The sequence below is a fragment of the Ziziphus jujuba genome, chromosome 7 (assembly GCF_031755915.1).
Source record: "Ziziphus jujuba cultivar Dongzao chromosome 7, ASM3175591v1".
Taxonomy (NCBI): domain Eukaryota; kingdom Viridiplantae; phylum Streptophyta; class Magnoliopsida; order Rosales; family Rhamnaceae; genus Ziziphus; species Ziziphus jujuba.
In genome coordinates this window covers 4,965,985-5,030,982 of record NC_083385.1, presented here as the reverse complement: position 1 = coordinate 5,030,982, position 64,998 = coordinate 4,965,985, and the positions used below count along the sequence as shown (strand labels likewise).

General features: G+C 35.0%; 4 protein-coding genes and 1 pseudogene across 15 annotated transcripts; 1 reads left to right on the top strand and 4 right to left on the bottom strand.

The window, feature by feature from the left end:
• The first annotated feature begins 6,733 nt into the window (after nucleotides 1-6,733).
• On the top strand, nucleotides 6,734-12,998 carry LOC107429887 (uncharacterized). 11 transcript variants are annotated; one of them, XM_060818741.1, is made up of 8 exons: nucleotides 6,734-7,020; nucleotides 7,200-7,252; nucleotides 8,461-8,598; nucleotides 10,322-10,809; nucleotides 10,898-11,123; nucleotides 11,200-11,625; nucleotides 11,835-12,190; nucleotides 12,288-12,998. In XM_060818741.1, exons 4-8 carry the CDS (start codon nucleotides 10,324-10,326, stop codon nucleotides 12,798-12,800), a joined length of 2,007 nt encoding a protein of 668 aa, XP_060674724.1. In that variant the 5' UTR covers nucleotides 6,734-7,020; nucleotides 7,200-7,252; nucleotides 8,461-8,598; nucleotides 10,322-10,323; the 3' UTR covers nucleotides 12,801-12,998. The 11 variants fall into 11 exon arrangements, with proteins under 11 accessions (XP_060674724.1, XP_060674723.1, XP_060674722.1 ...); XM_060818740.1 differs by having other exon boundaries at nucleotides 8,430-8,598; XM_060818739.1 differs by having other exon boundaries at nucleotides 7,200-7,310; nucleotides 8,394-8,598.
• A 1,408-nt stretch (nucleotides 12,999-14,406) lies between these two features.
• Nucleotides 14,407-34,085, bottom strand: LOC125420168 (MATH domain and coiled-coil domain-containing protein At3g58370-like; annotated as a pseudogene).
• Nucleotides 34,086-57,324: 23,239 nt separating this feature from the next.
• LOC107422650 (uncharacterized) lies at nucleotides 57,325-58,353 on the bottom strand. The gene is made up of 3 exons (XM_016032125.2): nucleotides 58,285-58,353; nucleotides 57,912-58,137; nucleotides 57,325-57,503 (listed from the first exon to the last, which is right to left on the bottom strand). The coding sequence occupies exons 1-3, from the start codon at nucleotides 58,351-58,353 to the stop codon at nucleotides 57,325-57,327; spliced, it is 474 nt and encodes a 157-aa protein (XP_015887611.2).
• Nucleotides 58,354-59,054: 701 nt separating this feature from the next.
• LOC107416922 (uncharacterized protein At2g29880-like) lies at nucleotides 59,055-60,113 on the bottom strand. Its single transcript, XM_016025472.3, has 2 exons — nucleotides 59,853-60,113; nucleotides 59,055-59,708 (listed from the first exon to the last, which is right to left on the bottom strand). The coding sequence occupies exons 1-2, from the start codon at nucleotides 60,111-60,113 to the stop codon at nucleotides 59,055-59,057; spliced, it is 915 nt and encodes a 304-aa protein (XP_015880958.3).
• A 1,389-nt stretch (nucleotides 60,114-61,502) lies between these two features.
• LOC107422651 (uncharacterized) lies at nucleotides 61,503-64,748 on the bottom strand. 2 transcript variants are annotated; one of them, XM_060818803.1, is made up of 5 exons: nucleotides 64,575-64,748; nucleotides 64,309-64,439; nucleotides 62,712-62,787; nucleotides 62,418-62,543; nucleotides 61,503-62,081 (listed from the first exon to the last, which is right to left on the bottom strand). In XM_060818803.1, the coding sequence occupies exons 3-5, from the start codon at nucleotides 62,721-62,723 to the stop codon at nucleotides 61,593-61,595; spliced, it is 627 nt and encodes a 208-aa protein (XP_060674786.1). In that variant the 5' UTR covers nucleotides 62,724-62,787; nucleotides 64,309-64,439; nucleotides 64,575-64,748; the 3' UTR covers nucleotides 61,503-61,592. The 2 variants fall into 2 exon arrangements, with proteins under 2 accessions (XP_060674786.1, XP_015887612.3); XM_016032126.4 differs by lacking the exon at nucleotides 62,712-62,787 and having other exon boundaries at nucleotides 61,505-62,081; nucleotides 64,575-64,746.
• Between the last annotated feature and the right edge of the window lie 250 nt (nucleotides 64,749-64,998).

The window sequence follows — 64,998 nt, the reverse complement described above, 5'->3', positions numbered from 1 at the left end:
GCAATGCAAAAGCAGCATATATAATTCCACAAACAGTTAAAATACCAAAATATCCCATTCAATTTAATATCTTTTTAGTTTCTTAAGCAAGCAGTCAAACATTGTTAAAAAAAGTGAAAAATAAAAAGCAGTCGTCTGTGCTGGAGGAACGTCAGCAATTTGTCGGTGATGGCCATTGGTTATCCAGTGGAATTTTGACTTTTTCATATATATATATTTTTTTTGGGTGAAGTTTCAATATTCAAATAATAGTAATCTTCAAATATAATATTTTTGACTTTTTAAGTTTCAGTATTTATGTCAGGACCTGTTCAGAATTCCTTCTCGAAATCTTAGATAAATCCTAATCTCAGAAAAATCCTACCAGACCCTCCTATGAAAAATCCGACAGAACCTCCTCTAAGGGATGGACTTACCACAATTTATCTGCACTGAAAACACACTTCTATAATCACCCCCTTATTTCTCCCGCAAACTACAAGTTGTTCCACAAATTACAGCACTTATCAACAATAACAACAATCCAGTGCATAAATAAAACATAAGTGTCCCAATAGTATACAGTGCTTTATGAAGTACTAAACAACAGAAATACAACAAAGATGAAATAAATAATACACTGAAATGAATGAGTACAAAGGTACTTCTCGAAACACGATAGCAGCGGAAAATTGGTTCGCTCCGGAAGAACGTCTACCACCACTTGCACCTAAGGGAACGGAACTTAAAAATGTAAGATGCTAATTATCTCAATGAGTGACCCTAACTACTGAATACTTTTAATGATAATAAAATAATAATAATAACAATTAAGGGAATTGAATAAATACCAACAATAAATAAATAAATAATAATAACTGTTGGAAATAATAATTTCCCTCAAAACTCTCACCGATCACTCCGTTTGAAATGTTCCCTTTTTAAAACAATTTTACAAAACCTGATGTACGTATTTCCCGAAAACCAAGGGATTAAACCATTTGATAAACAATAAATAAATAATACATACCCCAATATAATTAAAATGTAATAAATTATAATAAATAGTTTTTGAACACCTTTGGGGTTTTAAACTTTATTTGAAAACTACACTTGACGCATCACACCATATACCGGTGATGCCCTCCGATACCCAGCGTCCCGAGTACCGACTGGCGGGGGGTTAAAGAGAGAAACTTGCAAACGGCACTTCGGCGTCCCGACAGTATCGCTGCTGAAACCATCATCCCGGCCAAGGAGGGGGGCGGCTGAGGCCAATAACAAACTTGTCTGCCCACGGTCCAATGGCAACTCAAGGGTGAAATAACAATACTTGCGCGCTGAACTACATATACATATACCAGAACACCAATATTGTATGAATGCGTTTAAAATAATTATTAAATCAACTGTACCGTTTTCCAAAATTTACCGTGGGAAATATACCAAAATTCTCAATTACCATTCCACATATTTTTATTAAACAAACGGTACGAAAATATCGATAACAAATAAACCATAATTTTCTCGTAACACGAGGTTCAACAATTAAAATACCGCGGGCATAATTTATACAATTTAAACAAATATTTTCATAAAATAATTAACCCAATTATGCCCGAAAATAATACTTAAAACCTCGTACGAATATTATCGAAATACACTTTACTCATGCATAATAAATAAATTAAATCACAATAAAACCATAATTAAATTGTACCACATGAGCATAATTTAAATACCAATTAAACATAATTAATTGCCTAAAATATTTTTGAAGGTGCGTCACTCACCTTAAGCGCGTAAATCAGCTAAGATCCTCCACAGGATCAACTCCACTACTCGTACGCGCACCGAATCGAAGCTCGAGTGATAAGGGTCATGGATTCGGTCTTACTTTCCGGTGATTAGACCCGAGGTGGTCGGAATCTCGCCGGAAAGCTTTTCGAGTTTCGACTCCACAATTCTCCCAAACTGTCACGAATTGGTGGAAACGGATGCCGGATTCGGGTTCAGGAGGTCGAACACAGTGGACAGGGACCGGCGGTGAGACTGGGTACTCGCCGGAACAGTAACTTCCGGCGAGCCACCACGGTCACCGGCAATCGTCGCCGGCGGCGGTGCGTGCGGTGGCCGTTGGCTGGGATTTTTTGCAGATTTGTAGATCGAGGGGAGAGGAATCCAACGGGACCGGCGGTGAGGCAAACAGAGGCTAGACGACGGAGAAATCGCGGTTTGAAGAATTTCGGCCCCTCGCCGGAAAAAGCTCCGATCCCGGCACGTCGGTGGTCCAGTGGCCATGAAATTTGGTGGGTAGGCCGAACTTGAGGAGATGGTGAAGGCTGGCTGGCGCATGTGGCTGGAAAATGGCCGGAAAGGGGTCAATCGGCGGTGGCCGGCGGTGGCCGGCGGTGGAGGGAGAAATCGCCGCCGATCTTCGCCGCCTCGATTCGGGCGCGTCTGGCCGCCAATGGCCGTGAAACTTTGGGGTTTTGCCGGAAATGGGGAGGGGCTTCTTGCTGGCCGGCATGTGTAAGGTGGATCGGCCGGAAAATTTGAAAAATTCTGGCGGCCGATCGGACTCTCTCTCTCTTTCTCTCTCCTCTCTCTCTTTCTCTCTCTTCCCCGAGATTTTTGTCAAATAAAAGCCACCGTGTGACACTGTTCATTCCATGTGGACCAATCAGGTGATGACACGTGGCATTTCACTGTTCATCGACTCAAAAACATTAAAATATTATGGTATCCGGCAAACTTCACGCGTCCATAACTTTTTAACCGGATGTCCGTTTTAAGCGTGCCACTAGTCTGTGAACTCGTATCGATGAGCACTTCACAACCATGCATGAGTCAAAGCTCATTTCCCCATAAATAAAAAGTCAACTCCGGCACCCCTTGGATAGTTTGGACCTCAACTTGTTTTGCTCATAACGTTCAAACCGTAGCTCCGTTTTCAACGTGCTACTAGTCTACGAACTCGTCCCAACAAATACTTCGTAACGGTACCTCAGTCAACCTAGAATTCCAACTGGAACAAAAAGTCAACTTTGACCCGCTCGGTCAACGGTCAACATGCACGGATTCCGGTGCGATTTGGGACGGGGTGTTACAATTTATCCTTTGTAATCATATATTTATCTTGAAGATAAAGTAAAATTTGATTTTTGATATCTTATAAGTAAATATTGTCGTTTTGAAGTGTGTAATTAATTTGATTTTAAAATTATATATTAACAAACAAAAGTAATATTATGTATTGAACTTATGATAATCTCTTTAATATTTGTTTGTTTTTTAAGTTTGCAATTAATATATACCTTTTATTTTAATTAACTTATAATTTGTTGTTTTTATTTTTTATTTATCTATGTTTTCATGTTTATCATAATTCATTTTTTAATATGTTGTTTTTACTTCTGTTTTATATAGAAATTTTCTTAACTAAACACCTTTAATTTATTAATTATTAAATCTAGACAAATTTAAAATTTAGAGCATTATGAGATCCCACATCAGTTGGAAAGGAGAACGAAGCATGGCTTATAAGCGTGTGGATACATTTCCCTTGCAAACGCATTTTAAACCCTTGAGGGCTGGGTTGTAAGAGGATTCCCCAGGCCCAAAGAAGACAATATCTGCATGCGGGTGGTCTGAGCTAGGCTGTTACTGATGGTATCAGAGCCAGTACCCGGATCGATTTGCCAGCGAGAATCAGAGCCAGTACCCGGATCGATGTGCCAGCGAGGATACCAGTACCCGGATCAGAGCCAGTACCCGGATCGATGTGCCAGCGAGAATGCTGGGCCCCAAGGGGGGATGATTGTGAGATCCCACATTGGTTGGAGCCAGTACTCAGATCGATGTGCCAGCGAGGATACCAGTACTCGGATCGGTGTGCCAGCGAGAACGCTGGGCCCCAAGGGGGGAGGATTGTGAGATCGAGCCAGTACCTAGATCGGTGTGCCAGCGAGGACGCTAGGCCCCGGGGGGAGGATTGTGAGATCTCATTGGGCAGGGCTGTTACTGATGGTATCAGAGCTAGTACACGGATCGATGTGCCAGCGAGAACGCTGGGCCCCAAGGGGGGAGGATTGTGAGATCCCACATTGGTTGGAGCTAGTATTCGGATCGATGTGCCAGCGAGGATCACTGGGCTAAGCTGTTACAGATGGTATCAGAGCCAGTACCCGGATCGGTGTGCCAGCGAGAACGCTGGGCTCCAAGGGGGAGGATTGGGCTGGGCTGTTACTGATGGTATCAGAGCCAGTACCCGGATCGGTGTGCCAGCGAGAACGCTGGGCCCCAAGGGGGGAGGATTGTGAGATCCCACATTGGTTGGAGCCAGTACCCAGATCGATGTGCCAGCGAGGATACTAGTACCCGGATCGGTGTGCCAGCGAGAACGCTGGGCCCCAAGGGGGGAGGATTGTGAGATCGAGCCAGTACCTAGATCGGTGTGCCAGCGAGGATGCTAGGCCCCAGGGGGGAGGATTGTGAGATCTCACTGGGCAGGGCTGTTACTGATGGTATCAGAGCTAGTACCCGGATCGATGTGCCAGCGAGAACGCTGGGCCCCAAGGGGGGAGGATTGTGAGATCCCACATTGGTTGGAGCTAGTATTCGGATCGATGTGCCAGCGAGGATCACTGGGCTAAGCTGTTACAGATGGTATCAGAGCCAGTACCCGGATCGGTGTGCCAGCGAGAACGCTGGGCTCCAAGGGGGAGGATTGGGCTGGGCTGTTACTGATGGTATCAGAGCCAGTACCCGGATCGGTGTGCCAGCGAGAACGCTGGGCCCCAAGGGGGGAGGATTGTGAGATCCCACATTGGTTGGAGCCAGTACCCAGATCGATGTGCCAGCGAGGATACTAGTACCCGGATCGGTGTGCCAGCGAGAACGCTGGGCCCCAAGGGGGGAGGATTGTGAGATCGAGCCAGTACCTAGATCGGTGTGCCAGCGAGGATGCTAGGCCCCAGGGGGGAGGATTGTGAGATCTCACTGGGCAGGGCTGTTACTGATGGTATCAGAGCTAGTACCCGGATCGATGTGCCAGCGAGAACGCTGGGCCCCAAGGGGGGAGGATTGTGAGATCCCACATTGGTTGGAGCTAGTATTCGGATCGATGTGCCAGCGAGGATCACTGGGCTAAGCTGTTACAGTTGGTATCAGAGCCAGTACCCGGATCGGTGTGCCAGCGAGAACGCTGGGCTCCAAGGGGGAGGATTGGGCTGGGCTGTTACTGATGGTATCAGAGCCAGTACCCGGATCGGTGTGCCAGCGAGAACGCTGGGCCCCAAAGGGGGAGGATTGTGAGATCCCACATTGGTTGGAGCTAGTACTCAGATCGATGTGCCAGCGAGGATCACTGGGCTAAGCTGTTACAGATGGTATCAGAGCCAGTACCCGGATCGGTGTGCTAGCGAGAACGCTAGGCTCCAAAGGGGAGGATTGTCGCTGGGCTCCAAGGGGGGAGGATTGTGAGATCCCACATTGGTTGGAGCCAGTACCCGGATCGGTGTGCCAGCAAGGACGTTGGGCCCTAAGGGGGGAGGATTGTGAGATCCCACTAGTCTGGGCTGTTACAAATGGTATAAGAGCTAGTATCCGAATCGGTGTGGCAGCGAGGACGCTGGGCCCTAAGAGGGGAGGATTGTGGAGGAAGATTGTGAGATCCCACATTGGTTGGAGCCAATACTCGGATCGATGTGCCAGCAAGGATACCAATACCCAGATCGATGTGCCAGCGAGAACGCTGAGCCCCAAGGGGGGAGGATTGTGAGATCCCACATTGGTTGGAGCCAGTATCCGGATCGGTGTGCCAGCGAGGATGTTAGGCCCCAAGGGGGGAGGATTATGAGATCCCACTGGTCTGGGCTATTACAAATGATATCAGAGCCAGTACCCGAATCGGTGTGGCAGCGAGGATGCTGGGCCCCAAGGGGGGAGGATTGTGAGATCTCACATCGGTTGGAAAGGGGAACGAAGTATGGCTTAGAAGCATATGGATACCTTTCACTTGCAAATGCAGCCAGTACCCGAATCGGTGTGGCAGCGAGGACGCTGGGCCCCAAGGGAGAAGGATTGTGAGATCCCACATCGGTTGGAAAAGAAAACGAAGCATGGCTTATAAGCGTGTGGATACATTTTCCTTGTTTTAAACCCTTGAGGGCTGGGTTGTAAGAGGATTCTCTCCAGGCGTAAAAGGATTCTCCATGCCCAAAGGTGGATACCTTTTCCTTGCAGACGCGTTTTAAACCTTTGAGGGCTGGGTTGTAAGGGGATTCTCCCCAGGCTTAAAAGGATTCCCCATGCCCAAAGAGGACAATATCTGCATGCGGGTGGTCTGAGCTGGGCTATTACAGAATTCCCATAGCACTCTTTAATTTTGTATAAGATTCTCCAATAATACTCTTAATCCATGTTTTTAAGTTGCTTTTTTCAAGCACTCTTTTTTTTTTTTATAAGATCCTTCAATAATACTCTTAATCCATGTTTTTAAGTTGCTTTTTTTAATAAACATTTACTACTTTACACCATTAAATAGAATGATACACATATTGTTTTATAAAATTGTAATAGTGATTTTCAAACACATGCAACATGAAATAAAAAATGATACACATAGTGTTTTATAAATTTGTAATAGTGATTTTCAAACACATGCTTCATGAAATAAAAATAGTATAAAATACAAATATAAAATGGGTTAAGCTATCACCATTTAAAATAAAAAATATGAAACAAATATATAAAGGGCGTGTTTGTTACGCCGGACTGGGCAGGTCAGGACAGGACCCAGTCCCAGTCCGGTGTTTGGCAAGTGAAAATGGGAGGGGGACAGGTTTGTCCCGTAGATCAATTTATCCCAAATGAGGGGGATAAATCTGACCCATCTGGAGACTGGGTCACTTTTGTCCCACCGAGCTCTCTTCGAAGCATCTCTGGCCGCCCCCTTCGAAGCATCGTCGATCTCGCATCACCATCCCCTTCGAAGCATCGTCGATCTCGCATCACCATCCCCTTCGAAGCATCTGGCCGGTGAGCATGTCTTCTTCTTCTGTTTCGGCAATCTTCCATCATCATCATCTTGTTATTTTTCTTTGTTTTTTACCTTAATTTTTAGCTAAAAAATTATGAAATATTTTTGGGAAATGTCATTTGTTGATCTGCGAAATAAGCTTCGATCTATTTATGTTAGGGCTTGATTTGATATTAAGGAGGAAGAAGCTTGATTTTGGAGGCAAACTACCCTTCGAAGCATTTCTGGCCGGTGAGTTTATCTTCTGCTGCATCCTTCCTCTGTTTCATCGATCTGCCATCATCACCTGGTAAATATGTTAGTTGCTTAGTTCGAAACACTAGCTAGTTTCTTAAAAAGAAACTTTATTGCTCCCTATCTGATGTGCTGAGTCTAGTGCAAAGTAAACTGTACAGCTTAATTTCATGTTACCGATTTGCATTCTCAATTTGCTATAACTGCAATACAGAGGCATCCAATTGGTTCAAGGATGGTTTCTATAAACCAGAAATAAAAAATTAAGTGAATAATTGTAATCTACTTTTGGTGCACGTGTGAGGCTTCAAAATTTTTGGATTTGTGCATGTTACAATTATCTTTTAATCAACTCTGCTTCAATCATATCTTGTTGATATGCCTCTTACTAGCAGTCTTTGAAACTTCGGAATAACAAAGGCAGTGCAGAAGTAGAATTCTTAGAGAGAGAGAGAGAGAGAGGGTGGGGGGCACATCACTTTGCTATTCAAAGCGTGGAAACTTATTTCCGTTGTCATTTTGCATAATGTATAACCTGTTCATTTTCTGCATAAAAACACCATAATGCATATTGCCACACAAAGCGCGCAAACTAGTCTTTACTGCCAATTTGCATAATGCATATCCTGTTCTTTTGTGCATCAAAATCCCATTTCTGGATTTTGCCATACAGAGCGTGCAACTGACCTTTAACAGTCATAATGTCATTTAGCAGTATAAAAGTAACAATACTAATTGCACATCTATGCTTTAGAATACCCACCATCATACTATCACTGTCATCTTATCCCCAATGTGAAACTTACGTTTAATGACAGAAATACCAGTTTTTGAAAACTTAAAAAAAAAAAATCTGGTGCAAAAATTTTGAATCTGCAAAGGAAAAAGATAAGTGCTAATGATCACTGGGAAAATGAGGTAGAAGGAATAAAGGTTGTCTCTTATGGGGTGTTGGACAATGAAAGAGGTGGCAGCTGAGAGCATGTATATATCATGAATTATGAATTTTCATAATAAAGAAAAGGACAAAAGACTGTAAAAAAGCTAAGAGCATGTGGCAGCTATAATCAAGCTATATGAGGGGACATGATGATAACTATATAATTGTGTAATTTTATATATTATTATTTCTCTACAGGTTATTTAAAGCTTGCATGTGCACTGTACTTTTCAGAATTAAATTATACTCCCATTTTGATTAAAAGGAAGCAGCAGTATAGCTCAAAGGATTACGCAGAGGTTGGCGTGTTGACAATTTTAAGCAGCAGTATAGCAGAAACATCACGTAGAGGTTGGCGTGTTGACAATTTTAAGCAGCAGTATAGCAGAAACATCACTCAGAGGTTGGCGTGTTGACAATTTTAGATGAGATTTATTTGTTTTTTCTTTTTTTGTTTTTTCAGCTCATCAAAATCAACTGTCCTGGTTTGACATGAACAAAGTATCAATCATGTTTGCATTTTTTTTTTTTTAATGCTCCAAGTTTGAAAAGCATATATGCGTTTAGGTTCAATGGCTGGTGTTTTTCTTAGATGTTTAGACAATTATTAGATTGTGTAGAATTTCTGGCAATAAAAGCTAGGCAGTTGGATCTAGAAATTTATATTCAAGTTTTCTCTCTAATTGGGTCTTGTTTTACTTAAAGTTGTTTGGTTAAGTTTGATACAAAAAATTGTTTGGAGAGAATTCTGAGAAATAATTGTTATAGATAGATGATGTGCCTAAAGTGGGAACTGTAAACATCATATGTATGTATGTGTGTGCCTTACAAAAATGATGGCCCATATCAAATTGAAGAAATGTCTGCATTTGATGGTAGAGGCTATGGGTTGCTTTCAGAGTTCTTGGTCCAGCCCAATTATTTTATGTATATAAATTCAAATTCATAATTAGGTGAAAATGAAGCCAACATATTTATCTATAAAAAAAAATGACCGGTAATATGTGGACAACTTCTTCTATTTCTGCTTTACATAGTGACCTGAAGTATTTGATTAAAATAGTTTGATTTTGCCGGAATGTAATTGTTTTTTTTTTTTTGGCTTTAAGAAATTGGTGTTTCCAATGCTATCATGTTCTCTAAATCAGTTTCTGAATTTTGATTGCACAGGGAATTTTTGGCCCTTATTTTAAAAATAATAATATACTAAAAGTAGTAACTTTGTTTGCTTGTAATATTGGAAAAAGGCTCCACTTGGAATATTGAAATAAGTTTTGTGGTTGGCTATAAATTAAATGGAAAGGCATGGATTTTGATCATCATTTTCCCAAATCCGAGAAAGAATTAATTGGCATATTTGTTTCGTAGGAATTAGTTGGCATATGCTTAGACAAGTTTGCCGCATTAGCATTTTACATTTGAAAACAAAGGAAGAAAAATACCATGGGTGATGGGTGACTAGTATTTTGGACAAAATGTAGTGCCAAATTAACGTGAACAAAATTTGATTCCAATTTATTTTATTTTATTTTATTTTTTTATAAATATATGCAATATGTAATAGGTTTTTTATATATTCCACCTAATAGTATAATAAAAATCTATAAAACCTTAAATCTTAAACCCAATAAAGTCTACTATATTTTGTAAATCCTGGTGGCATTTAACTCCCTTCTTTATACGATTTTCTCAATGGAGATTCAAGCCATGGAGGGATGCTAGAAATCTATTAGTCCATATTAAGAAAATAGAAGTTGTTATCAAATTGTACCCAATTAAAATCACTCTTAAGAAGTAGGAAATATGAGAGTTAAAGCCAAAAAGAAGAGCAGATAGTGTTTTTGCTTTCGCTTAGATAAAAGTGCACTTGAACTAGATCAATTGATAATATCATGAAGTTGAGACTTTGCTATCTTCAAACATCATATAGTTTGTTTAAAAACTTAAATCCATCTTTTATTTTGACCTTCCAAATATATATAATGTTTATTGTGAATGCTAATATATAAATATATTATTTATGGAAGATTTTTGTTTGCTGTATATATTCAATTGTATTGGCAATAGCAGCTCAATTTATTGTATGCATTATAATTTTTTTATTTGTTTTTTTTTTCTTTTTGTAGAGATGGATGGAAGAAAATTAGTTGTGATCCAATCTTTTTGTTGGGGCTTTATGTTTATCTTCTTTATGTACATGTATGTAGCGTGGCAAAGGAGAAATGAAAGAGGTGTTAGGAATAGAATAACTAGGAATACCGAATTGCGTACATCTTTTATAGATAGTTTGTTGGACAATGATGTCACTTGTATTAGTCAATTGAGGATGGATAGGAGAACATTTGTTATTTTATGTCGGTTATTACGCCAGGATGGATATGTGAAAAGAGATGGTACCGTTACATTGGAAGAGCAAGTGTGCATATTTTTGCACATAATTGCTCATCATACAAAAAATCGTACAATTATCAGTCGATTCTATAGATCAGGGGAGACAATTAGTAGATATTTCAATTCAGTATTGAATGGGGTGTTGCGCTTACATTCCATTTTGTTGAGGCATCCTGAACCTGTGTCGGATAATTGCTCGGATGATAGATGGAAAATGTTTAAGGTACGTATGTGGACTAGTTTGGTTATTAATTTTATAGTTAGATGACTTGTAGCATTATCTGACGTTAGTAAAATTGTTTGTGTCGTAGAATTGTTTGGGAGCATTAGATGGAACTTATATTAAGGTGAAAGTACCTGAAATCGATAAGCCAAGATATCGAACAAGAAAGGGCGAGATAGCAACAAATGTCTTAGGTGTATGTAACCCGAATATGGAATTTATATTTGTATTACCGGGTTGGGAAGGCTCCGCTTCAGATTCCAGAGTACTTCGAGATGCAATAAGTAGGCCAAATGGACTAAAAGTACCAACCGGTAAGACCAATCCTTAAATATTTCATCGAGTGGATTAACATTACATAAACTAATAGGAGATATTTTTCTGTGTTAGGTTGTTATTACTTAGTGGATGCTGGTTACACAAATGGTGAAGGATTTCTTGCACCATATAGGGGAACAAGATATCACCTTTCCGAATGGAGAGATGGTTGTGCACCCATAAATCATCAAGAGTATTTCAACATGAAGCATGCATCAGCTAGGAATATCATAGAAAGATGCTTTGGGGTTCTTAAAATGCGATGGGCAATTTTAAGAAGTCCATCTTTCTACCCAATTACAACACAAATCAAAACCATTACTGCATGTTGTCTGATACATAATCTGATTAGAAGAGAAATGATACTCGATCCTGGAGAAGTTGAATATGATAGGATGGAAAATGTAGACATTAATGAAGAGGAGGACATTATAGGATCAATTGCTTCCTCAGATCGATGGACGAATTGGAGAGATGAGTTAGCTAATCAAATGTTTGGTGAGTGGAGAGGTCATCATGATTACTAGTTGATGGTTATGTAAAAAATTATGCTCTAACTGCTTATTTAATATTATTTGTTAAATTTTTTGAAGAATATGTATGAAGGCAAACTTATATTATATTAAGTGCAACATTTGAGATTTATTGTTATTTTGTTTGCATCTTGTTTTGATAATGTTGGAATCATGAAATGTTTACTTGAATAGCAATGGAAGCTGGAGGTAGCAGCAATGATAATAGGTGGGGTGAATCTAGGCGTACATGGAGTAGAGGTGAGGAAGAAGCTTTGCTGGTTCTTTTAGATGAAGCTGTAGCTAGTGGGCAACGTTGTGACACGGGAGCATTTAAACCTGGTACACTTAATATGATTGAGCGGAAACTGGCTGAAATGTGTCCTAACTCGGGATTGCGAGCAACTCCACATATTGAATCAAAGCTAAAAAAGTGGAAGAAGCAATACGGCATCATATACGACATGCTGAACAAAAGTGGATTTGGATGGAATGACACTCTTAAATGTGTGGAGATTGACAGTGACGATGCTTGGAAAGCATATGTGCAGGTTTTGACTTTGTTAAGAAAAATACCTTTATTGAATTTTGTGTTTCTTATCTTAAATATATAATGTTTTTACTAAATGATGGCTTTTTTTATTTTAGAGTAATCCAAGTGCAAAAAGTTGGAGAGATAAACCTTTTCCGATATATGAGAGGCTTGCTAATATTTTTGGGAAAGATCGGGCAACAGGACATGGAGCACAAACTCCAATTGATTTAGTTAATGATATAAATATGGAGCCTGACAATGACCAATTTGATGATGTGGGTTCTCCAATGTCTATAAATCAAACACATAGTCAACTGCCTACACAATCCCAATTAAGAGGTAAGAGGAAAGCTCAATCGAAGGATGTTGACATCGTTAGCGGGTTAAACAATGTAGCAGATAAGTTTATTGATAAATTGGCTACACAGTTAGACAAGTTGGAGAAGTCTGATATCAACTATCCACAATACTTAGCTATGGAGCTTGACAGGTTAGGATTCCCTATTACTGACAATCTCAAAATCTCTAAGGCAATGAGATCGGATCCATCGAACGTTGAGGTTTTCAAGATTATTAAAACCGATGCGCAGAAGATTGAATTTGCTCGTGGATTTTTGGATAACTAAATTAGTATTGTTGTGGATTATATATTTATGGATATGTATGAGAGGATGACAACTATGAACATTTGGAATTGAAACTTATGGACATATATTGTAACGTATTGAATGTTAGTTTCTAATTATGCATGTACGGATAATTTTATTATTATGTGTTATGTTTTAGAATATTAACATGCACTTTATTGATTTGGTTAGTTGTTATTTTATGCTATTAACAAGTTCTTAATTAAATATTATGTCAATTTTTTTTATTTGTATTTAATTGTTATTCATGATTAGTAATTTTATTTTAATTGGTTTTGAAAACAATATTTTAAGTAGTTTATGGGTGTTAAAAAAAAAATTACAGATGTATTATAAATATCATTAAATTATTTTTATTATTAATTAATTGAACATATAAATATCTATACAAAACATATTAAATATAAGTAATAATAAAACTTTAATTAAATATAATATTTAATTTTTTTGTAAATATAAATATAATTTTAAATCTTTTCATATATAACAAAATAAATACTATAATTATAAAATAATCCAATCCAGTCCGATCCTGTACCAAACATGGGACAACTAATCCAACATTCAGTCCAGAACTATACCAAACACAGTACTGCACTATTCGATCCTGTCCGATCCTGTCCGATCCGAACCTATCCTGTCCGATCCCGTCCGATCCGGACCTATCCTGCGTACCAAACGCCCCCAAAAGGTTCTTAGATGCTATTAATATGTAGAGAATCAAACCAACTACTATATTTAAATAATATTTTTTTAAAATTGATTCTTTAAAATAAAAAATATGGAACAGACTCGTTCTACAATGCTATTAGAATTTAAATTCAATCCCCTTTTTTTTATTTTTTTGCTGGTGTGGCTGGGCCCCCCCGGCTCCACCTCCAAACACTCGATCCCAAGCACACACAGGCTGGGATGCAGAACTCTACCACTTAAGCGCCACGGCGAGTCGTTGTAGTATTATTTTCATTATCTAATGAATTATTTTTCTATCTGTTGGAGTTAATATATCTAGGAATCCACCCTATTAGCAACGGAATCCACATAAGTATTGACTATGCTAAAAAACTTATTGTTATAAATTGGCCCATCTTATCAAAACTTCTCCATCCATCCCTTTATAGTATGCGTTCTATTCTATAAACTTAATATAGATAAGTAAATCATTTTATACAGTTAATTAAATTTGTCAAATAACAGTCATCAATAATAACAATATTATTTTTTATTTTTAATTTTTTTTAAGTTGTGGAATATTGTCTGTGAAACAAATTTTAACCTGTAGAGTATCATGGAACTCTTTCTATTTCATTTTTTCACCCGAAAAAAAGCATTGAAAAGGTACGTACAAGAGGGGAAAACCTTGAAGGAGAAAGACTGTTCATAAAAACAAGGGATCAGACTGAAAAGTATATTGCATCCCATAGATTCACTTATACTACTTAACCATAAAATAATTAAGGTACTTGATCTGAATATCTGATAATTACATTGCAAGACAACTTACTTGATTGACGCAGAAACACTCACAAAACTCGTAAAAAGCTAATATAAAATTCAAAATGCATGCCAAAACATATAGAACCTTTTAATCTATCTCTATTTTAACTTTTTTATTCTCACTGATATTGTTATATGTAGATGTACCATTGGAACTCTGAACCGCAATCATAGGCAAGAGAAGGAATTGTACTTCGACTGTTAAAGCATAGTTAACAACGAATCCCTTTGACGCATCATTCAGTTCCACCAGCGGAATTATGTTTCGGCAACCCACATTATTAGAAGGAGAGAACCAACTCTTAGCTGCAAGTAAAATGAGAAGCCATGGGGTGAATACAAGTCCTTTTATAAAACATATAGTTATAGTTGGTATTATCAGTCATTAGGAATTATTAGTTGCTTTATTTAATTAAAAATTTTCCAAAAAATGGCAAGAACAACAAAAATAAATATATAATTTGAAACAGAGGACACCTGATAAAAACTCTGTGTTTTGACCACCTCTGATGTTCAGTATTCGCAGACTTTATTCGGCATAAACTTTCCTGCTTAATGGAATGCCTTCTCAAACAAATAGATTTAAGAAAACTGATAACGATTTGCCACTTTCAGATCCTTGTCCTTTTGGATAAACCCTTACAGATAGACCTCATATCAAATCAAAACATCAAAACATAGAGGGTCCAATAAAAAATGAAAATTGCTACAAGTGTATCCCAGTTCCACTCCTCAGCAGAGAAATGTTGACAATCATAAAAGGACTTTTCCAATGTAGAAAAATTTCTGAGCTTCCAAGTAAAAGTTCCATTACTTGGTTGCCTCACTGCTGCAAGAGATTCCCAAGTATGAGTCTGGTTCATGACACAGTTCTCTGCCCCAAACATACAGCAATCGTTAACAAGGTATCCATAAGAAGGATTAATGAGTGTTTCAAGAGAAATTAATTGTCCAAAACCCCCACTGAGTGTTCATCTTGTTAAAACGCCGAGTTGTGCCATCCGAATCTATATATTCATACACAAATTGATATATTTACGTGTTAATCATTTTTTAATATCAAGAAATTTCATTTACATTTTGCATACACCAATATGTATATATATCATACACCAATATGTATATATATATATATATATATATAGCATCTCACAAACAGAGTGAAAAATACGTACCTTGAATAATGAGATACTTATCTTGCATTCGATCAAACACAAACGGTTTCACATCCACTAGAACCTCCCAACCATGAGGATAATTATCCTTTCCTTCGATTACCAAGTAGAGTGAGATGTAACCATTCCCATTGCTTTCTTATTTCCATTTGGGTAAAGGACTAATCTCCTGCATGTGGCAGAAATACAATTTCAAATGTTGTTTGGTAAAGATCATTAAGGTATCAATTAATGACTATTGATCAAAATATATATATATATATAGTATGAATGCTTGGATTAGATCTCAATTGAACATCATATGATACGTGCAACGTAAATTAAACTAGCTACAAAATTAGAAACTTTAAATAGCAGAGTAATTTCAATTTTAACAGAAATTATGGTTATATGTAAACCCCATATAATAATTATGTTACTAATAATATTTGAAAAAGCTCTTAACGTTTGTGTCCTCCAGTTTCAAATACACCAGGATTATACTTTTCTCATTTTGCTTGTGATATTAATGTAACACCCCGTCCCAAATCGCACCGGAATCTGTGCACGTTGACCAAGGTTGACCGTTGACCGAGCGGGTCAAAAGTTGACTTTTTGCTCCAGTTGACCAGGATACCGTGGCAAAGTACATGATGCTCCGAGTTCGTAGACTAGTAGCATGTCAAAAACGGAGCTATGGTTTGAAAGTTATGGGCGAAACAAGTCGAAGTGCAAAACAGTCCAAAAGGTGCCGGGAGTTGACTTTTTCTTGTGGTGTAATTTTGTGTTGACTCTTGTATGGTTGTAAAGTACTCGTCGATACGAGTTCATAGACTAGCGGCACGCTTAAATCGGACGTTTGGTTAAAAAGTTATGGACGTTTGAAATTCGCTGGATACCGTATTATTTTATTATATCTGGCTTAAGTGCACAGTGACGCCACGAGTCAGCTTTTGATTGGTCCACATGGAATGAACAGTGTCACACAGTGGCATTTATTTGATAAAATTCTCGGAGAAGAGAGAGAAAGAAAGAGAGGAGAGAGAAAGAGAGAGAGAGTCCGAAGGGCCACCGAAGATTTTCAAATTTTCCGGCCGATCTACTGTACACGTGCTGGACAGCAAGATTCCCCTCCCCATTTCCAGCAAAACCTCAAATTTTCACGGCGATCGGCCGCCGGACGCGCCGGGATCGGACCACCGCCGGCCACCGCCGATTGACCCATTTCCGGCCATTTTCCGACCACACGCGCCAGACACCCTTGATCCCCTCCTCAAGTCCGGTCGACCCACCAAAGTTCACGACCACCGGACCACCGACGCGCCGGGATCGGAGCGTTTTTCGGCGAGGGCCCGGAAATCTTCAAACCGTGATTTCTCCGCCTTCCGGCCTCCGTTTGCCTCACCGCCGGTCCCGTTGAATTGCTCTCCCCACGATCTACAAATCTGCAAAAAAATCACAGCCAATGGCCACCGCACGCGCCGCCGGCTGCGACGGTTGCCGGTGACCGCGGCGGCTCGCCGGAAGTTACTGTTCCAGCGAGTACCCAGTTTCCCGGCTGGCTCCAGTCCACTGTGTTCGACCTCCTGAACCCGAATCCGGCATCCGTTTCCACCAATTTGCGACGGTTTGGGAGAATTACGGAGCCAAAACCCGAAAAGCTTTCCGGCGAAATTCCGACCCCGTTGGGTCCGATCACCGGAAATTAAGACCGAATCTGTGATCATCATCACTCGAGCTTCGATTCGGTATATAATTCGTAAATTTTAGATATCGTTTGGTGTTCGCTCCCCGGGTATCCATTTGGGAATTACCCAAATAAAATATTAATATTTGTGGTTTGGTGTACTGTGGATGTTTTAGGTGCACGTGCGAGTAGCGGAGTCGATCCTACGGAGGATCTTGATTGAGATACGTGCTTAAGGTGAGTGACCCACCTTCAATTTAATTTTGGGAATTTAATTGATGAATATTATGTGTGATTTAAATATTGGAATTTGAATTCTATGTGCCAAATAATTATTTGATTTATTGTGGATTTATTGGTGAATTTATTGGATTTAAGAAAATGTGCATTCTATAAAATTATGCCATGTGAAATTATTTTATGGTTTTGAGGATTTTGAAATTCGTGTGATTTTAATATTAAATCGGGCACGATTTGATTTTCAAATATTTCAAGGAAAATATTTGCTCATGTTGGTGATTTCAATTTTTTTTTATAAAATATGCCCATGGAATATTATGAGATTTAATTATTATATTTCGAGAATTATTTATGCTTGGGAAAATGTGAATATTTGAAATGGTGGATTTGAAAATCATGGAATTTATGGTGTTGATTATAGAGAAATTGTGGAGAATTTCCGGGTTCAAGCGGATGGACTATACCCGCTATGTTTATGCAAAATGTGAAATTTGTTATATAATTTAAATTTGTGAATTTTATGATTTTTAGATGCACCGTGCACTTACTGGTGTTCTGATTATATGTGATATGGATATTGTGCACACGAATAAGATTAGCGCGCAGGTGGGTGTGAGTAGCGCGCAGGTGATATTATGAGGTTGTTCTGTGGTTGCCATCGAATGAGGGTGGCCACCCCTCCATGGCCGGGACACCAGGTTAGCAGCGGCGCAGTGGGACGCCACGCGACCGTATGCCGATTTCTTTCTATAACCTCCTGTCTGGAGGTACCTCGGGACGCTGGGTACTGTTGGCGCCACTGGTATATAGTGGGTGCATCAACTGATTTTCAGAACTGTGTTTTAAAAATAAAATGTTTTAAAACTGTATTGGAACTAAAATTATAATTATTACCGTTTCTGGTATTTATTTGATGTCTTGGTTTTCGGGGAATACGAATAAGGGGTTTTGTGAAAAGGTTTCAAAAGGGGAACTTTTCCAACTGAGAGAATTGTAAGGGTTTTGAGAGAAATTATTATTTCCAATTAATTATTATCTATCTACTTATTCCGTGGTATTATATTGTATAGTAGATAGAGTCACTCACTGAGATGATTAGCATCTCACACTCTTAAATTCCGTTCCTCTAGGTACCAGGTTGTCGGTGTTTATTCGGAGCGGACTTGACCTTCCTTGCTGTTTTAGTTCGTGAAGTACCCTGTTCTTCCTTTATTGCAATTGTAATATTTCTTTCACTCTTGCTGTATTCTATACTTAGTAGTGCTTCATAAAGCTCTGTATACTGTATGGGACACTTATGTATTTATTTTGCACTGGATTACTGTATTTATTTTGAAGTGCTGAAATTTGTGGAACCAACTTGTAGTATTGTGGGAGGAATAAGGGGACAATTATAGAAGTGCGTTTTCAGTGCAGGAAATTTTGTGGTAAGTCCATCCCTTAGGAGAGGTTCTGCTAGATTTTCCATAGGAGGGTCCGATAGGGTTTCCCTGGGATAAAGGCTTGTCTAGGGTTCCGGTGGGGAACTTTGGACGGGTCTTGACAATTAAGGAGTAGGATTGTATTTTCAATTTGTAGTGAGATTGAGGAAGATCTCTTTTGCATCTTGAGGTCCCTGCTTGCATATGTAAAAGCCAATATGCATAAGTTCAAATTAATCCTATGAAGCTTATTACAAATGAAATAAACATGAAAGGTGAACCACATTATATACGGGTCTTTTTGTCCAAGTTTAACGTAAAAGGAATGCCAATTTATTGGTAGTAAATAACTTTAAACTTGAAATTTAAGACTTGATAAAGTCATGTAAGGAATATTGTTACATTTATCCATGTTTACTCCGTAGAAAGCTAATGAGCTTAAATATAGATGCCTCTGTCTGTAGTGAACCATTTCATTGATTGCATTTCTCCAAGCCGAGCGGTCACTTAAAAGGCTAGTTGTTGTCATCTATGTGTAGTTGGACCCTGGCTAAGAATATTCCCAAGAGATTCCTTATTTTAGTAGGTATATTTTTCATATTAGAGAATATCTTTAAAAATCAAAGAGTAAATTTCAGAGGATCCTTCAACAATACTCCTTATTTATTCATGTTCTCTATCTTTGCCTTCTTTCAATTGACATTACTATTTTACACCATTAAATAGAATAATATACATACTTTTCAATAAAAAATATTGTAATAGATGGACTTATGCAACACCAAATAAAAATAATATTAAAAAAATAAAAATAGTGAATTTGGTTAAAATAAAAAATTCATTGAATTTGAAACTTTTTAAAAAATTGACTTTTTAAAAATAAAAAATATAAAACAAATAAAGAATACTTTGGAATTTTATAATATAGGTCTTATTAATTACCTCATTTAATTTAATTCTTTTTTGAACGGACTCTTTGATATTCCATTAATTGTATATAAATTAAAGAAATATATGACATGTAAAATTGAATTAAGAAAAACACAAGTATATAGATAGAATCATAGAATTATTTGTGGAAAATGGAAAGTGGAAACTGACTTGGTTAAACATATATCTGTATATATTGATGATCCATAGGACGTGTCAACTTTATCTATACATTGGTTTTCTAAAGTTTCGAGAATTATTATTTTTTAAAAAATTTTTTGGTTCCAAATTTCCAAGAAATTGCAAGGTTGTGCTTAACTTTATTGGTGTCTGATTGGTTGGGTAGGTGAAAAGCCTATCGTCAATTTTCAAAAATTTTGGTCAATTCACATGCATCCTTGTTTATTAATATTTCCCTGATTGCAATAAAAATAAAAATAAAAATAAAGATTACTAATGTAAAAATGGTTATGAACGCCCAGATACGTTTTATATTTAAATTTATTTTTTATTTCTTGTTAATAGATCCGGTGGAATTTTATATAGCATAGCCTATTAATTAAAAGACCATGGAAAAAATTTAGGTGGTCCCTGGATCACCTTTCTCTACAAAGTCCCTTTATTCAAAATGTTAATAACTGGCAAAAATTAGCTGACTAAGATTTTAAATTCTTATTTTTTTTTCCCCATTTTTCGACTTAAAAATTCCTTTATTACAAAATTTCCCCCAGTTAAATGTTCGGAAATTTTTTTTTTCCCTGTTTTGCCAAGTATAAATTTCTCTATTTAATCTTTTGACTTTTTTTTTTTTCAATATTTAACACCTAAAAATAAGTTTTTCCCTGATTAAAATTTTTTTCTTTCTCAATACAACTATTTTTCTATTTGATTTGGCTGATTTGGCTACTTAAAATCCGAATCAACTAAAATTTTTTTAACACTTATCAACATTTCAATGGATGGATCTCGTAGAGGAAGTTGGTCCAAAGACTATCTAATTTTCTCCAAAGAACAGGGTCTGCCGGCTCTTTTATTTAGGATGATAAATTGCTGGCTCTTTTATTTAGGATTATAGATGGTTAGAGATCAATTTGTGATAAGTCAATTTAAACTCATTTGAACTCAATTTGAAAAAAATTAACCGTAAAAAAAACTCACGAACAAATTTTAAATAGTAAATGAACCTTTCTAGTAATTTGTAAGTTGTTGATCAGATTTGTTACTTATATCTATCTATATAAAAATTATATTATTATTTAAATATTTTGAATACTTACAAACATTTTGAAACCTGGTTGTTGGCTCATGGCTGTGAAAACAGACAACTAAAATTATGGTATATTATCGTATGTGCAATTTATCGAAAGACTACAGGTGTAAGGGGAAAAATATCTTGGAGGAGATGGGACTTTTTTGCTTTCACAAAAACATGGGGATCAGACTTAAGAAGTGTATTGGGTACCCAAATCCAGCATTGGAAGCGGAGAACCATTTCGTAGCTGCAGCAAAATCATAAGCTCTTAGTTAGGGTGACTACTCCTTTGGAAAACCTATAGTTGGGTAATATTATAAAACATATATATCTATATATATATAATATATATAATTTAAAAAGTTAATTGCATTTTAATATCCTATGCTTTTGTAAGATTGCACATTGATTATTTAATTTATAAGGTTACATACATTAGATTTTCAATCTATAATTTATTTCCATATTAATTAATTTCCAAATTAACTAATCAAAAGTTTAAAAATTGAGTAAAGTGATTAGTTTTCTTATTAATTAATCAATTTTTTTCTATTTTCTTGCTTGTAAATTGAAACAACTGGTAAATTTTCTGAATTTTTAAACTTTATGCTAGTCAATTTAGAAATTGAGTTGAAGGCCTTCACAATCAGCTAGATTTAAGAAAACGGATAAAAATATTTTGCCATTTTCAGATGCATTCCCTTTCGGATAAACCTTTGAAAACCTATAACCCATATTAAAAAGAAAAAAATCAAAATTGTAAAAACTATACAGAGGGTCATAAAAAATAAACAAATAAATAAAATGAAAGACGAAAGTTACTCAAAAATGTATAATACCAGTTCCTTCCCTCAACAGAGAAATGTGGGGACCCATCAAAATATCTTATCTAACTTAGAGAAGTTTTGGAGCTTCCAAGTAAAAGTACCAGAGAAATGTGGAGACTCATAAAAGGTCTTATCTAACTTAGAGAAGTTTTGGAGCTTCCAAGTAAAAGTACCGTCACTTGGTTGCTTCATCGTCGAAAGGGATTCCCATTTGAGTTTGGTTTATGATACAAACTCCTAGTAACCTGTTAAATTTCCACAGGATAAAGTGGAATTGTTTATACTAGTATGACAACTTTGTTTGTTATTTTCTATATCTTTTTCTTGTTTTTCTTTTGTGTAAGATAAATATTTATTATTTTTTAATTTTTCTTCTACCTCTCAAATGAAATTGGATAGACGTATTGTAGTAAAACAATGGACAGAACTAATATCTTGACATTCCCTAAAATATTAAAGATGGGCTCGTTATTGGGCCGGTTCTGTAATGAATCTAACTTTTGTCAACTGTAGTCCTAAAGCGTCTATCACTTGCCCCATAGTCACCAACCATTAAATTTTCCAATTATATCGTCACTAAAAAAAATACCACAGATTTAGTGGCACTTTGACAGGGGCAATTATCCACAATAATTTTGGTTTGCAATAAGATGGGTTCCCGGCTAAACACAAAATCGATAATTTCTGTGACAGCTAAGACCATCCGCATGCGATATTGTTCTCTTTGGGTCTGAGAGGTCCGGACCAGTGGGATTGGCAGGTAGGGGTTGGAAGAGGATTCCCCCTAACCACTGAGAGACCTTTTAAAACCTGAATACTACCAGGTTTATTCCATCTAATTAAACCCGTAAATTTTCTACAATTCCTTTATAAATTATCGTTATAAATTCATCGCATAAATTCCATCAATTTCAAATCCATCAACTCTCAATTCTATCAATTTAAATATCCAAATTTTCCAATGGCATAAATATTTTTGAAACATAATAAATTAAATCAATATTTCTTTCTCAAATATTCAAAAACCAATTTGAATCAAATATGTCATTTAAATCTCATAAAATCCACAATAATCAAAATTTTCATAAATATACATTTCAAACACATAATAAATCCATCAATGAAATTATCAATAATTTAAAATAAATATATTGGTTTTATGATTTTTAGATGCACCATACACGTACTGGTATTCTTTATACATAGATATGATTAGCACGCAGGTGGATGTGATGAGTGCACTGGTAGGTGTGAGTAGCGCACATGTAATTTATGGGATTGTCCAATGGTTGCCATCGGATGAGGGTAAGCCACCCTTCCATGGTCGAGACGCCTGTTAGCAGTGGCGCGATGGGACGCCACGTGACTGTATGCTAGTTTCTCTCTTTAACCTCATGTCTGGGGGTGCTTGGGACGCTGGGTACCGTTGGCGCCACTAGTATATAGTGGGTGCATCAAATGGTTTTCAGAACATGGTTTTCAAAATAAATATTTTGAAATTGTATTTAAATTAAGAATATATTTAATGTTGTTTTTATTATTTATTTCAAATGGAGGTTTTAATTTGGTTTAATTTTTTCTTTGCTTAATTATTCAATAAATTGATTTATTTTAATTATTTAATTATTTCATGAATAGTTTTACTGTAAGTTTTATTAATATTTCGGTATTAATTGTTATGACATGCATTAATTATTAGTAATTGTTATAAGTTATTTTTATTTCAATTTATTTCATTATAAATTTGGATTCTTGAATTATCGTATTTTATTAGAAAACTAATGACTAATTATTTTCCTTGGTTTTCGGGGCACACAAATAGCGAGTTTTGTAAAACGTTTTAAAAAGGAAATTTTTTCAACTGAGTGAATCGTGAGAGTTTTGAGGGAAAATATTATTTTAACTACCTATTATTTATTTACTTATTTCTTATTAATCAATTAACTAAGTTATTTGCTATTTTAGTTTTACTATGGTCTAGTAGATTGGGTTACTCACTGAGATGATTAGCATATTATGTTTTTAAATTACGTTTTCCTAGGTCCAGGTTGGGAGACGTTGATCGTCCGGGGCGAGCCCGACGTCTCAGTTCATTATCGAAAGTCCAAGAAGCATTTCCTCCCTTTTTCCTCTTCATCTTGTATTGCTTCATCTGTCATTGTATTAATTTCATAATTATTTGTATAATGCTCTGTATACTGATTGGATACATATTTATTGAATTATATATTGATTCCCTGTTGTTATTTTGGAGTGCTGTAAATTTGTGGAAATATAGTGTAGTAAGATAGGAGAAATAAGGGGATGTATTTAGAAGTGTTTTTCGTGCAGAATGATTTTGTGGTAAGTCCAACCCTTAGGAGAGATTCTGCCGGATTTTTCTTTGGAGGGTCTGGTAGGGTTTACATGGGATTAGGGCTTGTTTATGATTCCGGTGAGGAATTTTGGATGGGTTCTGACAGTTTCCAAGAAATATAATTAAAGATCAGTATATTAATTATGGGAAGGGTAGGGGAAGGCATTATATATATATATATATATATTCATTAATTAAGCACATTTCTAGTACTTCTAGGAAGACTACAAATTTGTTATAATTTAGCTACAAATCCAAATGGCAATCTATAATTTCTTGTTTCAATAAAAAATCAAAGTTCCATACTTGTTTTGGTCCATTACTGCCAACTCCTAGAGGAACCGAACATGCAATTTTTTTTTTTCCCTTTTCTTTTATATGAAGGTAGAGTTTAAGGAAAAGATAAAAAATAAAAAATAAAAAAAAGGAAGAAAAACGTTTTCCCATGGTTGCTGGTTATGAAACACAATATAAAAAATTATGGTATATTGTATGTGCAACGTATTGAAAAAAAAATGTAAAGGGGAAAAAAAATCTGGGAGGAAAAAGACATTCAAAAATGAAGTGTATTATTACAAACCATAGATGCACTAACACAAAACCATTAAAAAAAAAAAAAGTTAATCTGACAACAATATTGCAAGTGCAAATAAATTAATGACCCGAAAACACCCACAAATAAATATGTAAATTATTTTAGGATTGGATTGGCAGTGCTCTCTGTTTTAATTTCCTGAAGGGAGACTTTGAATCACAGACACGAGGTTGATTTGGACTTGAAATGTTAAAAAATATCAGGACCCATCCGAGACTCCTCACCAGAATCCTAGATAAATCCTGATCCTAGAGAAACACCACCGAACCTTCTAACGGAAAATCCGGCAGCATCTTCCCTAACGGTAGGATGTACCACAATTTTCTTGCACTAAAAATACACTTCTATACACACCACCTTATTCCTCCCACGTTACTATAATTTAATTTCCACAATTGGCAGTACTTCGATAACAAATAAAATAAAAGGCATATGATGGAATTAATTTAGTAAATAACCAATTAAAATATACCATTATAGAGCACTTAGTGCTGCACATGTCAATTACACTTCAAATATCGCTTTGCAAATATGCCAATGCGTAACATAGAAAGAAAGGTAAAACAACATCACATTAACAATAAAATAAAAACAATAACAATGTTTTAATGATAATGGTATTAATGTAACTTGCTTGAGGGCTATCATATTCCCATATATGCCCGAGGGCGATCTCCTATCCAAAAGCTATCACATAACCACACCTATCCAAGGGCTATCTCACCTACCCAAAGGCTATCATTTGTCCGAGGACTATTATACTTACCTGATGGCTATCTTTCTTGCCCGTAGGCTGTGATACTTGTCCGAAAACAATAATTATAATAATGATAATAATAGAAATTGGAATTACAATAAAAATAATCATTATAAATAATAATAACAATCCCGATAATAGTGACAATAATGATTGGATAAATAGTTAAATACAATTAATAGTAATAAGAATATAATAACATCGATTAAGAATATTAGTAAGAAATTAAATCACAAATAGATAACATAACATAAATACATAAAATCATATCTTAAAATCCATAGCATAAAATGAAATAGGCATGCTGGTAATGGAGATACATATGATACATTCTAACATGCTACGTGATCCATGATTCCAGCTGTCGCCGGCACTCTGCTGCCAATACAAACTAGGGTGGTTGCCTATATTGGCCATCCGATCCCCTGGACTCATAGACAACATGATTATGAGGCTAGCTCTACATAGACCACGTTGGTTCGCCGGCTCCATATGGTGCGGTATATGCAGTATAATACCAAATAATATAACATACAAATATATGTACGAACATATATAAAAAAAAAATACTTGATGCACCATACTATATACCAGTAGTGCCCTACGATGCCCAGCGTCTCGAGTACCGTCTGGCGTGAGGTTAAAGAGAGAAACTTGCATACGGTTACTTCGGCGTCCCGACAGCGTCGCTGCTTAAACCGTCATCCCGGCCATGGAGGGGGGTGGTTTGTCAAGACCCGTCCAGAATTCCTTCCCCAGAACCCTAGACAAGCCCTGATCCCAGGGAAACCCTACCGGACCCTCCAACGGAAAATCCGGCAGAGCCTCCCCTAAGGGATTTACTTCTTCTATAATCATCCCCTTATTCCTCCCACAAACTACAAGTTGGTTCCACAAATTTCAGCACTTCAAAAGAAACAACAGCAGCAACCCAGTGCATAAATAATCACAACACGTCCAATATAGTATACAGAACATTATACAGATAAATGTGGAATTTATAAAATGACAGATAAGGAAGCAATACAAGACAGAGAGGAAAAAAAAGGGAAGAAAAACTTCTTGAACCTTCGCAACGAACTGAGACGTTGGGCTCGCCCCGGACAATCAACGTCTCCAATCTGGACCTAGGGGAACGGAATTTAAGAGTGTGAGATGCTAATCATCTCAGTGAGTGACCCTATCTACTGTACACCTTTAATAATAATAATATAAAAATAAAGAAGTTTAATTAACCAGTACCGAACAATTAAATAAATAAATAAATAAACAATTGAAGTAATACTTTCTCTCAAAACCCTCACTATTCACTCCTTTGGAAATGTTCCCCTTTTAAAACATTTTCACAAAACCCGATATTCGTACTTCCCGAAAACCAATGAACCAAATAATTTAATAAACAACAAATAAATAAATAAATACCCCAAATATAAATAAACTGCAATAAATTATAATAAATAAATTTGTACCATTTGGTGTTTGAAACTTTATTTGAAAATTACACCTGACAATTACACTTGACGCACCACACCATATACCAGTGATGCCCTCCGATACCTAGCGTCCCGAGCACCGACTGGCGGGGAGGTTAAAGAGAGAAACCTGCAACCAGTACTTCGGCGTCCCGACAGTACCGCTGCTGAAACCATCACCCGGCCAAGGAGGGGGGCAGCTGTGGCCAATAACAAACTTGCTTGCCCACGGTCCAATGGCAACTCACGGGTAAAGTAATAACCACGCGCTAAACCACATAATAACCGCGCGCTACCACGTGTCCATACACCATACACCAGAACACCAATACTGTATGAGTGCGTCTAAAAATAAACGTTATTAACCAACCATACCGTTTTTCCAAAACCACCGTGGGAAATATATTAAATTCTCACAATTACCATCCCACATATTTTTAATTAATAACCCGGTACGAAACAGCGATAACAACAAACCACAATTTTCTCGAAATACGAGATGTAACCATAAAAATACCGCGGACATAATTTATAAAATTTAAACAAATATTTTCGTAAAATATTTAACCCAATTATGCCCGGAAAATTAATACTGAAAACCACGTACAAATACTACTGAAATATACTTTACTCATGCATAATAAATAAATTAAACCACAATGAAACCATAACCAAATTGTATCACATGAGCATAATTTAAATACCAATTAAACATAATTAATTGCCCAAAAATGATATAAAATCTAGGCACAATCAATTACTGAAAATACTTGTTCATGTGTAATAAATACCATTTAATCACAATAAAATAATAATCGGAAATTTCTAATGACCCCAAAATTTCATTCAGCACCAATGGGTAAATATATATATAAAATAATATTTTTCCTGATTGTATTTAAAATACGCCACATGAGCACAATTTACAGATATCAATTTAACACCACATAAATATAATTAATTACCCCAAAAATATTTTTAAAGGTGGGTCACTCACCTGGAGCATGCAATTAAACCATGATCCACCATGGGATCAATTCCACGACTCACCGGTGCTCCTAGAACAAAATTCACAGACAGTCAAATAAATTAATATTTTATTCGGGTAAATAATACCCGGTACCCGGGGGGTCAAACACAAACTTTAACCAAAATAGGCGAATGATATACCGAATCGAAGCTCGTGGGACGAGGATCATAAATCTGGTCTCCATCGACCCCAATTCCGCTGGAGGTGGCCGGAATTTGGTCGGGAAGCTTCGGCCGGTTTTCAACTTGAGGGATCTTTCAAACGGTGGGGATTTTGGGCAATCTAACCCCGGAAATGGACTCAGAGGGGTCGAAAATGGTGGGATAGAGGTATGGGACGGGCTGGGTTGGTCGGAAACGGCGAGAATCGCCGGAAAAATTTCACCTCGCCGCCGCGACTTCGCCGGCCCGATTTGGGCGTGTCCGACGGCGGCTGGCCGGGAGATTTGGTGGCTGAGGTCGCGAGGTGGTGGGCTACACCGGTGGCCGGCGCATGTAGCATTCTGGCAACTGAAATCCGGCCAACCGGTCGGTCAAAGAGAGAGTCAAAGGAGAGAGAGAGAGAGAAAAAGCTGTGCGTGTTTTGCCTCTGGTTTTTTGATGGCTCGGGGAAGAAGGAAAGGAAAGGGAAAGGGAAAAAAAAAAAAAAGAAAAAGAAAAGAAGAAAGAGTTTTCCCACGTGGGGAAAAAAGAAAAAGAAAAAGAAAAAGAAAAGAAAAAGGAAAAGAAAGAGAAAAAGGAAAAAGGAAAAATAAAAATAATTAAATAAAAAATATTATTATTTAAAATAATAATAAAAATAACTTGATATTTTGCATGGTTGACATGTGACTTCTTAACATGGTGACACATGGTCACCTTCATTAAGTCACACGTGGCACATCGTTATGCGTTTAAAAAATAATATTAAAATAATACGGTATTTGAAAAACTCTACAGGTCCATAACTTTCAAACCACATGTCCAAATCGGACGTGCCGCCAGTCTACGGACTCGTATCGACGAGCACTTCACAACCATGCATGAGTCAAAGCTCAACCTTGCATGAATAAAAAGTCAACTTCGGCACCGCTTGGACAGTTTGGACCTCAACTTATTTTGCTCATAACTTTCAAACCGTAGCTCCGTTTTCAACGTGCTACCAGTCTACGAACTCGTGCCAACGTGTACTTCATAACAGTACCTCAGTCAACCTAGAATTCCAACCGGGTCAAAAAGTCAACTTTTGACCCCTTCGGTCCACGGTCAACAGTCAACCTCGGTCAACGTGCAAAAATTCCGACATGGTTCGGGACGGGGTGTTACACGGCTTATGTGCACTATATCAAACTTGCTTGCCCTCGGTCCGGTGGCAACTCACGGGAGACATTATAATTGGCGCGCTCATCATAATCACATATACAGTACAGAACACCGGTACGTGTATGGGTGCATCCTTAAAAACAAACTATAAATTTCATAATATTATAAAATATTAAATTTAGATAAGATATAATCGAATTCATATGCTTTTATCAAATACATAAACAATAATAATAAATAATAAATAATAAAAAATTAAATATACAATTCTGTCCTTGATCACAATAATTTGATATAATTATTTTTCTCAAACCTTCAATTCAATTTATATCAAACATATCATTAAAGCCAAGTAAAATTTGCACATAATTAAATTCCACAATTTTAAATATTATCCAATAATTCATATATTCTCAAGTATCAAAATCTCATAAGTACCGCTGGATTAAATACTTCCTTTTAAATCCATGTAAATCACATTTTCCTTAGACCATCATCATAATCCCATCAGCTTAAATACATCACTGTACATCCATTAATAGATAAATAAATAATAAACAAATGCATAAATACAATTTTTTGAGCTCAATAGTTAATAGAAATATTTTCATAATCCTTCTTGAAATTTACTTGCACACAACCTCATTTAAATCGCATTATAAAATACGTGCTCAAATTTGAATTCACAAATAACATTCTAATTTACACAACATTTCAACAATGATTTAACCATTATTAACACAATTCCATATCCATGATTAAGTAAATATCTAAAGACATAAATATATTTACAGCCTTATAAATATACACTTTTTATCAAATCCATAGAATTTCATATTTTCTTTTAAACAGTTGTATAATTGAATATAACAAGAATTTCAATAATATATATATATATATATATATACAATCAATTTTGCCAAACCATATAACGAATATTATATAACATTATGTGTAAATCAATTAAATAGCATAATAAATTAGATAATAATTCCTTAAATTTTTCTAGTCAATCATAACACTTATTAGGATACACACACACACACACACACATATATATATATATATATATATATGTTTACATATATCTACTCACACACACACACATATATATCCACATATATATAATTATGTATTTTCATATAAAATCACACATCTCCATATATATATATATATATATATGTATGTATACACATGTATTGTGAACATAAATATATTTATATATATTGTTAATGGGCATATACATATATATATATATATATATATATATATATATATATATATCAATCTATACACATGCTAACTATAATTTTCGTATAATAATTCCAATCAACATAACAAGTAAACTCATAAAAATCTATAACAATCCTTTTACACATTCTGCTTAATATTATCAACATTGTCCACTCTAATTTGATAGAATACCGGATGAACCCCTATGGCCTAAACTGCAAATTTTGGATTTTTCAATATCTTGACAATTAATTCAAATTAACCATTCCTTTAGCCTCTAACAATCATTAAGAACCCAAATGTAATGGCAATTGGCTAAGGACTTGTCCAATCTCTATCCAATTTCAATATAAACACAACCTAACTCCATCAATGGCAACTTCCTAATTACTCAATTATAATTCATATTCTAGCTACCAATTTGAAGCTTATGATGAGAGCATCAAGAAGATACCTTCAATTGGTCTAACCGCCGCCGGAGGTCACCGGAATCCTGCCATGAAGTTGCTGCCGAAATGGGCTCTTGTTATATCTCACGAATGAGCAAGATTTGAGCCAATCCGAGCTTGGAAACGGACTCAGGGGGCCCAAATTCATGGGAAAGGACTAGTCACGCCGTTGGTAGCCGCCGGAAAACTAGTCAACAGGGAGGACGCTGACCGTCTATGTTGGGCGCCGATCCCAGCCCGTCCATCGGCGAACTAGCCAAAGAATCAACGGCTGAGATCGCTTGGCCATGGGCCGTCTCGTCGCCTGGCACGTGTGACCGTCCGATGGCCCGAAAAAAATGTAGACCGAGAGAGAGGGGGACCGTCGGGAGGAAGAAGAAGAAGAAGAAGGAGGAGAAGAAGGTCCCCGTGCCTCCTTTTTTCCCACGTGGGGATAAGAAAAGAAAAAGAAAAAGAAAAAGAAAAAAAGAAATAAAAGAAAATAAATAAACGATTATATAAAATAATATTAAAATAATATTATTGTATAGAATACTAATAAAATAATATGGTATTTAATCATGGTTGACATGTGGCATCTCACCATTGTGACACATGGCACCCTTTAATAAATCATACGTGGCACACTGTTCACATATTTAAAAATAATATTAAAATAATACTGTATTCGAAAAATTTGCAGATTCATAACTTTTTAACTAGATGTCCAATTTAAGCATGCCGCTAGTCTATGAACTCGTATCGACGAGTACTTCACAACTATGCATGAGTCAAAGCTTAACTTTGCATGAACAAAAAGTCAACTTCGGCATTCCTTGGACAGTTTGGACCTCAACTTGTTTTGCTCATAACTTTCAAACTGTAGCTCCGTTTTCAACGTGCTACTAGTCTATGAACTCGTGATAACGTATACTTTTTAACGGTACCTTGGTCAATGTAAAATTTCATCAGGAGCAAAAAGTCAACATTTGACCCCTTCTCGGTCAACGACAGTCAAATCCGGTCAACCTTGGTCAAATTTGAAAAATTTCCGGTGTACTTTGGGACGGGGTGTTACAAAAAATCTCCCTCATAATGAGTCCTTTTGAGGCATCCTTCAGTTCCACCGATGGAACAAAACTTGGAAACCCCACCTATTAGAAGAAGCAGAGCACCAATGCTGAGCTGCAAGTAAAATGATAAGCACCGAGTAACTTAGCATTGTTAAGTAACATTTTCCAATAATGCCAAGAATAAACGAAACCCGCATAAAAGATATATATAATTTATAACAGGGTCACCTAAATTTTCTTTCTTTATACCCCCACTTTGGTCCAGTATTCGTAGCTTGAAATCAGCATTAAATTTTGTGAATGTTTTTGCAATCAATTATATGTAAGTAAATGGATAACATTTTGCAATTTTCAGATCCATACCCTTTTGGATAAACCCTTAAAAACCTGAACCCATATCAATAAAAAAAAAAATTTTTAAATTGCATAGTAATATAGTAAAGAGTAGTTCTTTTTGCAATGTAAAAATAACTTGATACAGTCTCATAAACATTTAAAATGACCAAAATATCCATAATATAATTTTCCTTTCTTAGTTTTAAGAATTCAAATTTTATTTGGTATTAATCATTTTAAACTAGTTGCTAGGTTGTTGGTGCCGCAAGAACACCGTCAACCTGCTGAGAAGTGACCAGACCTGCTGAGTACAAGAAGCAGCTGTATAGCATGATATTTTTAACTTTAAAGAATATTTTTTGGAATCTCTGTATATTTTACCCAACATGTATTCAATATAAATAATATTGTTCTTGGCCTAGAAACATAGGTTGGCCATTGTAACATTGCGTCTCACCATTGTAGTCTTTGTCAAAAGCTTTTATCCTCCACTCATCCCAAGGCAACATATTTTGATGAAGGGAATCAATTAAAAATAAAAAAATAATAAAAAAAGCTTACAGCAGAAAAATGGCATGAGATATACGGGAAGAGAGAGGGAGAGAGGGCAAAGAGAACTGTCATTCGCTTAGAGCTAGGGTTGGGTCACGAGTGAGAAGCCCCGCCCGAGAAGGTCCATCATGGCTCAGCGACAATTTCATTTATAGAAATTCTGGCGATGAAGCATAAAAGAGGAAGACAAAGTAAACCAGATTTCGATCAAATTTGTCAAAAAAAATAAAAATAAAAAAAACATTCAGTAAGGGTATTATTGGAATTTAAAAAATTCAGAACTGCATAGGGATTTTTCTGCAGTGCAATTAGCATCTCTCTATAGGAAATACTATACAGATGGTTATAAATATTAGGGGGAAAAAAAGGGTCAAGAATGCATGCCACTTTGTCTCCCCGGTGGAGAAATGAGTAGAGTCATAAAAGGACTTGTCTAACGTAGAGAACTTTTGGAGCTTTCAAGTGAAAGTACCATTCCGCTTCACCATTGAAAGGGATTCCCATTTGTGAGTGTGTTTTATGACACAAACCTCTACCCCAAACACGCAGCAATCGTCAACAAGATACCCATTCGAAGGATTATTAAAACTTTCAAGAGAAATTAATTCTGATAAGCCTCATTTCTTCTGCAGTCTATGAAAACGCTTCACAGTGGCATTGGCATCTGCAAATTTATTTCTATGAATTAATTTGTATGTAATTAATGCTGTATATATTTGCATTTGCATGAATATGTAAATAGCAATACATACCTTGAATTGTCATGTAATTATCACTTATTTGATCATAAACGAAAAACTTAACATTCGCAAAAACCTCCCAAACATCCGCATAAGTGTCTATCTCCTCTATTACTAAATAGAGGGAAATGTAATTATTATTCTCCTTTCCGTTTGGATAAAGAGACGATTTCCTGCCACATGCGCAAACAATTTTATTGTATATGGAGGGGGAGTAGTGTTGAGAGAATTAAAAAGGTGTTAGTTTAACATATCTCAATTGAATATCCCATATAAAATACAATTGTAGATATTAGAAAACAACAAGAGAAGCCTACTCACCATTTATGTCCTCCAATCTCAAACAAACATGAATCATACTTGACTTCTGACTCTGCTAGCATGGTGGAGTATGATTTTATTTCCATCATGTAGTGAGCAGGGGAAAGATCTCTTTTGCATCTACGGATTGAGCTTTCTACGCCGTACACAATAACAAAGCTAACAAATCAAAACCAATTATATTCATATATATATATATCTATATATATATACATACATTAATCAGTCTCCTCTCTAAAACTTTATTCTTAGGAGGGCTTAATGAACTATATAAATTTGATGAAATATTAAAACTTGGACAAAATGAATCTTGTATGAGATCATTTAAATATCAACTATATACTAAGAATGTGTATTCAATATAGAATTTAATAGATCTAAAATAAATTTTAAATTTTAAAAGATTTGATGGATTGTAATGGAAATCCATAGATTTTATAAAGAATTTATAAAAGTCCAATGAAATCTTTAGGATTAAGGTTGGATTCCATGTTAACAATTTTCTTCACAATTTCACTGTTAAAATATTTTCAAATTAATTAAAATTAATTATTTTTTAAAAATATTTTAAAATTAATGACTTTTTTAATATAATTAAATTTCAAAAGAATTATACAAATTTAATGGACTTTTATAAAATCCATTAAAATTTGAATTAAATATCATTGGATTTGTATAGACTCTTTTAAAATCTAAATCGAATACTTATAAATTTTTAAATATTTTTAAAATCCTTCAAATTCTAGATTGAATACACAATTTCGACTTTTATGATAAGGGAGGTTTGGACAGGAAAACTATCTAAACATCCTAAAAGGAAAATTTGTATATGCATATATGATTTTGCTATTGTGGTGGGGATTGCGTATTAGGTTAGTGTAATCGCTCCCTTAATTGGTAATAAATCGTTATCACCTATAATAGCATTTATATATATATCTATATATATAAAATCCACCCATAGTCATAAAAGCTTAAACTTTCAGGTATAAATTTTGAGTAGATAGGAGGAAAGCACCTGTGTATTTCCCATGGTTGCAAGCGTACAAAAACCCAAACGTATAGAGGGACAGGAATATTGTTTCCCATGTCATTTATTCAATGGAAATGAAAGACAAGAAAGTAGGATGATCGATATCTTTTATTTCCGTAGTTCCTAAAATTTCTCACTTTTTATTTTTGAATAATTAAAATTTGTATCAATTACTATCATTAAAATTTTAAATGTATCACGTATGTTGTATTATTATATATTAACTTATCAAAAACTGACATTGACATGTTGGTTTCTTAGAGCCTATCTTTTACCATTTGGGAAGTTTTTCATTTCACAAATTAACAAATATTGGAAAATGCATTTGATAGTCATTTTTGAAATATAGGATTTGAAAAAAAACATAAAAAATTGGGAACATTCTTTAAGAATAAATTTAGAAAACTGTCCTAGAGATATTTTATGTCAGAACCCGTCCAGAATTCCTCCCCGGAACCCTAGACAAGCCCTGATCCCAGGAAAATACCACCGAACCTTCCAACGGAAAATCCGGCAGCACCTCCCCTAAGGGTAGGACTTACCAAAAATTTTCTGCACTGAAAACACACTTCTATACTCGTCCCCTTATTCCTCCCATATTACTACAAATTGATTCCACAAATTTACAGTACTTCAAATAAAAACAGCAGCAACCCAGTGCATAAATAATAACTACATGTCCAATACAGTATAGAGAGCATTATACAACAAATGTGGAATTAATAAAATAACAGATAAGAAGCAATACAAGATAGAGAGAAAAAAGGGAAGGAATACTTCTTGGACTTCCGGCAACGAACTGAGACGTCGGGCTCGCCCTGGACGATCAACGTCTCCCAACCTGGACCTAGGGGAACGAAATTTAAAAACGTGAGATGCTAATCATCTCAGTGAGTGACCCTATCTACTGAACACCTTTAATATTTATAATATACCAAATAAAAGGGATTTAATTAATCGATACCGAACAATTAAATAAATAAATAAATAAACAATTGAAGTAATATTTTCTCTCAAAACCCTTACTATTCACTCCGTTGGAAATGTTCCCCTTTTAAAACATTTTCACAAAACCCGATACTCGTACTTCCCGAAAACCAAGGGATCAAATAATTTAATAAACAACAAATAAATAATTAAATACCCCAAATATAAATAAAGTGTGATAAATTATAATAAATAATTTTTGTACTCTTTGGGGTTTGAAATTTCTATCCGAAAAATTACACTTGACGCACCACACCATATACCGGTGATGCCCTCCGATACCCAGCGTCCCGAGCACTGACTGGCGGGGAGATTAAAGAGAGAAACTTGCAAACGGCACTTCGGCGTCCCGGCAGTACCGCTGCTGAAACCGTCATCCTGGCCAAGGGAGGGGCGGCTGTGGCCAATATCAAACTTGCCTGCCCACGGTCCAATGGCAACCACGGGAGACATAATACTTGCGCGCTAAACCACATAATACTTGCGCGCTAAACCACGTGTACATAAACCAGAACACCAATACTATATGAGTGTTTCTAAAATAATTATTAAACCAACCGTACCGTTTTCCAAAATTACCGTGGGAAATATATTAAATTTTCACACTTACCATCCCACATATTTTTATTTAACAACCGGTACGAAAACATTGATAACAAATAAACCATAATTTTCTCGTAATACGAGGTTCAACAGATAAAATACCGTGGGCATAATTATAAAATTAAACCACCAATTTAACAAATATTTTCATAAAATATTTAAACCAATTATGCCCAAAATAATACTTAAAACCACGTACGACTATTACTGAAATATACTTTGCTGATGCATAATAAATAAATTAAATCACAATAAAACCATAATTAAATTGTACCACATGAGCATAATTTAAATACCAATTAAACACCAATTAAACATAACTAATTGCCCAAAATATTTTTAAAGGTGGGTCACTCACCTGGAGCACGCAATTAAACCATGATCCACCATGGGATCAATTCCACGACTCACCCGTGCTCTTAGAACACAGTTCACACATAGTCAAATAAATTAATATTTTATTCGGATAAATAATACCCGGTACCCGGGGAGCGAACACAACGACAACTAAAAGTTACGAGTTATATACCGAATCGAAGCTTGAGCGATGAGGATCACGGATTCGGTCTTACTTTCCGGAGATCGGACCCGAGGTGGCCGGAATCTCGCCGGAAAGCTTTTGAGATTCGACTCCTCAATTCTCCCAAACCATCGTGAATTGGCGGAAAAGGATTCCGGATTTGGGTTCAGGAGATCGAAAACAGTGGACAAGGACCGGCGGTGCAACTGGGTACTCTCCAGAACAGTAACTTCTGGCGAGCCGCCGCAATCACCGGCAACCGTTGCCGGCGGCGGCGCGTGCGGTGGCCCTTGGCTGAGATTTTTGGCGGTTTTGTAGATAGAGGGGAGAGGAATCCAACGGGACCGGCGGTGAGGGAAACAGAGGCCGGACGGAGGAGAAATCGGGGTTTGAAGATTTTCGGCCCCTCGTTGGAAAACGCTCCGATCCCGGTGCGTCGGAGGTCCAGTGGCCGTGAAATTTGGTGGGTAGGCCGGACTTGAGGAGGTGGTGAGGGGTGGCTGGCGCGTGTGGCCTAAAAATGTCCGGAAATAGGGCAAACGGCGGTGGGCAGCGGTGGAGGGAAAAATCACCGCCGAACTTCGCCGCCTCGATCTGGGCGCGTCCGGCGACCAACGGCCGTGAAATTTTGGGGTTTAGCCAGAAATGGGGAGAGGCTTCCATCTGGCCAGCGCGTGTAATGAGAATTGACCGAAAAATTTGAAGATTCCGGCGACCGGTCGGTTTCTCTTTCTCTCTCTCTCTCTCTCCTCTCTCTCTTTCTCTCTCTTCCCCGGGATTTTTGTCAAATAAAAGCCACAGTGGTGACACTGTTCATCCACGTGGACCAATCAGGTGACGATACGTGGTATTTCACTGTTCATTGATTCAAAAACATTAAAATATTACGGTATTCAGCAAACTTCACGCGTCCATAACATTTTAATCGGATGTCCGTCTTAAGCGTGCTGCTAATCTGTGAACTCGTATCGACAAGTACTTCACAAACATGCATGAGTCAAAGCTCATTTCCCCATAAATAAAAAGTCAACTTCGGCACCCTTTGCACAGTTTGGACCTCCACTTGTTTTGCTCATAACTTTCAAATCGTAGCTCCGTTTTCAACGTGCTACTAGTCTACGAACTCGTGCCAACGTGTACTTCGTAACGGTACCTCAGTGAACCTAGAATTCCAACTAGAACAAAAAGTCAACTTTTAACCCCTTCGATCAACCGTCAAAGTCAACGGTCAATAGTCAACCTCGGTCACCCTCCGTCAACGTGCAAAAATTCCGATATGGTTCGGGACGGGGTGTTACATTTTACATGTATCTTTCACAAATTATGAAAACGAAGATTTTGAAGGGAATTAAGCAATTATCATTTTAAATTAAAAATATATAATTATATATATATACACATATCATATTTAACATATCATACACTCATATGCATGATGTTTAGCATTTTTAATAATCAAGATTTTTTTCCATATAGATATATAAATATTTATACAGTCCGTGTATGGTGCGGACAGTCCTCATGCGGATCACAATATTGGTGACGGTTTTTCATAGTATTGGTGACGATTTTCTAAGAAACCGTCGTTAATTCTATGAAAAACCGTCACTAATACTGCGGTCCTCATGCGGACCGTCCTCACCATAGAATTTTCATATATATATATATATATATATATATTTAATATTACCAAAAATAATTTTACCATTTTTTATCCTCATCAAATATTTTTAAACATGTTATAAGGCATTTTTAAATTATAAAATTATAAAATTCAATTTATCATTTTCATTTTATAAATTTGATTTATGAAAGTTGTTTTAGCTTTTGGTTTCTTTAGCCGATCTTAAACAATAAATCAATCATTAATAGCTCAAATTTGTTAATTATATATATTTATATAAAAAATATATTATAATTTAAATACATTTGAATATTTATAATGTATAAATAATATTTTTTTCATATTTTATATTTATATTTTTTAAAAAATAAATTAATAGAACAAACAAAATTTATTAATAACTAATGTTAATTTTATAAAAAAAACAAATATTCAACTTTTTATATTGTAATGAGCTGAGCCAAATCTTAGCACAAGCTTCCGAACTTGTGAACTTGAATTGAGTTTTAATACTTATAAAATCATACGAGCTGAGTTTAAGAATGCTAATACTAGACTCAACTCAACTTATTTACATCCCTTTTGATTTTAGATATAGGTTTTTACTATCCATAATTATAAGATTGAAAGATGTGATATAAGTACCTAGATAACTCTTTTATTTTTGTATTTTATCACCTTATTAACCAATGGGTTATTGTTTCAGTCCCTCCATTTATCAATTTAATAATCAAAATTTCATATTTATAAAAAAATTTATAAACTCAAATTTTTATAAATTGATAAAACTGCATATACAAGCAGATTGCAACCATAAATAAATCATTTGCTTTTTACTGGAGAAAAATAGGAATTTATAATTTCAAAATATTGGGAATGTATAATGCATATATATTCATAAAAAAAAAAAATCAAAGACTATATATTACAAATAAGTTCACTATTCAAAAGATAGAAATTAGGCTGGATAGTTAAGGAATAGTACTTGAAATATATATATATATATATTCTTGGATTTATCCTGAGCCATTAGAAAAGGTAAAAGAAATTAATTATCCAAAAAATCAAATCCATAAAATATGATATATATATATATATATACACACACATACATATTAGCATGTCCACAAAAACAAAAGTTTAATTATTTCCCTTGGGGGATAACCTTCATCGTAGAGAGCTTAAGGAATTGAATTTCAATTATTGAAGTATCATTAACAATAAACTCATTCAGATCCTTCAGCTCCATAAACTATGGTACGCCCCAAACATTTCTAGGTGGGGCACGGAACCAAGAATCAACTGCAAGTAAAATGATTGGATGGTGAGAATAATCCCTTTACAATATTGAAATGATAAATTAAACTTTGTTGTTATCCAAGAGGAAATTTCACATTGATACTATATAACATCCCGTCCCAAAGTACAACGGAAATTTTTCAACTTTGACCGAGGTTGACCGTTGACCGTTGACTTTGACAATTGACCGTTGATCCAAGAGGTTAAAGGTTAACTTTTTGACTCGGATGGAATTTTAGGTTGATTGAGGTACCATTACGAAGTACAAATTGGCACGAGTTCGTATACTAGTAGCATGTAAAAAATGGAGCTACGATTTGAAAGTTATGAGCAAAACAAGTTGAGGTCCAAACTGTCCAAGGGGTGCTGGAGTTGACCTTTTATTCATGCAAAGTTGAGCTTTGACTCATGCATGGTTGTGAAGTACTCGTCGATAAGAGTCCACAGACTAGCGGCACGCCTAATTTGGACATACGGTTAAAAAGTTATGGGTCTGCAAAGATTTCCAATTACCACAATATTTTATTCTATTTTCGAATTATACACAATGCATGAACAATGACGCCATGTGTTGACATCTTAGAGGTCCACGTGGGTGAACAGTGCCACCCACAATGGCCTTAAACAGATGTGAAAAGAGGGGGAGGAGAGAGAAAGAGAGAGAGGAGAGAGAGAGAAAGAGAGAACCACCGGCCGCCGGAGTTGCAAACTTTTCCGGACGAATCTTGCCACATGCACCAATCAGGTAGGAGCGCCTCTCCATTTCCGACCAACCCCTAAAAATTTCACGGCCAACCGACCGACGACGCGCCCGGATCGGGGCTTTTTTCGGCGGCGGTTCCCCCACCTTCAAACCCAGATTTCTCCCAATTCCGGCCACCATTTGCCTCACCGTCGGTCCCATTGGAACACCCACCTCGAGACCTACCTCCCTGTCAAAAATCATGGTCAGTGGCCACCGCACGCGCCGCCGGCGGCGACGGTTGCCGGTGACCGCAATGGCTCGCCGAAGAAATCACTATTCCGACGAGTTCCAGGTTGCACCACCCACCTTTTCCCACTAATTCCGACCCCCTGAACTCAAATCCGGGGTCCTTTTCCTCCAATTCGCTGATGGTTTGGGAGAATCGAGGCTCTAAAGGCCGAGAGCTTTCCGGCCACCACCGGTCCGATCTTAGAAAAGTAAAACCGGATTCATAATCCCCGCCTCACAAGCTTCGATTGAATATATTGCTTGTAAATTTTGGTTCTCGTTTGTGTTCGCTCCCCCGGGTACCCCGTTGAGAATTTACCCGATTAAAATATTATTTTAATCGAAGTTGTGAAATGTTGATATTTTAGGTGCACGGGTGAGTAGGGGAGTTGATCCTGCGGAGGATCTTGACTGAGACACACTCTTGAGGTGAGTGACCCACCTTAAAAACTATTTTCGGGTGATGATTTATATTTATTGGGTGATATTTGAATATTTGGAAAATATATGTATGTGGTTGGAATTTTATAAAATTGGGTATTTATTTTATAATGTCAAATTTCGGATGTTTGGTCATATGCATACATATATATATTTTGATGTCATGATTGAATACTAGAGAAATTCAAAGAATTTATGATTTAAATTCTGGATTATTATTATTATTATTATTTTACCGAGAATTTTCATGTACAATCAAGGACTTATGAAGAGAAAATATATTTAAATATTTTTGTGAGCATTATATATTATTTTGGAGGAAAAAAAATTTGATTTAAAGGATTTGAAGAAAAATATTGGTATGATGGTACTTTATGTTTTAAAAAGGTAATTATGCATTTATAATGCGAGGTGGTTGATTTCATGGTTTTGAGTAAACCATATTTCTTTTCTATATTGATGATTTATGGTGAGAAATGCAAGGAATGTGGGATTGGAAATTTTTATAACTCCCACGGTAAATTTTGAAAATTTTTGGTAATAATAAGAATGGGCTATTGGTATTTATTTTATTTTAATTATTTTAGACGCACTTATGCAATACTGGTGTTCTGTACTGTACATGAGATTGTGATTAGCGCGCAGGTTTTAGTCTCCCGTGAGTTGTCTATGGACCTAAGGGCAGGTCGGTTTAGTATAGTGCACATAACTGCCCTCCTCCTAGGCCGGGATGATAGGTTTTAGCAGCGGTGCTGTCAGGACGCCGAAGCGACCGTATGCCGGTTCTCTCTTTAACCCCCGCCTGAGGGTGCTCGGGACGCTGAGTACCATAGGGCATCACTGGTATATAGTGTGTTGCGTCAGGCTGTTTTTGATTTGAATTTTTAAGCTTATTATTTAGAAATACTATTCAATTAAAATGGTTAATTTATTTAAATTTTACCATTTATTTCAAACAAATAATTTTTATGACATTTTTTTATATGATTTATTAATTGTTATTAAAAATTTACTTTATTCCGGATTATTTTTCTGAGTGCATTGGATTCCAAAAATTGTTGCATTTTATTGGTAATTATCGATTAAATATTTTCATATAAACTGTGGTGCTCTATATTATTATTTGCATGATTGTGTATTTTAAATGTTGATATTTCATTTATTTATTATTTAATGAATTATTTATTGGCTACCTTGATTTTGCGGAAATATAATTGCTGGGTTTTGTGAAATGTTTTAAAAAGGGAACCTTTCTAAATTGAGTGCAATGTGAGGGCTTTGAGAGGAAACTTTTCCTTTAAATTATTTCTATCACGTATATTATACCTTTTCTTGATAAATATTATTTAATGAGGTTGGTTATATATTATTAATATATTACCTTTGTTATTAACTCCTTACACTAGCCAAGGTCGCTCACTAAGATGATTAGCATCTCATATTTTTAAATTCCGTTCCCTTAGGTCCAGATTGGGAGACGTTGATCATCCGGAGCGAACTCGACGTTTCAGTTCATTGCCGAAAGTCCAAGAAGCATTTCTTCCCTTTTTCCTCTTCATCTTGTATTGCTTCATCTGTTATTGTATTAATTCCACATTTATTTGTATAATGCTCTGTAAACTGTATTGGACATTTAGTTATTAATTATGCACTGATTTACTGTTATTCATTTTGAAGTGCTGTAAATTTGTAGAATCAAATTGTAGTAATGTGGGAGGAATAAGGGGATGTTTCTAGAAGTGTGTTTTCAATGCAGGAAAATTGTGATAAGTCCAACCCTCAGGGGAGGTTCTGCCGGATTTTCCATTGGAAGGTCCGGTAGGGTTTCCCTAGGATCAGGGCTTGTCTAGGGTTCCGATGAGGAATTTTGGACGGGTCCTGACATACTTGATAGGGTGGAAATGAAAAAGCACATACAAAAACATTCATACATTTTATATATATATATATATATATGAATTTATGAAAACGTCACCTGAATTTTCTTTCATTTTATTCTGGGTTATGTGAAGTCCCACATCGGTTGAAAAGGGGAACAAAGCATGGTTTATAAACGTGTGGATACCTTTCGCTTGCAGACGCGTTTTAAACCCTTGAGAGCTGGGTTGTAAGAGGATTCCCCATGCCCAAAGAGGACAATATCTGCATGCGGCTCGTCTGGGCTGGGCTGTTACAGATCGTATCAGAGCTAGTACCCGGATCGGTGTGCCAACGAGGACGCTGGGCCCCAATGGGGGAGGATTGTGAAGTCCCACATCGGTTGGAAAGGGGAATGAAGCATGACTTATAAACGTGTAGATATCTTTCCCTTGCAGACGCGTTTTAAACCCTTGAGAGTTGGGTTGTAAGAGGATTTTCCAGGCCCAAAGAGGACAATATCTGCATACAGGTGGTCTGGGCTGGGCTATTACAGTTATGTCTCGTATTCATAGCTTGTATTGAGCACAAATTGGTGGAATGGCTGATCCATCAACTAAACATAAGAAAACTGATAACCATAAACCTTCTCCAGATCCATTCCCTTTCGGATAAAACCTTAAATTCCTAGAACCAATATCAATAAAGATACAAAATTAATATAAGTTTAGCAATATTATAGATTTCAAAAACAACGATTAGGTTAAAATGAAAATAAAATTAAAAAAAAAAGAAAGAAAAAGATCTACAAAGTATTGCGTACCACTTCCTCCCTCGAACAGTAAAAACTTAATGTAGAGAACTTTTCAAGGATCCAAGTGCAGCCTTCATTAACAGGTTCATTCACCATGCAAATGGATTCCCATTTGTGAGTGTGGTTTATGAGACGAACCTCAGCCCCAAACACGCAGCGATCTTCAACCAGATACCCATGCCAAGAATTATTAAAAGTTTCAAGACAAATTAATTTTGCAATACCCCATTCCTTCTTCATCTCATAGAAACGGTTCACTGTGGCATTGGCATCAACATGTTTCGCATCAATTTTTCATTTGTAATTGATGCCTTTTGCAAGAATATGTAAATAACAACAAGGTATGATGGAATATATATATATATATATATACGCACATTATACGCACCATGAACTGTCAGGTAATTGTCACGCATTTGGTCATAAATGAAAAACTTAAAATTGGCCAAAGCCTCCCAGCCATCAGGATAAGTGTCTGTCTTCTCAATTGCTAAATAGAGAGAGATGTAATTATTGTTTTCCTTTCCCTTTCCTTTTGGATATAGAGACAATTTCCTGCAACATACACAAATATACACTGACATACAAATATGGGTTTTAGTAATTAAACAAATCTCATACTTGAAAGATCCTATAAAATTACCATTTATGTCCTCCACTCTCAAAACAACCCAGAATCATACTTGGCTCCTTTCCCTGCTAGCAAGGAGTGGTATTGTATTTTCATCATGTAGTGAGTTGGGGGAAGATCCCTTTTGGATCTTGAGATTGAACTTTCTGCAACGTGCACAGTGCCAACAAATTAACAAATTAAAATACTTGTAAAAACTAACAAATTCAGACAAACTAAGCATATTTAATCCCTCAATAGTCATAAAAGCTTAAACTTTCAAGAATCAATTTTGAGTCTGGGGACGATAAATTACCTGTATTTCCCATTGTTGCTAGTCATACAAAACCAAAGTCATACAAATGGTGACAGAAGGACTACTAGGGCATAACTACTTCGGAATGGGGCAAATGTCTATGCGTTTGTGGACTACTGGGCTGGGCCTAACATTTATAGTCCCTAAAATTTATCTCTTTTTTTTTTTTTTTTTTAAATAATTAAATATTTATTTTTATAGTCCCTAAAAATTTCTCTCATTCTTTTAATAATTAAAATTTCTATCAATTACTATCACTAGCCAGAATCAGGTATATGGAAATATATAATTAAATTATCAAAAACTAATATTGCCAAGTCAGTTTTTTGTTTTGTTCATAACATTATCCATGGTTATAATTTCATAAAGATGTGATGTAAGTAGGTTGATTTTTAATTGTATGTTTATCACTTATTAAGCAATGAGATATTGACGTATTGTTCCGTCCATTTATCAAATTAATAATACAAAATTTCATGAATATAAAAAAGTTGACAATTGATAAAATTTCTCGGTGCATAGAAATAATAATAATAATAATAATAATAATAATAATAATAAATTATTAAATAAATTAATAAATTGAAAAAAAAAAAAAAAAAAAACCCACCAGGAGTAAGATAAGCATAACCATCTTTAGAAGCAGCCTGAACCAGGCTTATTTCGGTATTGCCACACTTTTGAAAAGATTGTTGTAAACCTATTAACGATAAACATCTCATAAAGAATAAATATTATTACTATTAGTGTCTTGTTTCAACTATTCAGTTTGGTATATAATTTTTTTTTTCTTTAAAAATATTTGGATATGAAAGTTAATTTGTATAAGGTAAATCTAAAAGCGCAAAGAAAAATGAAAACAAGAAATTCAAATTCAAATGTTTTAAACCTTAAAAAAAGGAGTCAATAATAATCCTATAGCAGAATTCTTTACGCTAGACAATAGCAATGCCAAAGTTGATATAGTTAATTAATCTCAAGAATCTCAGACATCTACGGTGACATGTATGCGGCAACCTTTGCCATGACACTTGCGGCAGCCTTTCCCACGACATTTCGACCGTGAGCGTGGACAGTTGCATCCTGCAACCCCTTTCCGACCACATTGCACACAACCTCTGGACTCCAAGCATTCTTGATGCATTTTCCGACAACCTTTACACTCAAGATTTTTGCAATCTTTAAGCATTTCCACTGCCTCTGCGATCTCTTGCATTCCCTCACCAAGCTGTTCCATTGCTCGACCGAATTGCTCCACTCTTTGAGTAAACTTTTCCATGCCACTTACGAAACCCTCCAACGACCAGTCATTGTAAGAGACCCAGTCACCGAAAACTACTAGAGCATCCACCACTCTTCGTCTGAACATAGCGGTGATAGCCTGAATATATGTATCTCGAGGCTGGTCAAAACAATGAAATATATGTTACGGTTTTGTCAACCGCTTGTTGCCCTATATATACAATGGCAATGTTGCTAAGCTAGATAAAATTTTTTGTTTGCGATGTAGTTTTTTCACGTCGAAAAGATATTCCCAGGATAAAAGTGATATTCTATTATATTGAATATTCAAATACTGCCAGTAATGAAACAAATATATATGTGTGTGCGTGTGTAAGAAATTAGGATCATTTAGTGCACCTTAAACTTATCATATTCATGAAGGAAAAGACTATTCAAATAAGCTCACTATTCAAATTGACGTCATATATTATACACAACCTGATATCAAAAGATGGCGGGCTAAAGAAGTTCAAAGAATCGATAGAATATCAAAGTATAAATATATATGTCTTGCACTTTATGAACCAGAATGAAAAGATACTTGATCCGATTAAAAACACAATTTAATTATCCAAAAACGAAGCCATCAATTATGATATTGTTGCCCACATGATCTAGAAATATACATACATACAAATATATATATATATATATATATATGTAAATATAGCATGTCGATATAAACGTAAGGGGAAGAACTTTACCGTATAGAGGGTAAGGAATTTAGCTTGAATTGTTAAAGTATCTTTAAAAATATACCGATCCAGATCCTTCAGCTTTATGAACTTTGAGAAACCACACCCAAGACCACCAGCACGGAATTTACACTCACCTGCAAGTAAAATGATTGGCGGGTAAAACTTATTCCTTTCCAATGTTGAAATAATAAATTTTGTTATTACCTTAGAGGAATGTTCACCTATGTATGTAGAGTGAAAATGAGAAAGCACATCGCAAAATACATATATATATATATATATATAAACTTATACAAGCCACCTGAAGTTTCATCTTTTTTTTTATGCCCGACTATGTCCTGTATTTGCAGCTTGAAATTAGCCAAAACTGGTGTACTGCTTTGCCAATCATCAACTAGATGTAAGAAAATTGATAACCATAAACCATCTCCAGAATCCCCTTTTGGATAAACCTTTAAAATCCTACCATCAATATCAATAAAAATATAAAAATAGTAGTTTAGTAATATACAGATTTCAAAAACATAGGAAAGTAAAAAAGAACGGAAAATATATATTACATAGTACATACCAATTCTTCCCTCCAACTCTAAAAACGTTAGACTCATAAGCGTAGTTATGTAACGTAGAGAACTTTTCAAGTTTCCAGGTGAAAAGACCATTAACATTCATTATGTAAACAGGTTCTTTCACCGTCAAAAGATGTTCCTTCACCACAGAAACAGTTCTGATAACAGCTCCCTCTACCACAGCTGTAGAAACAGGTTCCTTCACCATGGAAACGGGTTTGGAAGCTGGTTCTTTCAACATAGAAACGGGTTTGGAAACAGGTTCCTTCGCCATGGAAACAGGATTGGAAATTGTCTCTTTCACCACAGAAACAGGTTTGGAAACTGGTTCCTTCACCATGGAAACAAATTCTTTCACCATGAAAGGAGTCTCCTTCACCATTGAAACAGATTCCAATTTGCAAGTGCGGTCTATGACACAAATCTCTGCGCCGAACACGCAGCAATCATCAACAAGATACCCATTACAGGGATTACCAAAAGCTTCCATAGAAATTAATTCTTGAAAACCCCATTCCTTCTTCATCTCAGAGAAACGATTCACTGTACCAATGGGATCTGCATGAATTGGGTTTGTGATTAATGAATGCCATTATATTTGAATAAGTAACTAGCAAACCAGAAAAATAAAGACTAGAGAGAAATATATTTATGCATATATCACCATGAATTGTGAGGTAATTGTCGCGCACTTGATCATAAACAAACAACTTAAAATTGGCAAAAACCTCCCAGCCAGCAGGAAAAGTGGCTGTCTCCTCTATTGATAAGTAGAGTGAGATGTAATTATTCTGACTCGCTCCTTTTCCGTTTGGATACAGAGACAATTTCCTACCCAAATACACAAACAACAATTAAAAGGAGAGTAGAATACAAGAGAATGTTTCAGTTAACTAAGAGAATTAAACACACCCACCATCTATGACCTCCACTTTCAAATAAACCAGAATCAAACTTTGATTCTGGCCCTGTTAGCATTGACCCTGTTAGCATGGAGAAGGGTTTTATTCTCATCAAGTAGTGTGCTGGAGGAAGATCCCTTTTGCATCTTGAGATTGAGGAGCTTTCTGAGCCGTATGTTCACAACTCCAACATCAAATTAACAAAATCTAAATATTTACTTGTAAAACTAACAAATTTATACCCAAAAAAAAAATGTACATGTATAATCCGCCATAGTCATGAAGCTTAAAATTTTGGAGTATAAATTTTAAGTTTGGTGAATAGGAAAAATTACCTGTATTTCCCATTGTTGCTGGCGAACGAAAACGAAAAGCTATTTTCCTGCGAAGGAAACAGAATGTAATTTTCTTCCCCTGCGATTTAGACAACGGAGATAGAAAAGCCAAGAACAAAGCTAATACTATGGCAGAGCTACTTGGGTATCAAGCAAGGCCGGCCGATTCTGAATTCTGATATTTGTTTGATGGACCGGGCTTAACTTTTTATTTTTATTTTTATTTTTATTTTTGGATAAGTTTTGTTTATCAATTTAATTACGAAGAAAAACTAATATAACTGCCATTTAATTTTCCAATAATTACTAAATTTTTAAAAAAAATTGATTGAACAAGTTCATGACAAATTCTCTAAATCTGTTTATTGATATTCTATGCTATTATTATCCGTTGTTATAATTTCAAGTAAAAAGAAGTGTACTTGTGTAACTCTTTTAATTGTATGTTTATCACCTTATCCACTAATGAAATATTTTCCCCTCCATTTATCAAAAAAATAATAATAATGGAAAATTCATGCTTTATGAAAATTTTGATAAATTTAATTTTTGATATTTGACAATTTTATTGTTCGTGTACAAGTCAAAATCAGGCGTCATGCAAGAATGATCCTTTAGCCATTGGAATCATGAATTTCAAAAAAAAAAAAAAAAAAAAATGCATAACCAACACCCATAGAAGCAGCCTGACGGTTTACGCCATCAAAATTATATATATATTTTTTTGAAGTTACTGAATGAAGTTTATTGAAAAAAAAAGTTACTAAATAAAGGTTTATAAAATAATATAATAATAATAAAAGTACTGTATAAAGCCCTATTTAGCAACTTCCAACAATAAGTATTCTTTTTCAAAAAAAAAATAAATAAATAACCTTTAACAATTTTATTTCAAAAAAAATAATAATCTCTAATAATTTCAAAAAAAATAAAAACATGAATAATCAAGTCTTTTTGTAATAAGAACACCATACACACCAAAGAAGTCTTTCTTTAATATCTAATTATTTTTATTTTTATTATTGTAATTCAAACTAATAAGTTTTTTTTTGGATAATATTTGAGTAATAAGTTACATATATTTTTCATTTACATATATATGGTTGGAGTTCTGTGTGAGATCCCACATCGGTTGGAAAGGGGAACAAAGCATGTTTTATAAGAGTGTGTGGATATCTTTCCCTTGAGAGGCCTTTCTGTCAGAGAACGTATAACCGTCAGGATTGGGCTCACCACCTAGCTTCCAAAGCGGACAATATCTTGGTTGGGCCTGGGAGGCCCGGCCAGTTGGACTGGCAGGTGAAGGAGTGGGACCCTAACCATTAAGAGGCCTTTTAAAACCGTACGGACTGGGCCCAAAGCAAACAATATCTCATGCGGATGGACTGGACAGTGAAGGGATGCGAATATGCCTAAACCCGCTCAACTGACAATCCGCTGAGATGTCGACCCGATACAGATGAAGACCGGACCGATCACTAGGGCTCAAGCTAAGAAGTTTAAGGACAACTTGATGCCTTTATCCAAGGAGTAATTCATATTGAAAAGCCCTTGTCCATACCCGAAGATTTAAGACCTATTTTGAGCATACAAGTGGTGGAAGCCGGTACGGATCCGGGTAGCAGTTTTGGTGCAATTGTGAAGCTTGGGAAGCATGAAATGGTTCCAATGTTTTATGAATTCAAGGGCAATGTGTGGGACTCCATAATAAGCTTATTTGGCATCCTAAAAAGCATATATAAGCTGATTTGGAGCTCAAAGAGGTTAAAAATTTGTCAAAGTCAACTTAGTCAAAAAGCTAGTATTTTAGTTTCCTAATTTGATTCTACTTTTTGTTTTAGGAAATTACCATTATTTTTTGGTTTTCATTTATTTAGTTTCAGGAGAAATAAGTTTAAGAAAGTTATTATTTTATTATTTTCATTGTAAATTAATTAATTCCTAATTCAAAATAAAGGAATTAATTAATCCAAATTGCATTAGGAAAGGAGTGAGAATTTCAACTACCATAGAAAACCACTTTGTATGGTCGGTTTTCCCTTTGTTTTTTAGAGTTTATTTTGTGACTTTGTAGCCTATTTATAGATTTATTTTTCAATAAGAATTAAGCTTGAATTTTATATAGAAAACTGTTTGTGAGATTGAATTCTCTTTGTTCTCCTTGAACACCTAAAACACCATTAGTGAATGAGTGTTTTAGTTTTACTTATCAATAGGCCTTCCATCACCTATTGTGGCATCTTTATTATATACCAAGGTTTCTAATCACAGGTTGGTTAAAGGTCAATGTGACCATTAGAATTTGAACATAATTAGATCCGGGCTAATATAATACGGGTTTAGGCACAGGTCATCCTATGTTCGTATCATTTGGTATCAGAGCCAAATTTTGTTCAGGTTTGATCTATCTTTATTTGCTTTATTTGTTTTTGTGTTATTGTACAATTTTAGCATTAGGTTAAGGTTGCATCCATCTCATACACGTTTTGCATATTTAAAAAAAAAAAAAATTCATTCCTAGTTGAATTAGGATTTCCTAGTTTTATCGTATTTTTGTTTCCTAGTTTATTGGTTGTCTTTTATCATTGTTCTTGTTAATTTGGTTTTTGTTGATTTCTCTTTACTGTTTTAATCTTCAATATTTGCATTCATATAACTAAAAAAAAAGAAAAAAGAAAAAAAATTCGAACAGATATTAAAAGAAAAAAAAAAAAAGAAAAAACTGCACTTTTGTTTTTGTTGGAGGCCATGGGTTTGGTGGATTTTTGGTGTGGAATTGCAATTTTTAGTGTTGATATTTGCTACTGCATTTTTTTTATGATCTGTGAGTGAAAAAAAACAAAAAATAAAAAAAAATAATAATAATAAAGAAGAAGAAGAGGAAAAAGCCAAATAAAAAAATTTCGGTTTGTTGGAGTTTGATTTGTTTGCTGGAAATTTGTTGGAGCTGCTGGTTTATTGATTATTTATTCAATATTTGAGTTGCTGCAGAATTATTTTTGCTGCTGTATATTTGGAATTTTGGGTGCTTAAATTATTGGATTAAAATTAGTTAGAGGATTTGATACAAAACTTGAATTACAAGAACAACAACCAACACTATTCTATATTTTTGTTCGATTTGATTCTTGTTTGAGTTTGAAATTCTTTTTCCTAAATTTTGTTCTTGAATCCTTAATCTCTTACCATCTGGTCCAGTTCTTAAAAATTCCAAAATTTTCTCATTGATCTGCCTTATTTTGCTTAGAAAACCCGAAAACTAGGATTTGTTAATACATTTGGTATTGCTTTCTTTTTGCTACTATTTTGTTGATATTGTGGGTGTTTTAATTAGAACTTTGAGATAATTCATTGAGTGGAAAAAGGTAAGAGTGTGTGAGCTTAAAAGAGTGTAAAAGCCGAAACTAGTGTGAAAACACAAGTGTCGAGACCTTGTTTGAGTGAAACATATGAGGGAGTGAATTTGGTAAGGTCTTATTTTATTTTTGCATTGTTTATACTAACATGGCAGATTCAAGGGTGAGAAGAGGAGATCCACCTTTAAGATTTAATGAAGAAGAATCCGTAGGATTCCATGGCGGTTCCTGAGCTTCGGGGAGTGGTGAACAAACGGACATGAGGGCTGTCTTGGAGCAAATACAACAGATGAATACTCAATTTGACCATTTAAATCAAAGGATGAACATGTTAGAAACATCCCAAGGAGTGCCAAATATAAGGTTAGATGCTCATGGAGGTTGAGGTCGAGGAGGCTGAGGGCGATCAAGAGAGGAATTCGAAGGAAGTAACTATGGAGATGACTTGGATGAGGGGTTTGATGAAATTTTTGAACCTCAAGAAAAGCTAATCCATGGCAGACCAGTAAAAATTGAAGATGATGATCTAGGAAGTATCAAGATAAACATTCTACTTTCATGGGAAAAAGTGATTTGGAAGCATATTTGGAATGGGAGGAGAAAATGGAGATGATTTTCAATTGTCATAATTATTCAGAGGCCAAGAAGGTGAAGTTGGTAGCAATGGAGTTTGGTCACTATGCACTCCAATGGTGGACCAATGAGCAAAACACCCAAAGGAGAGTTGGTGATGACATGATCACTAAATGGCGACAAATGAAAGGAGCCATGAGGAAGCGGTTCATACCATCACATTATCATAGGTTGCTGCATCAAAGGCTTCAATCCCTATCTCAAGGACGTAGGTCCGCAGAGGATTATTACAAGGACATGGAGATGCTTATGATGAGGTTAAACATGAAGGAGGATAGAGAAGCAACCATGGCAAGGTTTCTTGGTGGTTTGAATCGTAAGATAACCAATCAACTAGAATTGCAACAATATGTGGAACTAGAGGAGATGTTGCATGTGGCTATTAAATTGGAGCATCAATTCAAGAGGAGGGGTGTAGGCTCATGGTTTGGAGGGGTTTCAAACAGCGAGTGGATAAATTCAACTAGTTGGAGAAGCAATTCCATGTTCGAGCCAAGGATAAAACCGAATCAAGGTGAAGGGAGTGTTATTCGGCCAAGGAAAGATAATCAAGCCGACCTTGTGCAAACACATAAATCTGAAGGTAAATCTAATCCTAAACATTCAAGGACTAGAGATATTGTTTGCTTTAAGTGCCAAGGTCGAGGACATATTGTCAACCGATGCCCAAACCGAAGAATCATGGTGTTAAAGGACAATGGTAAGTTGGAGTCCGATAGTGATGAAGCTGAAATTGAGACCGTGCATGAAGAGGAAGGAATTGAGGATGAAGCCGAAACCCTAAAGGTTTCAAATTCTGAATTGAGCTTGGTGGCAAGGAGAATGTTGAGTGTTTACAAGGATGAGGATCAAGTTCAAATAGAAAACATCTTCCATACCCGAGGTAAAATTCAAGGTAATGTATGTAGTATGATAATTAATAACAGAAGTTGTAGTAATGTAATTAGTAATGTGGTAGTTGATAAATTAGGATTAACAACTGTTAAACATCCCAAACCATATAGATTACAATGGCTTAATGATAGCGGTGAGATAAAAGTAAATAAACAAGCCAAAGTAAAATTCAGCATTGATACATATGTAGATGTTGTATTGTGTGATGTTGTTCCTATGCATGTGGATCATATTTTGTTAGGTAGGCAATGGCAATTTGATAGAGATGCTATTCATTATGGTAGAGAGAATAATATTGTTTTTAGATTTAAAGGTAAAAAGGTCAAGCTGGAGGCATTAACTCCTAAAGAGGTGTACAAAGATCAAATTCAAATACAACAAAAGAGGATGGTCGAACAACTCAAGGAAAGGACTAGTATGGCCTCCACGGCAACAACACCCATCCAAGGAGTCCAAGACATGCAAGACCAACCAGGTAAGTGTTCTAAAACCCAAATTGAGTGGAAAAACCAAGAGAAGGCCCAGTGAAAAAAAAATGAGAAACCCGAGAGCTATAGCAAGAAACCCGTGAGTGAGGAAAAGTGTGTTGTGGCCGAGAGAGAGAGAGAGGGGGAAAGAAAGGAAAGAAAGGAAAGAAAGAAAGAATAAAAATATTCATTTGAGTTTTGGAGATGTAAATAAAGTTATCTTGAGTAAGAAACCATTGCTGGTCATGAATTTTAAAGATACTTATTTAAAGATGTTTTTTATGCATAGAACTTTATCTGCATTGTTGAAAGCTTTACTTAGTGGAAATTTGAAAATTTGGAAAAGATTATATTCTAATATTAAAAAGTTTAATGAACTTGTATTTTTAGTATTTGTTGTGATAGTGTTTGACCCAGGAGATTGGTTTTGGTTTTAACCAAGGAATGAGAGGATTCCCGAACAAAGAAAGTCCAAGCTTATGCCGCGAGAAGATGGATATTTTCAAGTTTTGGAAAGGATCAATGAAAATGCCTACAAGCTTGATTTACCGGGTGAGTATAATATGAGTGCTACATTTAATGTTACTGATTTGTCTCCTTTTATTGCAGATGATGACTCTGATTTGAGGGCAAATCCTTTTCAAGAGGAGGGGAATGATGCAAATCCACCCGAATCCGCTCAACCGACAACCCATTGGGGTGCCGACCCAATACAGATGAAGACCGGGCCGATCACTAGGGCTCAAGCTAAGAAGTTTAAGAAAAATCTTGATGTATTTATCTAGAGAGTAATTCATATTCAAAAGTGCTTGTCCATACCTGAAGATTTAAAACCTATCTTGAATTTACAGGTGGTAGAAGCCGGTAAAGGCCCAAGTAGCGGTTTTGGTGCAATTATGGAGGCTGGGAAGCATGAAATGATTCCAATGTTTTATGGATTCAATAAATATGTCTAATAGGACATGGAATCAAGTCAAATAAGCTTCAAAGTCATCCAAAAGGGGTTGTACGGACAGTTAGTAAATTTGGCCTGTTTTCGCTGTATGTTGTGCTGGCTTTACTGTATTGTACTAAGTTGACTTTTTCTCTTTCCTCCAAGTAAGGGAAACATGTGGGACTCCATAATAAGCTTATTTGGCATCCTAAAAAGCATATATAAGCTGATTTGGAGCTAAAAGAGGTTAACGATTGGTCAAAGTCAACTTAGTCAAAAAGCTAATATTTTAGTTTTCTAATTTAATTCTACTTTTTGTTTTAGGAAATTTCCATTATTTTTTTGTTTTCATTTACTTATTTTCTGGAGAAATAAGTTTAGGAAAGTTATTATTTTATTATTTTCATTGTAAATTAATTAATTCCTAATTCAAAATAAAAGAATTAACTAATCCAAATTACATTAGGAAAGGAGTGAGAATTTCGGCCACCATATGAAACCACTTTGTATGGTCGGTTTTCCCTTTGTTTTTTAGGGTTTATTTTATGACTTTGTAGCCTATTTAAAGGCTTATTTTTCAATAAGAATTAAGCTTGAATTTTATACAGAAAACTATTTGTGAGATTGAATTCTCTTTATTCTCTTTGAACACCTAAATCATCATTAGTGAATGAGTGTTTTAGTTTGACTTATCAATAGGCTTTCCATCACCTATTGTGGCATTTTCATTATATACCAATGTTTCTAATCACAGGTTGGTTAAGGGTCAAGGTGACCATTAGAACTTGAACATAATTAGATTCGGGCTAATATAATACGAGGTTTAGGTACAGGTCGTCCTAGGTTCGTATCAGAAAGGGTAGGATCCTAACCATTAAGAGATCTTTTAAAACCGTATGGGCTGGACTGCTACACTCTATTTCCATCGGTTAGAAGTGTTGAAGTATATGCTAAATTTTGTGAACTTCCGATTGGGCGCCTCTTTTCTAACTTTTTAAATTTGCAATTTGCAATTCTAAAGAGTTTATTTTCATTTTTTCTTTCTACTTTTTTTTTTTTTTTTGTGTGTTCGGTTAATCTTTATAATACATATTGCCTCTTTATTACACCTAAAAAAAAAAGTTCAATTTCTTTTTATCCTAAGTCTATGTAATATCTTCTCATATAAAAATTGTGTAAAAAATATAAGTTTCATTGGTCTTTATCTAAAAATATGATTATAAATTTTATTTTGACATAGAATTACTATTCTATTAGTTTTATTGTTAAACTTTTGAAAAAAAAAATATTGTAAAACATAATTGTTCAGCTAATTATCATATGAATAAAATATTATAATTATTCATTAATATAAAAAAAATTTCTATTAACAATATTTTTTTATATTAGAAACATGTTATATATCGCACTCTTAATTGCTTATTTTACTTTTTAGTTTCCTATATAATTCTTTTCTTTAAAAATATTATGATTGGAAAGGTAAATTATATGAGGAAAATCTAAAAGATAAAAATTAAAATAAAAAATAATAATAATAATAAACTTCAACGTTTCGCACCTTAAAGGAGACAATAGCAATCCCTATTTACCAGCTGCAATAACAATGCATAAAGTTTGTAGAAGTTTGTGTACTTGGGAGACATTTAGACGGTGTATTCAATTAAGAATTTAATGGATTTTAAAAGAGTTAAAATGTTTGATGAAATTAATGGATTTACTTAGAATTCAACAAACTCTACATGGATTTTATCACAATTCTATATGGAATTTAATGGAGTTTATGAAACTTATATTATAGACTTTAATAGATTTTGATAGAATTCTAATGATTTTAAATATTTTTAAATAATTTATTTTACTATTTTGGTGAATAATATCATTTATTCTATACTATAAGCATAGTTTTTTTTTTTTTAATCATACCATTTGCATTGTTGAACATTTATGATATCGAACAAATTAACAAATATTAACAAATAGGCAAACAACATATACATGAATATTAAACTTTAATAAGATTATCCTTAAAATATTTTTTAAAAAAATATTGTCAAGATAAATTAAAATAAAATTAGATAAATATATCAAATAGTCTTATATCATCTCTATTGTTATTTTTATTGTATGCAAAATTTTATTTAAAAAAAAAAACTCATTGCTCATTACTTTCATTTCTTGCATTTTGGGCATCCACCCACATATTTGAAGCCATTGTAGTTCTCCATTCATTAGCATTCTCTCGTTGTTGCTCTTGACTTTCAAACAGTTCTTCAAAATTATTTTCTTCAGTTTCTTGTATTAATAACAATGATGGAGATTCATCATTTGGCTCTATAGGAAACTCATCAGAGCGACATTCCTTGTGAAGAAAATTATGCAATCCTGCACAAGCTAAAACTAGCTCTGCTTGTGTTTTAAATGGAAATGGAGGTGCAGACTTAAAAATTGTGAATCTAGATTTGAATATACCAAATATCCTCTCAATTACGTTTCTTAAAGAAGAGTGACGGAGATTGAACAATTCAACTGAAGTTTCGGAATGACGACCTGGATTAGAAAAATCTTGCAAATGGTATCGAACCCTTCTAAATGGAGCTAAAAATTGTCGACGATTTGGAAATTCACAATCCACAAGAAAATATTTACCTAAAAATATAAGATATTAATATTAATTCATAAATATTATTTTGTAAAAATTAGTACATATTGAAAAATATATATAATAAAAAAAATATATACCTTGTGGCACTTTAAGTCTATTCCTCCTTGATAAAGCATCATGTAGCAATTTTGAATCATGAGTCGAACCCTCCCATCCACTAAGCACGTATATGAACTCCAAATCAAAGTTACAAGCTGCTAATACATTTTGTGAAATTTTTCCATGGCGATTACGATAGCTACTTACACCACGACCCTTTACTGTTGCTGGTATATGTGTGCCATCAATAGCTCCAATACAATCCTAAAAGAAATAATAAATTTTATAACTAACATAAAACATAAGGTGTTCTGAATAATAATTACAACACTAATAATAACAAAACTATAACAATAATGACAATAATTATTATTACTAAAAAAATAAATAGGTAAAACATTCATTACTTACCTTGAAGTAAGGGTAAAATCTTGTATGTTCTCTTATTTTACTTGGCACTGTAGATTTTGGTTTAACCATCATATTTGGTGCTATTGTGTTCAAAGCCCTCAAAACTTTGTTGAAGTTTTTGCTCATTGTGAAATGTAATAGACTAAATGTTTGACGAGTCATACGATAGTGAGAATTTTGTCCTATAATAAGTAAAAATGTTGCAAGCATTTCTTCAATGCAAATGAATCTTGTATCTTGTAAATATATTTTTTCTCTAATAATTTTACATAACTTCAAAAACACATTAGGATACATCCTATAGAGTTGCCGAAAATGTTGAGGATCTTCTTTCAATACTTTATGAATATAATTATACCCTTTAGGAGTGATTGGTCATCAAGCCAGTGGACGTTTGATATATTCATCACATATGCTAATCATTAGTGCATCTAATACCTCAAGTATTGCTTAAATTGCCAACAATATTAATTTAATGGTTTCATAAAATTCTTCATCTTCTTGTGTATCTCTCTCTCTCAATTCTTCCCGTTCCATTTTCTCTATTAATCTAAGACATAACATCAAATATTATTAGAAAATATGAAATGTCATAAAAAATAATAATATCAGGAAGAGAAAAAAAAAACTCTTTAATGAAAAATTCAATTCAATACAAATTGAACAATAAAGCAAATGAAAAAATTCATTAAACAAACTAGAGAGAAAAATATATCAAAACTAAAAACCTATTTCATAAAATAGTTATAGCTAAATATATGTTTTAACACTCATTCCATATTAAATGATATCCATTCTGAGCGCTCTTCAGGTAACATCTTCAAGAATGCATCTTTAACTCCCATTTTCTGAATCAATGCAAGTGCTTTATAGCGACCAATGCTATCTAAATTTGGAGTTTCCTTAATAGCATTCCAAATATCATTCTTTTTCTCCTTTTCACTAATTGCCTTTTCCCTTTTCTCCATTAGGTTATACATACCCCGAATTTCAGTGGCAATTTTTCCAATCGAGTCCAAACCATGAGAAAGTTTTTCTAGAAGATCAACTCGAGTGGCATTCTGATCAAATGGACGAGTATTCCCTTCATATTCATTTCTAGTTCGCTTTCTTTGAACAACATTTTCCATGGGAACTTCTAAATTTGGATCGAACTCTAACATTGATGGTTCATTATGTCCGGGTGAAGGTGCTTGGCATGATGGATCGAGTTGAGTTGGAACATATACCTCGTTAATCTCATCATATACATAGTCATCTATCCTACCATGTGTACTTTCATCTTGTCCATAAATTCTTGCATCTGTATCGTGTCCCAATCCAATAGAGTTTTTTCCAATGGCAGTTCCATTTCCAACAGTAATTTTTAAATCCTCAAAGTCAGCAAAAGTGTATGTTCGAAGATGTTTCTGGTTTGGATGAGACTGTAAAAAAAATAAAACAAAATAAAATAGATATAATATTTTGTTAACATATAAAAATACAAAAAAAAAAATATATCTATATATATAGATATATATAAGATATAATAATATAAAATACATTCTTATGAAAATTTATAACCTCACCTTAAAGTAATTATCCCATATTTCATCTGTGGCAGTGAATCTTTGTGTGGCTGCATCCCATCCAAAACCAGAGTTGAAACGCATGAGTTGAGAAAATATTTGATAACGCGTTTTAAACCATTTCAAGCGACTCTGATATTGAGTATAATTTTTATTACATCCAAGTGCTTCATTTAGCTTAGGAAGTATCTTACTTTCCATAGTTAGTTTGCTAAATACACCATTATTATCACGCCATCCACGATTGGCAGCATCAACCATCAGTTCCAACAACATATTACTCTCTTGTGAGGTCCATGTGTTAAATGCAGTTTTACCTTTTCATTGTGAATCTCCCATTATAACAATGAATATCTAAATATAAAGCCCATGAATAGTTGAATCACATTTATATATATATATATTATAAATTAAACATATAATAAACAAGATCAAATATTCACATTCTAACTCATCAAAATATAAAATCAGATTAAAAATATTTAATAAATCATATTAGATTCATAATGCATTTTAAAAGACTATTAACTACAACCATAAAATAATGTATTTTTCTAATTTTTTCTAATCATATATATATATATATATGCATGAACATGTAGTACTATAGCATAATATATATATTTTTGAGTGCAAGTAGGCAGTAATATTTTCGTAACAAATAATAATAATGATGGAACACTAAACATGGTCAGCCATTCACAGTGAAACAGAAACCAAAACACAACTTTTTGGAGAAGTGTGTTAAATTAGTACAAGAAGTATATATATATAACAATAATAATGATGGAATACCAAATCAGTCACTCATGGTGGAAACAGTAACCAAAGCACAAATTCTTAAGGAAGTGTGTTTAATTAAGTACAAGAAACTATATATATATATATATATATTATAATATAAATTTATTAATTGATAGAAAATTGTGTGGCTAACTTTTGACGTGCAACACTCATTGTGCCTAATCTACCAACTCTTTTTTTTTTTTTTTTCAAAGCTATATAAATTTATTAATTGATGGAAAATTGTGAGGCTAGCTTCTGACATACACTAGGGCTAAACATATATACAACATATATGAATACATTTACAATAGCAGATAGCAGATAACAGATACATTAACAGATACGTTCCTTAGAAATTTTCTCACTCTCTTTTTTTTTTTTTTTTTAACTCAAAACTTCTCACTTGAAATTCAAAACTTTCACAACATTGAAGGATAATGCGAAAAAAGCAGAAAAATTGAATCATACCCAAAAAATCAGATCAACCAAGGAAGCACGAGGAGAGAACCCACAGGAAAGATCATTGTTTTGGTTACCGTCAGTTCGCTAGTTTTGTTCAACTGTTCATCCAGCAAGTTGGGTTTGTCCGTCTGTTCTTTGTTCTATCTCAAAGCAGGATCTCACTCAATGTTTTGTGTTTTACAATCTGATGAAATCTTTCGGGTGGAGAGTGGATTTGTGAAAGGCTTGAGTATTTATACCTAATGTCTCAACATCCAATCAAATCCATCAATTTGTAAAATCCTTCTAAGTTAATGACTTTTTGAATACCAATAGATTTTTATGGACTTTTAAAAAGTCATAATTGAATAACATCAGATTTATATAGATTCTATAAAATTCTGAATTGAATACCCTAATATTTTAATGGATTCCATAAAAATCTTAATTGAATACCTTTGGACTTTTAAAATCTTTTGAAATCTATTAAATTCCTAATCGAATACACCTCCCTTAGTAATCCTTATTTACCAGCGGCAATAACAATGCCTTGAGTTTGTAAAAGTTTTGTGTACTACATCTCAAGAATGTGAGACATCTATAACATCTATGCTGACATGTATGCCACATCCTTTCCCACAACCTTGCGAATGCAAGCATAAACAGTTTCATCCTGCAAGCCCTGTCCGACAAATATTCCCACAACCTGATTTCCCACAAGCTTTCGTCTGCAAGCCTTTTCTGACAACATTTGCACTCAGGGTTGGTGCAATCTTTAAGCATTTGCACTCCCTCTGCGATCTCTTGCATTCCGATGTCGATCTGCTCCGCTGCTTGCTCGAATTGTGCCATTCTATGAACAAACTTTTCCACTTGACATGCAAACTCACCCATGACACGCACAGAACTCCCCAACCAGCCACCAAGAAACATTAGAGCATCCACCGATCTCTGTCTCACCATGGTCCATTGATAATTCGCAGCAACCACAGCGCATTGATCCTGGTCAAAACAATGAAATATATGTTATCAATTTTCTCACCTGCTAGTCACCCTATACATAACAGTAATGGTGCTAGCTAGATTAAAAATTTTGTTTTGGATGTATTTTTTCATGTCAAAAACACGTTTCCTTCACGTAAGTGATATTCTATCATCTTGAATATTCACATACTGACAAGAATGTAACAGATATAAGTAGAAGCAATTAAAATCATTTAGTGCATTCTTAAACTTAACATATTGTTCATACAAAAACAAATCCATAAAATATGATGTCACCCACATGATCCAAATATATATATATATATAGCATGTCCATATAAAGATATGGCGAACCTTCATAGGAGAGAGGGTAAGGAATTGAACTTCTGAAGCATCATTAACAATAAACTCTTCAAATCCTTCAGCTCCATAAACTTTGCAAACCCCAATCAAGACCACCAGCACTGAACCAACTCTCACCTGCAAGTAAAATAATTGAAAGGTGCGAATTATCACTTTCCAATATTGAAATAATAAATATTTTCGTTACCCAAGATGAATGTTCACACATGCATTAGAGTGGAAATGAGAAAGCATATGGCAAAATATGTAGATATATGTATGTATGCATGAATTTATAAAAGTCACCGGAATTTTCATCCTTTTTTTTTATTGTCCAGTATTTGTAGCTTGAAATTAGTTAAAGTTGGTGCAATGCCTTGCCCTTCATAAAAAAAAAAAAAAGTAAGAAAACAAATAACCATAAACCATCTCCAGATTCCTCTTTCGGGTAAACCTTTGAAGTCCTACAACCATTATAAAACGAAGTCGAAAAACAGTAGTTTAGTAACATACAGTTTACAGAAACATAGTTTGGTAAAAAAAGACCATAAAAGATATATTGCATGGTACATACCAATTCCTCTCTCCAAAAGTAAAAATTTAGATTCATGAACGTGGTTTTGTAATGTAGATAACTTTTCACGCTTCCAAGTGAAAATATAATTAACAGGCTTAACTATGGAAAGGGATTCCAATTTCTGACGCCAGTTTATAACACAAACTTCAGCCCCAAACACGCAGCAATCATGAGAAGATACCCATGCCTACAATCATTGAAAGGTTTCGAGAGAAACCAATTCTGAAATACCCCATTCCTTCTCCATCTCAGAGAAACGATTTACTGTGGCACTCGTATCAACATATTTAAAGAAATTTATTTGTCATTAATGCCATTATATTTACTATTTCCCTTTCCTTTTGGATAAAGGTAAAATTGCCTGCCACATACACAGAAAAAACTTAAAATATTCATTGGTGCACAGAGGGAATAATAGTTCTAAAAGTTTTTGAAAAGGTTTTAGTTTAATAGACCTCACTTGAGTATTCATTCCCCAAATGTTTTAATATCAGATTGTAATGTTTTTATGTCACTTTACAGGACTAATTTTTGGTTTTTTTGGCTATAAGTATTATCACAGCATCAAAAAATACATAGAGCAACTCAGGCAAATAGTTCTAACTACACATGCTTTTAACCACTATAACTATCCAACTAAGAAGAAAAATTACATTTTTTTGAATGGTGTCTGAACATGTTTTTTAATCATAAATCACTCTATTCCATATTTATACCATGCTAATGGTTCATCTTATTTCGAAAACTTGCTGTGTTTTCTGACCAAAAAGGATGAAATGTTTGGATTAGAAAAACAGAGCTTAGTGCCATTCTTGGAGGAGCAAGTTAGGAAGATACAAGAAGGTGGGAAGGTGTTGACAATGGACATAGAGAGGCTACCACTATCAGAGGACAACCGGTTTGAATTTGCGAATAAAACTGCAACCAAGGCCAACAAGCATGTAGAAAGCAACAGAGATGAGTATGAAAGTTAAAGCCATGCTCGCTAACCATCTAACTGATTCAGGTTTTTACAGACCAGAAGCCTAAGCAGAAACTAATCTTTTAAAGCCCAAACCCTCTTATTTAAAAGAAGAAATTACTTAGAGAATTGAATTCTTCATCTTTTAATAATCTAGTTCTGTGATTTTGTGTTTTTATTATCTATACTTGCTGGTTAGCCTCTGTTTGGTCTAACACCTGGATTATCGCAAAATGTAGCATCAATATTAAATTTATGAAACAGTGCAGTCAGATTATTATTATTATTATTATTATTATTTTAAACAATTTCCAGCGCATACACAAACAACAACTTAAATAAAAATAAATAAATAAAAAATTCACCATTTATGCCCTCCGTACTCGAACAAACCAGAGTCAAACTTCATTCTTGGCCAGTAAGCATGGAGTAGGACTGAATTTTCATCATGTAGCCAGCTGGTGACAGATCCCTTTTGCAGCTTGAGATTGAGGAGCTTCCTCAAATTAAACAAAATTCCAAATTATTCTTGGAAAAACTAATACATTCATACATATAATCAAACCTCCATAGCCAAAAATCTTGAAAAATTTTATGTATAAATTTTGAAATTGGAGGAGGGAAAACCTACCTTTGTTTCCCATTGTTGCTGACCGAAAGGTACTGACGACGATTGACTGTAATTTGTTCCCCTGTGAGTGTAGAAGACAGAGCGACTTGGAAGAGAAGCTATTGGACTACTGGAACAACAATTGGGCCCCTGGGTTACTGGACTCGAATCTCTCTCTCTCTCTCTCTCTCTCTCTCTCTCTCTCTCTCTCTCTCAATTCAAATTCAAATTTCTACCAATTACTACCACTTGCCGCCATTTAATTTTTCAATATTATAATCACTAGAATTTTAAATTTATGACAATGTCGTATATCGAATGTTTCTCCTTATTAATCTATTCTTTAGACACATCATATTTTTTTTTATTATTATTATCTTTAAATTTATCATTGATTTTCCATGTTTCTCTCATCCATAGCTATAATTTCAAATTTAAATATATG

What these genes read in the sequence shown, in the direction of transcription:
- LOC107429887 (XM_060818732.1), top strand. Translation starts at nt 10,216, where the DNA reads ATGGAAGATTTTTGTTTGCTGTATATATTCAATTGTATTGGCAATAGC. An exon ending in ATAGATGGAAAATGTTTAAG is followed by an intron (nt 10,810 to 10,897) that starts GTACGTATGTGG and finishes TTTGTGTCGTAG; the next exon opens with AATTGTTTGGGAGCATTAGA. An exon ending in GTTAGCTAATCAAATGTTTG is followed by an intron (nt 11,626 to 11,834) that starts GTGAGTGGAGAG and finishes TTACTTGAATAG; the next exon opens with CAATGGAAGCTGGAGGTAGC.
- LOC107422651 (XM_060818803.1), bottom strand. An exon ending in TTACCCTCTCTCCTATGAAG is followed by an intron (nt 62,082 to 62,417) that starts GTTCGCCATATC and finishes TGTTTTGACCAG; the next exon opens with GATCAATGCGCTGTGGTTGC.
- LOC107416922 (XM_016025472.3), bottom strand. Translation starts at nt 60,113, where the DNA reads ATGGTTGATGCTGCCAATCGTGGATGGCGTGATAATAATGGTGTATTT. An exon ending in TATGGGATAATTACTTTAAG is followed by an intron (nt 59,709 to 59,852) that starts GTGAGGTTATAA and finishes TTTTTTTTACAG; the next exon opens with TCTCATCCAAACCAGAAACA.
- LOC107422650 (XM_016032125.2), bottom strand. Translation starts at nt 58,353, where the DNA reads ATGGTTAAACCAAAATCTACAGTGCCAAGTAAAATAAGAGAACATACA. An exon ending in GATTTTACCCTTACTTCAAG is followed by an intron (nt 58,138 to 58,284) that starts GTAAGTAATGAA and finishes TATTTCTTTTAG; the next exon opens with GATTGTATTGGAGCTATTGA. An exon ending in TAGACTTAAAGTGCCACAAG is followed by an intron (nt 57,504 to 57,911) that starts GTATATATTTTT and finishes AGTTTCCTATAG; the next exon opens with AGCCAAATGATGAATCTCCA.